At 43.0% G+C, this 67,597-nt stretch overlaps 7 protein-coding genes across 13 annotated transcripts; 4 read left to right on the plus strand and 3 right to left on the minus strand.

Moving 5' to 3' along the window:
- Nucleotides 1-1,186: 1,186 nt before the first annotated feature.
- On the minus strand, nucleotides 1,187-14,109 carry LOC311249867 (E3 ubiquitin-protein ligase RNF31-like). The gene is made up of 24 exons (XM_084341215.1): nucleotides 13,906-14,109; nucleotides 12,483-12,688; nucleotides 11,386-11,532; nucleotides 11,019-11,174; nucleotides 10,876-10,932; nucleotides 10,466-10,592; nucleotides 10,224-10,385; nucleotides 9,981-10,131; nucleotides 9,019-9,170; nucleotides 8,721-8,863; nucleotides 8,241-8,483; nucleotides 7,465-7,803; nucleotides 4,944-5,129; nucleotides 4,576-4,782; nucleotides 4,276-4,449; nucleotides 3,938-4,036; nucleotides 3,302-3,391; nucleotides 3,067-3,181; nucleotides 2,864-2,976; nucleotides 2,635-2,748; nucleotides 2,492-2,540; nucleotides 2,261-2,357; nucleotides 1,845-2,010; nucleotides 1,187-1,685 (listed from the first exon to the last, which is right to left on the minus strand). Exons 2-24 carry the CDS (start codon nucleotides 12,684-12,686, stop codon nucleotides 1,638-1,640), a joined length of 3,339 nt encoding a protein of 1,112 aa, XP_084197341.1. The 5' UTR covers nucleotides 12,687-12,688; nucleotides 13,906-14,109; the 3' UTR covers nucleotides 1,187-1,637.
- A 973-nt stretch (nucleotides 14,110-15,082) lies between these two features.
- psme2 (proteasome activator subunit 2) lies at nucleotides 15,083-19,490 on the plus strand. The gene is made up of 11 exons (XM_084339948.1): nucleotides 15,083-15,293; nucleotides 15,558-15,590; nucleotides 15,693-15,755; nucleotides 16,304-16,390; nucleotides 16,743-16,791; nucleotides 16,877-16,974; nucleotides 17,096-17,164; nucleotides 17,254-17,321; nucleotides 18,078-18,132; nucleotides 19,052-19,138; nucleotides 19,231-19,490. Exons 1-11 carry the CDS (start codon nucleotides 15,246-15,248, stop codon nucleotides 19,309-19,311), a joined length of 738 nt encoding a protein of 245 aa, XP_084196074.1. The 5' UTR covers nucleotides 15,083-15,245; the 3' UTR covers nucleotides 19,312-19,490.
- Nucleotides 19,479-21,549, minus strand: lsm5 (LSM5 homolog, U6 small nuclear RNA and mRNA degradation associated). Its single transcript, XM_084339949.1, has 5 exons — nucleotides 21,347-21,549; nucleotides 20,172-20,267; nucleotides 20,031-20,058; nucleotides 19,872-19,944; nucleotides 19,479-19,738 (listed from the first exon to the last, which is right to left on the minus strand). The coding sequence occupies exons 1-5, from the start codon at nucleotides 21,390-21,392 to the stop codon at nucleotides 19,706-19,708; spliced, it is 276 nt and encodes a 91-aa protein (XP_084196075.1). The 5' UTR covers nucleotides 21,393-21,549; the 3' UTR covers nucleotides 19,479-19,705.
- A 914-nt stretch (nucleotides 21,550-22,463) lies between these two features.
- avl9 (AVL9 homolog (S. cerevisiase)) lies at nucleotides 22,464-40,671 on the plus strand. Its single transcript, XM_084340540.1, has 16 exons — nucleotides 22,464-22,720; nucleotides 24,815-24,935; nucleotides 27,015-27,100; nucleotides 27,430-27,501; nucleotides 29,078-29,167; nucleotides 29,260-29,326; nucleotides 30,109-30,149; nucleotides 30,231-30,269; nucleotides 30,356-30,425; nucleotides 31,076-31,557; nucleotides 31,645-31,779; nucleotides 32,593-32,812; nucleotides 33,838-33,955; nucleotides 34,052-34,105; nucleotides 37,616-37,704; nucleotides 38,128-40,671. Exons 1-16 carry the CDS (start codon nucleotides 22,637-22,639, stop codon nucleotides 38,244-38,246), a joined length of 1,887 nt encoding a protein of 628 aa, XP_084196666.1. The 5' UTR covers nucleotides 22,464-22,636; the 3' UTR covers nucleotides 38,247-40,671.
- Nucleotides 40,672-44,589: 3,918 nt separating this feature from the next.
- Nucleotides 44,590-54,015, minus strand: kbtbd2 (kelch repeat and BTB (POZ) domain containing 2). 4 transcript variants are annotated; one of them, XM_084341010.1, is made up of 4 exons: nucleotides 53,849-54,015; nucleotides 50,997-51,569; nucleotides 46,678-46,843; nucleotides 44,590-46,372 (listed from the first exon to the last, which is right to left on the minus strand). In XM_084341010.1, the coding sequence occupies exons 2-4, from the start codon at nucleotides 51,167-51,169 to the stop codon at nucleotides 44,813-44,815; spliced, it is 1,899 nt and encodes a 632-aa protein (XP_084197136.1). In that variant the 5' UTR covers nucleotides 51,170-51,569; nucleotides 53,849-54,015; the 3' UTR covers nucleotides 44,590-44,812. The 4 variants fall into 4 exon arrangements, with proteins under 4 accessions (XP_084197136.1, XP_084197135.1, XP_084197134.1 ...); XM_084341009.1 differs by having other exon boundaries at nucleotides 50,997-51,573; XM_084341008.1 differs by having other exon boundaries at nucleotides 50,997-51,573; nucleotides 53,791-54,015.
- A 735-nt stretch (nucleotides 54,016-54,750) lies between these two features.
- On the plus strand, nucleotides 54,751-58,241 carry LOC311249413 (bucky ball-like). 2 transcript variants are annotated; one of them, XM_084340428.1, is made up of 8 exons: nucleotides 54,755-54,864; nucleotides 54,909-54,965; nucleotides 55,394-55,546; nucleotides 55,623-57,002; nucleotides 57,491-57,589; nucleotides 57,684-57,767; nucleotides 57,841-57,913; nucleotides 57,995-58,241. In XM_084340428.1, the coding sequence occupies exons 1-7, from the start codon at nucleotides 54,786-54,788 to the stop codon at nucleotides 57,870-57,872; spliced, it is 1,884 nt and encodes a 627-aa protein (XP_084196554.1). In that variant the 5' UTR covers nucleotides 54,755-54,785; the 3' UTR covers nucleotides 57,873-57,913; nucleotides 57,995-58,241. The 2 variants fall into 2 exon arrangements, with proteins under 2 accessions (XP_084196553.1, XP_084196554.1); XM_084340427.1 differs by having other exon boundaries at nucleotides 54,751-54,965.
- A 2,140-nt stretch (nucleotides 58,242-60,381) lies between these two features.
- LOC311249498 (uncharacterized protein) lies at nucleotides 60,382-64,841 on the plus strand. Of its 3 annotated transcripts, none has more exons than XM_084340561.1 (5): nucleotides 60,382-60,486; nucleotides 60,588-60,848; nucleotides 61,561-63,600; nucleotides 63,681-63,791; nucleotides 64,654-64,841. In XM_084340561.1, exons 2-5 carry the CDS (start codon nucleotides 60,590-60,592, stop codon nucleotides 64,680-64,682), a joined length of 2,439 nt encoding a protein of 812 aa, XP_084196687.1. In that variant the 5' UTR covers nucleotides 60,382-60,486; nucleotides 60,588-60,589; the 3' UTR covers nucleotides 64,683-64,841. The 3 variants fall into 3 exon arrangements, with proteins under 3 accessions (XP_084196687.1, XP_084196689.1, XP_084196688.1); XM_084340563.1 differs by having other exon boundaries at nucleotides 63,684-63,791; XM_084340562.1 differs by lacking the exon at nucleotides 60,382-60,486 and having other exon boundaries at nucleotides 60,506-60,848.
- The last annotated feature ends 2,756 nt before the right edge of the window (nucleotides 64,842-67,597 follow it).

A 67,597-nucleotide genomic window follows, 5' to 3' on the forward strand; every position in this document is an offset into this window, starting at 1 on the left:
TTCTGGGATTTTAGCCGGCTGTTTTAGTGTACTAAAACCTCCTGAAATACTTTATTGCTTAAGTTTTTTTGTTGTTTTTTTCTGGGATGTTAGTCGGCTGTTTTAGTGTACTAAAACCTCCTGAAATACTTTATTGCTTAAGTTTTTTTTTTTTTCTGGGATTTTAGTCGGCTGTTTTAGTGTACTAAAACCTCCTGAAATACTTTATTGCTGAAGTTTTTTTTTTTTTTTCTTCTGGGATGTTAGTCGGCTGTTTTAGTGTACTAAAACCTCCTGAAATACTTTTTTGCTTCAGTCTTTTTTTTTTCTGGGATTTTAGTCGGCTGTTTTTGTGTAATAAAAACCTCCTGAAATACTTTATTGCTTAAGTTTTGTTTTTGTTTTTTTTCTGGGATGTTAGTCGGCTGTTTTCGCGTACTAAAACCTCCTGAAATACTTTATTGCTTAAGTTTTTTTTTTTTTCTGGGATTTTAGTCGGCTGTTTTAGTGTACTAAAACCTCCTGAAATACTTTATTGCTTAAGTTTTTTTTTTTTTTTTTCTGGGATTTTAGTCGGCTGTTTTAGTGTACTAAAACCTCCTGAAATACTTTATTGCTTAAGTTTTTTTTTTTTTTTTTTCTGGGATTTTAGTCGGCTGTTTTAGTGTACTAAAACCTCCTGAAATACTTTATTGCTTAAGTTTTTTTTTTTTTCTGGGATTTTAGTCGGCTGTTTTAGTGTACTAAAACCTCCTGAAATACTTTATTGCTTAAGTTTTGTTTTTGTTTTTTTTCTGGGATGTTAGTCGGCTGTTTTCGTGTACTAAAACCTCCTGAAACACTTTTTTGCTTCAGTCTTTTTTTTTTTCTGGGATTTTAGTCGGCTGTTTTAGTGTACTAAAACCTCCTGAAACACTTTTTTGCTTAAGTTTTTTTTTTCTTCTTTTTTTTCTGGGATGTTAGTCGGCTGTTTCTGTGTAATAAAAACCTCCTGAAATACTTTTTTGCTTAAGTTTTTTTTTCTTTCTAGGATGTTAGACGACTGTGTATTAAATAATCACACTGTGGTGGTTTGGGTAATTAAAATGTCCTCAAATACTTATTTACTTGAGTAATTTAAGTTTCTCTTTAAACCTTTAAGTGTGAGGATCACAAAACCTTCTAATTTATTGTTCATATACATCAATAAATCCACATTTCAAAATAATCATATCATTGATTTATTGAATTTGATTCATCATCATTTACAAAGAAAGAAAACAGAAAAGCCCCGACGGCAGAAAATCTAAACAGTCTTTGACAAAATGTGAACATTTACCCTCCAGACACTGAATATGATTCATTTCTTTGTATATAATTTCTCAGTTTTGCTACGTTGTTTTAACAAACAGTGCAAAATATAAATCTTTAAACTTTCAATCTTACAAGATCCAACTCAAATAAGTTCCTTTAAAAGCTTTTACGTACAAACTAAAATATATTTCTGACATTTGAAAAAACCGAGATGAGAATCTCAGAGAAGCAGGAAGATTCATTCCTTCATAACCAGTTCATCATGACGACCGACAAGGAAAGAAAAGATTAGCTTCAGCTGTGAGAACAGAAACAAGACGAGGCATGACTTCTGGAAGCTGGTGACGTTCTGATCTGAGGAACTTTTATTTGTTTCGAGGAACTTTGTCTCCGAGAGGAACCTCCATCAGTTTCTGTGAGCGGGAAAACAAACAGGTCAGGGTTTTTATGTTCACCAACAAAAACAAACAAACAAACAAACAAGAAACACATTAAATCATCAAGGAAACTTTAAAAATGATGATGAGTCAAACCTTCCAGTCTTTGGCTCGAGCTAAACACATGCATCTCACCTTGAGCAGCCGGGCGTGGAAAGCGTTATCGTCCTCGTTCTCCGCTCTCTGCTTGTCCACCTGGTGTCTCTCACAGACCCAAGCCAGCTCATGGGTGTCGTAGAGCAGCGCCGGGTCCAGAGAGTGACCGTTGATCAGACTCACCAGGTACTCCCTGTAGTGCTTCCTGCAGGAACACAGAGCTCTGTTAACAGGACGGGAGAAACTGGACGAGACGGGGCTTCAACCTCAGAAAACATCTTTATCAGTGAGGAGAGACGTTCAGAGTATTAGCTCCGAGAAAGGAGCCACTTTTGACCTGAAACAACAGATTTTTTGGCCACTTGGGGGCAGCAGAAACAAGCTGATTTATTATTAATATTTATTATTTTTCTATCCGTGTTCAGGCTGAATGAACGACGCGGTCAGAAACTCACTCGCAGAGTCCGGCTTGTCCCGGCTGTGTTTTGACGCCACACGGTGAATCGAACTGCTGACCTCCTTCATCCTTCTGCTCCATCACACAACAAGCGTCTGTCTCACAGAGGACGAAACAAATTCATTATTGAGACCGAGTGTCAAAGTATTTACATAAAGTGGCTCAAGACAACCCGGACTTAACTTTGAGATCACTAAGTGTTAGACGAGAAGGAAACAAAGTGTTTTACCAGATTGCGTTCCAGTAGAAGGCTCTGTGTTGAACTCCACGTTGCTTTTCTGAGAGGAGAAAAGGGAAAATTCAGCATTAAATTTACATTCCTACAATTTACATGTTTGCCACCAGCAAACAAAAAACCAGCAGCATCTGTACCTTCAGCAGCTCCTGTAGTCTGGGCGGCTCCCAGTCTCTGAGATAGAAGAGACAGTCTCGGGGGTGATGAGCATGTAGACCGGGGTAAGTGCACTGCGGCGTCTTACATCCCGTCTGCCAGAGGGAACAAAACAAAGAATCACAGGAGGAAGAAGGACTTACAAAACTGTTGCTTTTATCGATGCGAACACGTGATGATTTCAGTCCTGGTGATGCAGCTCGGTCTCACCTTGTGGTAGGGGTTGTTGCAGCCGCTGCAGAACTGGTACCTGCACTGGGAGCAGCTGAAGTGCATGCAGCCGCCTTTTGTGAGAGCGTACTGGAACCTGCAGTGAGGACAGGCTGCGAGAGGACAACACGTACAGGTAAACTACTCGTGCAAAACATTTATACTGAAAGAGTCGCGTGTGTGGTTAAAGTTTGCGGCCTCACTGATGCCGTTGTCCCTCAGGTAGCCGGCCAGGCCCTGCCTCTGGTACTCGGGATCGTTCTCCCTCTTCCACTGCTGGAACTGCTCGCAGGACAGATCCTGGTGCTGAGCCTCCCACTGGAAAACCACGGAGGGAGTTAACGAGAATCTCAAGGCTGAATTTCTAAACCGAATGAAGTGTCTCATTATTCTTATCAACTGTGATGATTGATGGGAACACTCGGTACTCGTACTCACAGGTTTCTTACACTGAGCACAAAAACTCTTGCGGCATGACGGACATGTGACCTTCAGCTGGTCTCCATCGTTGATAAAGCCGGAGGTGCACTGAGGAAGACATGTTCATCCTTTAGTCCAGACTGTAAATATGCATCATTTTTAGTGCTGTTTTATGTCATTTTATTGATTTTTTTTATCATTCCCCCTTGGATTTTTCTCCTCCTCCTGTTTAAAAAGGTCTGATGTGTTTGTATTGTTGATTTTATTTGTTTATTCTCTTTAAAAGTCATTAAAAAGAGGAAACGTTAAGTGTTTTATATCACTGTAAAATCTTTGGGTTTATGTTGGTTGGGCGTCAGGTTGAGCCCTGAAAAACTGTGATGTATATTTTTCATATTTTTTGAAAGTGGAAGAAGCAACATTAAACAGTAGGTAACTGTCTCATTGTCACTTCATGCATCTTGTTTTTCCATCAATCCCATGTTTACTCACAGTGTGGAAAAAGTACAGTGAACCCAAGCAGAGCTAAAAATAACCAAAAACTAATTAAAGGGAAGTGAGTATGAAAAGCAGCGTATGCAAACTGCAGGTGAACGAGGAAACCAGATTGTAAACGCTGATAAAGCGACAGAAAGAACAAGCCGATAGACTCACGTGACAACACCACAGGAACTTTGGGTCCTTCATCAGAGCGTGCTCCGTCAGTTTCTTATGAAACAGCTCGTACACTTCCTTCTCCAGACAATTCCTCAGCTGGAAAAACAAAACACGGAAAAGTTTACTGCTAAAAGCAAACAAAACAAGGGAAAAATACAGTGTATTATTCTTATTATTGCATCTTTTAGACGCACAACACGTAATTTATGTCGCTTGGGGATCACTTAATCAACACAAAATAAAAAAGAAATTTCATTTTCATGACGCGAGGGAAAGGTCAGAGGGAGCTGGTGAAGTATGTAAGAAATCCCCCGAAGACCAGTAAACACCAGTACCTGTATGTCCAGCGTGGAGAAGTAGCTGTCCAGCTGTTCTGGGTCGTTGATGTCCGGCTCGCTGCACCCGGGACACACCATGTCTCTGATGTGTTTGTCCCTCACGGCGATGGTGAAGTGCAGCTTGAAGCACTCGTGACACACGGAGCACTGGCAGGAAGTCAGAGACTGCATCTGAAACACGGCGAGAAGAAGAAGAAATGAACCGTTGTGTCATGGATGCTGAACTCTGAAGCTCCTCTTGCAAATAGAGGGTCAGTTTTTTAAGAGTATCTGTGTATAAATGTGTCGGTGACCCACCTTGCTGTGAGGGAAGACGCCAAAACAGCAGGGGCACTCGTTGTTGAGGAGACGGCGGATTAAATCTTTGTCGGGTGACATTTTTACAGCGTTCACTACGTCGTCCAGAGAGTAGGTGACGTCCGGCTCTTGAAGCAACGCGATGACGAGCTCGCAGCGCCCCCAGCTGGGCAGGTCGTACAGCGCCAGCAGACGCCTGCACATCCTCTGCAGAGAGCACACGAGGTGAACAAGGAGTTAATGTAACAGCAAAGATGTAACCGCACAGGGAGTTGTCTTTTAATTATATCAAAACCATATTCCCATGCTGGCACAGGTGCCAGGTGTGCACACAATGAGCCCTCAGGTGGTTTTCCGTGCAGTCCGACCTGTTTGTCCGGGTTTTTGGGGTCGATGGGCGGCTCGGGTTGGTCGGTCCAGATACGCTGGTGGAAGGGCTCCAGGAGAGGGCGCTGCAGCAGAGACAAAGCCCCCTTCACCTCTCCTCCGCTGAGCCGCAGGGCGTCCTCACACTGAGACGCATCTCTGAAGCCGAGAGAGTGAAGCTCCTTCATCTGCACACAACAGGGAGCGACACCACAGCTACATGAGGGATATATTCACCGGTGATGCCAGCAGCTGAAGACAAACACTCAACCAAAAAACAAAAAAACAAAGTGTAACTCTCTGTTGCCTATAAGAGGAATGTGTGTGCCTTTCCTGCAGCAGACACTCTGTTAATCTCCCAGCCTCAGTTTTAAAGTTTCCTTTGTGTTCCTCAGAGCAGTTTCTACATTATACTCATTAACCGGGTCGGCAGGGCGGTACAACACTCCTACACATCACTCCCAACACACCACAGACTGGCTTTCTTCTGAGTTATCTGTCAAGGTCACAAAGACAGGAAATACTCCAAAGATGTCCCGACGTCTCATTTGTTTCATCTGTGGAGAGCTGCTCATCAACCTCACCACAGCTGAGGCTCCACTCCCTCTTCTGTACCGTTCAGCATGAATAACGATCCAACAACACATTAAGTGCTTGTATCCCCATGAACTAATTCAGGGAAAATGGAGGTACTGAAAAAATAAAAAAACTATCAAAGTATTAAAGGACTGACAACATGGCTGTTTCATACTGCTCTGAACTGAATAAGACACCTGGAAACTGAGATTAATCCAATATAGTGAACATTTTTTATTGTTTTGAGTCTGATCTAAACTGTTGTCTCTCCTGTGTCTCTGACTCGAGAACTAAAGTCTTTATAGTTCCTTAATTATTTTTTTCCATTTGTGAAAAAAAACCAACTTTATTTGAGAGGAATATCTTTTCCATGTGTGAAGTGAAAAATAAAATTTCTAGATTTTTTTTTCCATCAGTGAAAACACTTGAAAAGAAAATTTCTCAAGGAAATCTTTTGAGGATTTTTTTTTTCTGGAAAAAAAATTGAAAACAATTCAGAAGATTTTTTCTTCTTTTGCAGAATAAACTTTTTTGTGAAAAAAAAAAAAAATTCTGGAGAATTTCTTCTTTTTTTTTTTCATGTGTGAATCTAAGTAAAGATTTGTTCATGTATGAAACTGAGTGAAAACAATGTTCCCTCCTGAAAACAAATTAAAAAAAAATGTCACTGTTTTATTCATGAATTTTTTTTCACGTGTTTCATGGAAAAAAATTAAGGAACTAGAAATCTTTTTTCTAACCCTATCCTCAATTTTTTTCTTTCATGTGTGAAACCGAGAAAAAAGTTCATGTGTGAAGCAGAGTGATTTAAAAAAAAAAAAAAAAATTTTTTAGGAGAATAGATTTTTTCATGTCTGAAACCAGGTGAAAACTTATTTTGGGAGGATTTTTTTCTGATAAAAACTGAAAGAAAAAATTCAGAAGAATTTTTAAAAAAAATCCATTTGAGGATAATCTTTCCCGAAGTTCCTTAATTTTTTCTTCCATCTATGAAAACACAAGATTTTTCTTTTCCAGGAGATTTTTTTTCCTCATGAGTGAAAAAAGGTAAATTTTCATTTTTTGTTTTTTTCATATGTGAAAACAAGTGAAATGTTTTTTTTCTGAAAAAAAACAAAAAAAACAAAAACAAAAAAAGAAGTAAATATTTCAGAAGATTTTTTTTTCCAATTGGAGGATAATCTTTCTAAGTTTCTTTAAAAAAATACATTTCAGGATTTTTTTTTCTTTCCATGTGTGAAAACATTTTTCCCTCCTGAAAAGAAATAAAGTAAAGACATTTTCTAAAGGTGTTTTTCACAGATGGAAAAAATAACTAAGGAACTTTGAAAGAGGAGAAAAAAAAGTGATTTTTTTTCCAGGAGTGTGAAAAAATGTTTTCTGAGGATTTTTTTTCTGATAAAAACTGAACGAAACAATTCAGAAGATGTTTTTGCCCATTGGAGGATAATATTTACAAGTTCCTTCATTTTTTAGAATTAAAAAAACAAAGTCTTCCATCTATGAAAACACAAGATTTCTTTTCAGGATATTTTTTCCCCGTGAGTGAAACCGAGTGAAAAATTTGAATATCCATTTTTTGTTTTTTTCTCCCCATGTTTGAAAAAGTAAAAATTTCAGAATAATTTTTTCCCATTTGAGGAAAATCTTTCTAAGTTTCTTCGTTGTTTCTTCCACCTGTGAAAAAAATACATTTCAGGAGATTTTATTTCTTTCCATGTGTGAAAATATTTTTCCCTCCTGAATAAAAAAATACATTATTTTTGTTTTCAAGGTGTTTTTCACAGATGGAAAAATAAAGAAAAAAACCTGTTTTTTTCAGGAGAATAATTTTTTTTTTCACGTATGAAACCGAGTGAAAACATTTTTCTGAAAATAAAACATTCACTTGTTTTTATGCATGAATGTTGGATGAACTGTGTCTTGTATTAACTCTGTGTTTCCTACCTTGAACTGTCTGTCTCTCAGCAGCTGTCTCACTGCCCTGTCTGTGTCTCCTCCTGCTGATAACCAGGCCCGCTTGGCTTCAGCTCTGGACAGCTTCACACCTTCACCTGTGACGTTAGCGACGCTCTGCTCCGGCTCCCCTCCGTCTCTCTCCACCACGGCTTGTATCCCAGAATCCCCCGCTTTGTAGTTCAGCTGGACCGAAGCCGCCATGGCGCAGATCTCGTCCAGCAGGTGAGGCAGCTCTGATGTCAGCCAATCACAGGGTTTGGTGTTGCTGCCGCTGCACAAGATGGCCGCGTACACCTCCTCAGGACTGACGCCACACTTTTCTGCTTCCTGTGAAGAACAAAGAATACGTTTTTAGGCAAAAATACCAAACATCTCCTCCTTTTACTTTACAGTCGTGAGGATTTGCCACATTTTTTTTGTCTTATAATGTAGTTAACTGAATATATTTAGGATTTGGATTGTTGGTGGGACAAAGAAAGACATTTGGAGACTTCACCTCTGGCTTTTTGGCTTTTAAACCTTCTCAAGTGTGAGTATTTTCTGCTTTCCTTGTCGTATAATAGAATAAACTAAATATCTGTGGGTGGTTGGTTGTTGATTTTTTCAATTATTTGAGAAAATAATCTGCAGAATTCATTGTTTTTCTTTTGGAAGCAGACAAACGAGCTCTGCAACAGATGCATCCTGCACCGTCATCACATCTGATTTATTTTCCTGCTCATTTCTTTGAAAAGAAAACTAGAGACACTTCAGCGTTGACCTACTCTGATCTGGTGGATGAGATTGAGGCCGTCTTCTCTCATCGTCTTCTGTCTCTTCAGCTCCAGGTTGACTCTGGGCCTCGGTTGGGGCTTCACGCCCGGCTGAGGTTGATCTTTAGCGCTGGACGGCGTCTGCTGGAGCGACTGCGGCAGAGAAACTCCAGAGGAGTCTTTACCTGACAGGTTGCACATCTCACACACCGGAGAAGCCTTGGTGTTTACGAAGGTGCAGAACTGGCACATCCACTGAGAAGAGAAAGAAGAGGGACAGCATGAATACAAAAACCATCCACGTATCTGCAGCAGATTGCTTCATACAGATACTTAATTACAGTCTACAGCAGAGGAAGAAAGGCAGCAGAAATCCCTCAACAGCAACTCTGAAGATTCATTAAAACGTACGTCACTACGCATGTTTGTCAAGACGGTGGGCATGTGAGGAAACCGATTATAAACCAGAACACTAGGCTCCATGAGACAAACCTTCGTTCCGCAGTCAGGCAGAGATCCTGGGCTGGACAGCACCGGTGCGACAGGCGGGCGAGTGGCCAGACGAGGGCGCTCACACACCTCACAGAGGATGCTGCTGCCTTGATTCACAACTGTACAGCTCTTACACTGCCACTCTGAGGGATCAGCACACACATTCAGACCGTTTCTTAATGGCAACACCATTTTTATCAGTCGTATGTTTCTTTATTGTACTTTTATTTGCCTTTTTTTAAATAGTGCTGTAAAAAAAAAAATATATATTTATTGTTTATCTGTGTCTTAGTCTCACCTGTGTTGGGGGATGTCGGCACTGACATCGGGCTTTCCTGAGCAGTGGATGCAGCCGTAGCGAGTCGAGGTCGTTCGCAGGTCGTGCAGAGGACGGCTCGCATCTCGTTCACTGTGGTGCAGTGAGCACACTCCCATGGCGACAGAGAGGGACTGGAAGACGACAGAAAAGCCACAAAGTTACATTTACAACACAGTCTGTGAGCCCCTTCACTTGCTTTTTACCAGCACTGCTCGTTCTTGGTCTCTCCATCAACTCTCTCAAGCTCCTAAATGTTTTTTCTATCTGCTCCAGAGTCGGAAAAATAAAGGTTTTAGCGAACGTCGACAAATCGTCAAGTTTTTCAGGAAACCCTCAGAGATGTTTTCTAACAATAACAAACCTTCACAGGTTTACAGTGTTGGATTGTTTTTCATTCTTCCATATTGAATCTTTAACCTATATTTATACCAGGTGATCTATGTACTCAGGAGAATAAAGGAAATGACAAACATGTAAAGGTTAGACAAACTTACAAGACTGAGAATAAAGGATAAAACTGATAAAAGAGCAAGCAAAGAGCATGTAATAAAATCTGAAACACGACAAAGACACGTTAAGCTTAAAGATCTTCTTCTCACTCACATCTAAGCATTTAAAATGTAAAGAAATCAGATGTTTTAGCTTAAATCCTGCTCCGGGTTTGAGTGCAGTTAAACATGTAAAGGCCTCTGAATGCAGCTTTTTATCTTAGGTTTGATCAAACTCATTGAATTAAATTCTTGTAACATTTTAAGTTCACATTTTGGTCAAATTTGCAGAACTTCTCAGCCACAGCTTCCAGTGAGCGAGCAGAGGAAGGCTTCAGTGAGGACAGGAGGTCGTGCTCTCACCACGGCTCTGATCGTTAGACCACACTGCAGCCAAATGAAGAAGTGAAGCTGAGCACGATTTGGTTTAAAGCTCCTTTTTTTTCTCCTCACCTGGATGTTTTCGCTGGTGTGATAATGGTCCTCTTGTGGCCTTTGCGGTCGGGGTGAGAGTGGAAAAGCATGTCACACTTCAGACACAACCTCTGGACACATGTGGAGCACTGAGCGTGAACAGGGGAGATCCCACAGATGCTGCAGGTGTCTACAGAAACAAACACAAAGACACAAGTTAAAGAGACAAAAACGCAGTAGTTCTTTGCTGTTTACCAAATTCCTGTTTTAAAGCCGACGTACCCTCTTTGGTTTTCTGTATTTTATCTCTCTTGTGATTGGCTCTGGAGGGGTGGCGGTGATAGAGGTCATCGCACGCGTCACAGAACGGCTGATTGTTACAAGACGGACAAACGACAGACGAAGGGCCGCCGCACAGATTACAGTCACTCGCTGCAGGAGAGCCTGCACATAAAGGGGGAAAAGACTAAACTTAATATATGATGTGTACAGCAGACAGGTAGTGAGGTGTGGCGGCAGCTCACCTGTCGATGGTTTCAGGGGTCCTACGGTGCTCTGAGTTGGTTTGGGTGGAGGCGTCGGCGCCTTGAGTTTGTCTCCCTGCTGCTCCTCTCCGGGCGGGATGACCACAGCGTCACTCACCAGTTTGTCCTGAAGAAACCAGCAGCATCACAGTCAACACTTTAAAACATACAGGAACAATAACTGCATGAAGACAAGTGACAATTTAAATCAGTTCACTTCTGGTACTTTGCACACATCATTGTATCAAACAGCCAAAGTAAAAACCTTCCTTACAGTTTTTCTTTGTATCAAGCAGTAAAAAAGTTGTAGCGTGATGTTGACGCTGCACGTCCTGTTCTTGAGTTTTGTATCCACATGTTTTAATTTAATGACGCGTGAGTAACCAGACAGTGTAAATGATTGCACCGACCTGCTGGATGACAGATGGGATGATATCTTTGTAATGTTCTGGGTGAGGATGTGTTCCCTAAACAAACAGAAAAGATGGATTACAGTGGATCTCCCACACAAAATGCAGCTGAACAACAATCATTCTTACAGACAAATACCAACCTTGACGAGCATGTCCACCTCCGTGCGTAAAGTCATGACCTCCAGCGTCACCGCAGCCACTTTCTCAGTGTCTGGTTCAGAGACTTCGTCGGGGAAACTGAGGCCATCTACCTGCTGGTTGGTGTAACCGTACAGAAAGAGGACTCTGCGGCCTCCCTGTGGATGGAAATGAAGGCTGTATTGTTATATAAGACCACTGATGACCTTCAGACTTTCTCTTGGCGATAAATGATCCAGCAGGTTAATCATTACATTTGTAAAATATGGAACAAGACAAGGGCCTCGTTAAATTCAACGTACAGGCGAATTTACATTTAAAAAACATGTAAAAAGAGTTACAGAGTCAGTTTGTCAGGTTTTTGTTCACCTTGACGGCGTCCACTGTCGTTCTGAAGACGGGGTTGTTGTGCTTGACGCTCCTCCAGTATCGAGGCCTGGCAGGACTCGTCAGGTTACAGCCGTACTTCTCCAGGATACTCAAGGCCTTGACCAGTCTGCTCAAAGCTTCCAGGACCTGCGTGTAGTTGTGACATTTGGGTTGTTAAACTAAAATAATTAGCAATAAAATAAAGTTCCACCACTGAGTCAGTGTTTGTTATTTATGAGCTGATATTTACGTTTATTTAAGTTTCTAAAAACACGTTTATGTGTAAAAGAAAAGGTGCTTTTTTAATAAAACAAACACTGGTTTGATATTTTTTCTGTGTTTATATTTCTGTTTACATTCTTACATCTTATTTCATAATAATAGGCATATTTTTTGTCACTTGTTTTCAATGATGGAATGTAAATAAGTATATTTACTCAAGTACTTTCCATGCAGACATCTAAAAACAAGAAACAATAAACAGGAAAAACAAAAAATCTTCTTGGGTGAGTGAAAATAGTTTCTATGGGAAACAAAAGAGGGAATTCATATGAAGTAAGAAGAAAAGAAATAAAGGAATATTTATCTGGTACAAGTACAATTTTGAGGTATTTTTGTATACTTTTGTATCCACTACGTTTACTTAATAACTGTAGTTACTAGTTACTTTGTGTGTTTGTTGTGTTTGTTGTGTTTATATATGGTTCTTCTGCCCCCTGGTGGTCAAATATCACTCAGCTTTAAATAAAGATGTGTCCACTCTGAACACAGAATAACAGGCTGCAACTAATGATTATGTTCTTGATTAATCTATAAGTTGTTTCATCTATAAAATGTCAGAAAATGATTAAAATATAAAATCTTTTAATGTTTCCTAAAGCCCAAGATGACGTCTCAAAAGTCTCGTTTCGCCCACAACCCAAACATATTCAGTTTCCTGTCATAGAGCAGGAAAGAAAAGAAAGTTTCTCCTTTTCACATCTTTTTATGTTCATTTCAATTCATTAAAAAATAAAAATAAAAGATGATCTAAAAGATGTTCACACTAAAATCTATCCGAGCAGCACCAGCACCACAACGGGTTCAGATGACGTTACCTCCTGTTTGTTGCGGCCGGCCGTGTTCTCCCTCAGCATGGCCTCCACCCCAAAGTGCCGGTACTTCTCCGACAGAGGCAGCGGGATGTTGGCCATCGTCTGGACGTCGGCCTTCACGTCCTGGGCCGAGCCTGAGACGGTGAGGAGGGACTGACATCTCCTCCTCACCTCGTCCATCTGGACAGAAGGAGGCCCGCCGCTCATCGCTGTTAGAGAGGGAAGAGTTGAAATTATTGATTATGAATTAATAACTGAACTCACTGCACAACTGTGACTCTCACATGTTTTATATCATTAACATCTTTCTAACAAAATTATTAATCAGACAAAATAACAAATAGGTTAATCTAAATGTATTTGCTGCTGGGAAGCTCAATTATCCCAAAAGAAGAAGAAACAGCACAGATTTATTTTCAGTCCTCTTTCCACAGGTGGTGATCATTGATCCCCGTGGAGGGAAGTCAGAAGTAAGAAGAGAGATATAAATAAACTTTATATAGCAGCTTTAAAAACTGAGTTTACAAAGTGCTTTGACAATCAAGCAAAAGCAGGAAACTCAGGACGACAATATTACAGAATAAACACAAAGAAACCTCACTGAGGTCTGAAGTCAGAACAGGAAATGTAAAAACACAAAGAGTCAATGTGAGTCAAGTAAACAAGTAAAAGGAATAATATGAATATGAGCAGTAAAAGGAATAAAAGAACAATAAATAGATTAAAGATGACAAATAAAAATCAGTAAAGGTGAGAAAAAAGAAATAAGGACGTCACAATGGAGGAACAAAAACATAAGAGATGGAAAGTTATGTTTAAAAAAGTAGTTTTACATGAAAGCAAGTCTACAAAAGTGGGTTTTAACAGGTGATGTAAGAAGTTACTGACAGAGAGATTTATCAGATACATACATTAAATACTTTAAACTACTATAAGTGAATTTGCAAATATTCGTGGTGAAGAAAGTAGTTTTAATCAGTCAAAGTTAACTGAAGGAAGGAGGAAAACACCTCAGATTTCATGTTTTGGCACCTGTGAGGTGTAAAATAATGTAAAATGTGAAGGTCTGCCTGTATTTCAGGTGTAAGCTGGCAGCAGAGCAGGATGTATTTTGGACAAAGTGTCTCCAGCACTTTTCATTCACCAGATGACGACTTTAGGAAAGTCCAGGCTAATCATAGCTTCAGTGTCAGTGACTGAACAGCAGCAAACAACCGTCCAGATGAACACAAACACACAAACACAACAAGACAACACTGTTACTAATGTTACTTTAACATCTAATGTCATCCAAGAGGACTCAGAGGCGTCAGGTGGCAGTTTTGAAGCGTCTGCTAGCCAGAAAAACCCAGACAACAACAGTTCTCGTGAGTTGAAACCGAAACTTTAAGTGACTGAAAAACAGCCCAAACAACTCGTCACATACCTGCTGGGTCCAGTTAAGATGGCGTCGCCAAGTGTTCCGACGCTGGTTCCGTCTCTCGGCGTGTTTTCCAGCAGGTTGTTAAGTCGCCATTAACACAAACTAACGTGTTTTATACGCGCAGTTCATGTCTGAGCCGCTCCGAGCTGCTGCTGCTGCTGTCTGAAGCTAATAACGCTGCTTTAATGCGGAACTCAGGTTTGACGGCTTCACTTCCGGCGCCACTTCCGGCCAGAGTTTATCTTGTTCTTTCAAAATAAAAGCGGACTTTCCATCATGAAGTTTCCAAAGCTGGAGCAGGAAGTATTCAGATACTTTACTCGAGTAAAAGTACTTATACCACACTGTGGAAACACTCCACTACGAGTAAAAATCCTGCATTTAATGTCAGAGCAGTGATTGAAAGTAACTAATTAATACAAATACATTTACTCAAGTATAATTTTGAGGTACTTGTACTTTACTTGAGTATTTCCCTCTACTTTATACTTCCACTCTGCAACATTCTGGTGTCAAATATTGTACTTTTACAAGTACAGTATGTGAATAAATGTACTTAAGTATAACAGTAGCAATACCACACTGTAAAAATAGTCAATACTCTGATTATACTTACATACTTCTACTACAGTAACACTTTCAATGCAGGACTTCTACTTGTAATGGAGTATTTTTACAGTGTAGTATAAGTACTTTTACTTAAAGATGCAGTGTGTAGTTTTAGGGAAGAAATTCTTATCTTTCCTCTTATTTTTCTTACCTTTATTTACTTTTACTTGTGTTTACATGTGGCGGACCCTGCCACCTTTCAAGCTTCAGGACCTTATTTTCCTCTGAGAACATCTTGTTTATTCGCTTATGGAAAAAACTTTGTATTATCACCTCATTAATATTGTAAATATTAAAATATTAAGTTTGAATTTCTTCTCTAAAACTTCACAGTGCGTGTTTAAGTGAAGGATCTGAATAACTTCCTCCGTTACTGCTGTTTCTGACACATTTGTTGTTGATTTAATATCATTATTTCAACCTTATCATCAATATTAAACTTATTATGACAGGATCTCTTCACGTCTCCTCTGCTGGAGTTCAACCTGAGGAAACCACCTACTCCCCAGCAGAGGGGAGGAGGAGGAGGGGAGGAGGAGAGGAGGAGGAGGGCGGTGGGAGGCGCATCATCCGAGCCGAAATCGAAAGAAAACTTGAATGAGGAAATAAAAGAAATCCTACCTCGGTAGACATATTGTCCTGTCCTGTCCTCTGCTGCACCTGCACGCTTCTGACTCCGTCTGAAAACTTTAACTCACTTTGTTTGTCTGTAACTTGCACTAATCTGCGCGGTCATGTCGAAGGCGTGCACCCTGAAGATCAGCAGAGACAGCGCGGTGAAGGTGAGTGCACGCGTCGACGCGCTCCGGACCAGGAGGCTACATGTGATAGCTTCAATGCTAACAGACTTTATTACAACAGCTGGCTTTATTCTAGCAGCTCAGAGAGTCTGTAACGTGTTCAGCGCAGACATGTGGGGAGCAGTGAGCTGTGCTCGGTGGAGGAGCGCAGTCCCTCCTGTGTGAGAGGAAAACGAAAGTAAATCCAAAAGCTTTTCCAAAGTGACTCAGCAGCTTTTAATAATCTCATGTTTTCTTCGTCTGCAGGTGGAAAACTTCCGCCAGACGCTGTTTCATCAGGTGAGCAGAGGTCACGACAGGTGACGTTTATTCAGATAACTCCTAAACTTCAGATCCAGCAGCTTCAACTTTTCATCTTTTTGTGTTTTTGAATCTCTTCAGGCTGAGAACCTGTTCTCCAGCTACATCCCGCAGAAGATCATCCAGCTGGATGCCTTGCTCAAGGTCAGCAAGTTCATACTTTAAAGGATAAATTCACCCAAAAGTGAGCATTCAGTCGTTGTGTCCTCACCCTCGTGCTGATGGAAAGTCAGGGGATTTCTGCAGCTTCACAGTGAAACAGGGTTCTCCTAAACAGCTGGAGTAGATGGAGACTTGTTTTAAAACGTTAAAAACAACCAAAGTGAATCATAAAAGGGTTTATACAGGTTGCCGGTCATAATCCGAGTGTCCACAAGCCCAGAGATCCCAAACTGATTTGAAAAGACGTTATATACACCAGCTAAAGTGTTTTTCTGAAGGGATTTGGGATCTGACGGCTTCTGGAGACTTCGATTACACCGGACAAGCCCTGAGATCCTAAACAGATGTTGTTTACACCCTTTTTTTAAAGCTGAAAGCTTCACTGTAGCTGCTAAGCTAAAAGCATTAGCACGCCCCCCGTCTGAAGTGGGTGCACTCCCTCAGGGTGTAAATAACGTCTTTTAACTCACAACCTCAGTAACCTTTGACCTCTGGTCGTCACTCTCTTCATCCTGTCTGTGCGTTTCCAGGATGAAGCCCTCAATATCACAGACTTGACGTTGCTCCAGGCTCCTCTGGACATCCCCATACCAGACCCTCCTTCCCCAGAGGACGAGGTGAGAATTACGTCTTTATTTGTAAAATTCAACATTTACTATTGATAAAATGTTGTCTTCTTTCATAGACGAGGAACAATTGTATGCCAAAAAATGTGTAACATTTAATGCCGAATTAACAAGAGGGCACCAGTCATTTATCATTTGTTGTATCTGTTTCATAAAGTGTGTTAAGTTTCTCCTCACTCAACAACTCTCAAAATTGAGTGATTTATCAAGGGAGTCTGGTGGTGTTGTGCTGCTGCTAACATTGGCAGGTTAAGAGAGCCCAAACATGTCATTTACATTTACCTGACACTTTATATAAGTTTCCTCTGTAATGATTTCTGCTTGTGTTAAATTAATCTCACAGGAAATGGAGACGGATAAGAATGAAGACGATGAGAAGAAGAAGAAGAAAGGTAAAGTGTTTCTCTTCTCTGTGGCATCTACACAAAGAGCTCGTGACAGTGAAAATATGCCTCATTCCTCCTCTTCCTACTTCAGCTCCGAAATGTGGCTTCATCAAGGGGAATGAGAAGATTTTAGCGCTTCTAGAGAGGGTGAAACCAGAGATTTGTGCTTTTCGAGAGACCATCATCACTGTAAGTGGATCACTGTCACCGTAAAGATGAATGAGGAACCAGTTTCTTCTATAAAACTGTTAAACATGAAGTTTCAGCGTTTCAAGTTGCTGTAAAGTTAAACTCTCCTCTGTCGCTGTAGGTCACCGGCTGGATTCAGCACCTCATCCCCAAAATAGAAGATGGAAATGACTTTGGCGTCGCCATCCAGGTACATTTCTGTGTGCATCCCGTTCACACGTAGTATTTTATCAAATTATGTGAAATTTCAACGAGTTGTGAATTATTTTTACCCCACAGGAGAAAATCCTGGAGAGAATCGGTGCAGTGAAGACCAAAGCTGACACTTTTCAGACCAACATCAACAAGTAGGTTGGATAAAATAATAAATGTTGCTTGTGTTCAAGTGTTATGGCTGTAAATTCAACTTTAACATTTAAATGTGCATTATGTAATGAATTTCAGTTATCAGCAGAATCTGAAGAAACAACAGTTTCAACATGTGTTTCACAAAGTTCATAAAGCTTCTCCTAATGCAGCAACTCGTAAAATTGAGTGATTTTTAAAGGGAGTGTGGTGACTTTCTCTACGGACGGCAAAGACTTTTTTCTGTCCTTGCCATGCTGCCACAAACTGACACCTTTTACAAGGAAACAAACAACTTCATATTTTGCATTTAATGCCGAATTTTTAAGAAGGCACCAATGATTAAGAATTTGACAGAGACACTGTTTTACAAAGTTTATAAAGTTTCTCTAAACTCAAGAACTCACAAAAATGAGTGATTTTTAAAGGGAGTCTGGTGACTTTCTTCAAGGACGGCAAATATATTTTTCTGTCCTTGTAAAATTCAACGTCTAGCATCAATAAATGTTCTTCTTTCATAAATGTATTGTAAGACATGTATGTATTGTGCTGCCCCCATATATCTACTGAAGTTAGCATGCTAACCAGCTAGCCCCAGGTCTGAAGACTTCTTTCACTGGCTAACAAGCTAACAGTAGCTACAGTCACGGATGTATAAACAGAATACAGTTAGATATATGATTGTTATGCGTCATAAGATTCATGGGTACATTTCCTGACTGACTGACTTATAAAAACACTTCTGTTGCATCATGTAGGTACTTCACAGAGAGAGGAGACGCTGTCGCAAAAGCTTCCAAAGAGACTCACGTGGTGAGTGTTCACAACGTTATCCTAAAGGATACGTCTGGTGATTTTCTACATTTCTTCAGTGTCAACTAATCCCATGACAAGTGCCCTCATCCTGTGAGACTTTTTTAAATGGTTTTATCTTAAGCAGTATTCAGAACATTGAAAACAATTTGATTTAGTTCACAGAAATGAGTTAAATGCTGAGATATAGACCTGCCTGTGGAAGTCCTAAATAGTCATGGGTCAAACATATTTCCTGTTTCCCTTAATAACCAGATAAACTTGATTTGTTTCCAAGATCCCAAGTTGCTTAGGTCAATATCACAGAATAACAAAAGTTATTTGCTGAAGAAAAATAGATAATTTTGAGATCTCGAGAAAACAAACTTTGTTTTTTCTGTGATAACGACATAAATAACTTGTAAACTCAAAAGAAAACAAAGAAAATTGAACTTGTTATCATTTGGGCTTCTGTGCGAACTGTATATTTTCTATACATCTTGAATATTTCTACATTTTAAAAAGTTTTCCTACACGAGAAGGCCTTGAAACCCCCGTGAAGCTTTGGCGACCCTGAGGTTGGGACACAGTCCATTAGAGCACTGAATGTGTATTAATCCACGGCTGGAAATAGTCCCTAACAACTGCACTTCCTCCTCCTGTTTGTTGAAACTACAGTGAGCTGCTGTTTCAGGAAATCTTTTCATGGGATTTGGTGACAATAAAGAAATAAAGATAATTTGTTTAATGTGAATTAAGTATTTTATTTTTATTACCTTTTTCTTGAAAATGAATGCAAACCGTTCAGTTTACTTTATCGGTCCTTACGTTCTTCTGTATTACCCGTTTTAAGAACTATAGAATAAAAGCAGCCACATTATTTTAAAGATTTAATAAAAACTATTAGAAATACCTTTAACTCTGCGTTCTCTTCCTCCAGATGGACTACCGCTCGCTCGTCCACGAGAAGGACGAGGCCATCTACTCCGAGATCAGAGTGATCGTTCTCGACATTCGCGGCTTCTACGTAAGTCGGACTGATGAGAGTCAGCATTTAGTATTTATCACCGTTCTGTCAAAGAGGAACGTTTTAACTGTTTTTCTCTCCGTTCACTACAGGCCGAGCTGTACGACATCATCAGCAAGAACGAGGACAAGGTGACCAATCCCAAGGGAGAGGAGAAACCATCCATGTACTGATGCTGGAGAGAGGAGGAGGTGGCACTTAGTACTATTAATCAACTCTGTTCAGTCACTCTACATACACACCTATATCAGTCTGTCCTTCTTATTCTACTCAAATAATAAATCAACTGGATCCGAGTTTTATCACTGATGTTTGAGTTTAAAAAAATAATAAAGAAAGCTTGTTTTTCAAACTGTTTGATTCTCATTTATTTGTTAAAAAAAAGCTTTTTTCTCACACGTGACTTGTGACACAACAAATACTCAATTAGGATTCTCATTACAAAAATATTTTCCTTCGAGATAAAGAAGGAACGACCCCAAAACAAACATAATCGACTGAGGAACACAACATAGGAAAAGGCTTGTATTCACAAAACAAAACTGTGTCAGCGTCCAGTGACGATCCTCATACTTCAGGACCTTCTCCTCCTGGAATGAGCTGCAAAAAACAGAATGATATGGATATTATTTATCATGTGAAAGTCTGAAACAGCTGCAACAGGTCATGTGGAGATTAAAGATCCACGTGTGAGCCTGTGAAGTGGATGTAAACATGCAGGATCTTTACAAACCATGGTGATGTTGTTGCCGTTGAGGAGGATCTGGTCCAGTTTGGTTATCCTCCTTCCCTCTGGTGTGATTTCACTGGAACACAGATACGAGTGTCAGTCAACCGACAGGTGAAGCAGATAAAAGTGACTGTTTGATGCAAAAACAGGAAGTGTACTCACAATTCTGTCACATCCTCCAGGACCATGTCTGAAACGCTGGATTAAGGACTGATTCTAGGACATTATTCAGAGCCAACAGGATAAAATCATGCAGTGAAAATGTGTTTGTTATCGGAGTGAAACCTACAGCAGAAAGGATACTGACAAAGTCATCGAACCCCAGCAGGGTGCCGACGATTTCCTTGTCGGTTTTCATGACGATGTGAATTCTGGAGCCGATACATTTGTCCACGAGCTCTAAAAGATGAAAAATAAACTGACATCAGAGATCCTGCAATTACATTTCTGTTTCTTACTTTGCACCCTTTGTTGGGAAGCCTGAACTGTATTAGATCTGAAACGATTAGTTTAACGACAGAAAGTATTTTCAGGTATTTCTCAAGCAAAAATACTAAACTTCAGCTGATATCAGCTGTTTAAACACGAGGGTTTGATGCATCTTTGTCTTATATGATAGTAAAATGAATATCTTTGGGTTTTGGACTGTTGGTCTGACAAACCAAGACATGTGGAGACATCAGCTCAATGAAAAAGGAACATTTTACACTATTTTCTGACATTTTATGAACAAAATTACTAATTGATTAACTAAAGAAATAAATAAAGACGACTCGATGATGAAATTAATTGTCAGTTGTCCTAATTTGTATATTTGCTAGTTTTTATTTGGTAAACGTTCACAAACTTTAAATTATACGTTAAAGCAATTAACAGATTATCTTAACATATTTTGACTTTTTATTGAATTTCTCCCTATCTTCTGCTGCAATAAATCACTGTTACTGCTGGAAGTGCTTTATTATATTCAGGGCTGGAACAAATAACTACTTCCAAGTCTATAACATGTCAGAAAATAGTGACAAATGCAATTCCCAGAAAGTATCTTAACCTGACAGTCCAAAACAAAAGGATATTCAGGTAACAATGTTAGTATTTCGCTTGAAAATGACATTATTCAGTAGCTATTAACCTTCTGCACTGCTTTAAGTGTAAAACCAATCCCCCCTTCAGCTTTCTACACAAAGGAAATGCTGCTTTAATTAAAGAAATTGAATTGTACATCACTTATAAAACACAGTGAGAGCATCAATCATCATCAATCTGCTTGTTATGATCACAGCACTGTTAGCAAAGACTCGTAACGACGCTAATCACGCGTATGTATCTGAGAGCATGATGCTAACGTGAACTAGCTAACAAAACATCACCAACATGAGAACTACCGCCTCAAACACACCCGCCGCCCTCTGACTTATAACATTAATTAATTACACACATTAAAAACAATAAGTAAACATTATTGAGCGTTTACGAACCAAGTGGGAGCAACTGAGACGGGTTTGTTGCCGGAGTAGCCGCCATGTTGAATCTGAAGACACCGCGCGCAGTCACGACCAATCGATAGAAGAGCGTCGGCAGCCAGACTAAAGCAATCGAGCGTGAATAATCGATATCAGTTTATCGCTGATCAGACGTCTACGAGTTCAACACGAACACGTGAAGAAACTGAGATAAACACACAACTGAACATAAACTGGAAGGACACGAAGATTAAATTGCGTTATTTCACCTGTTTCCACATGATGGCGCTGGCTGTGCCGAGCAATACATGACGTCATTCTTTTTACTGTAAAAGAAGAGGATAGAGTCTCGGTCAAGATAGTTACCCACCCTGGTTTCAGTAGTCTTCCGGGTCCACCGGTCACATGTGTTTACATAAATACTTCCATTTTGGACATTTTTCTTCAGATCAAGATTTTATAAACAAAACATACATGAGATAAAAATACAAAACATTTAAAAGGTGACTCACTGTTACACATTTTACATTAAATATGACTTATTTTCAAAATGAATTAAAGTTTAATTTACTTCACCAGGAGAATCAACAGAAACACAAATCAACAGAAGTATATACTTTTTTCGCATCTTTGCACGGATCAGTTGCCAATTTTAGGACGCTGACATAATCTATGATTACTTCGGGCAGGTCTTAAAAACCTAAAAGGATACTTTACAATCCAAATTTAATGAAAATCGAAAAAGGATGTTGATGTTTTTTTAATTTTTTTTTTACCATAATTGTATTGATATGAAATGTGCAGAAAAAGAAGAATGACAGCTTAATTAAACTTTTTTTTTTTTTTTTTTTACGTGGAAAAGAATTAAACATTTTAATTTACAAAGTCGTTTTAATTCAGTTTTGGCAATACATTTAAGTGATTGCCTTCAAATAACATGGTATATGCATATTATACATTATTTGTTTGTGTTATTTTCATTAAACTCAAAACGCGAACATATTGTTCTAAATAAAGTAAGAAAAACTAAAAAATATATTAAAAATGCTTAAAAATCCACCAAAATTAGGCCTCTCAAACGCCATGTACGTTTTTTCAGACGAAGCCGGAAGTGCTGAGCAGTGAACGCTCTCGCGCGGCTCGTCCTCCGCCGCAGTGGGACGAAGCGGAAGAGCCTCCTCTCGGCTGTGTTGTGCTCGTGTCTGCTGCAGCTCCTCGGAGGGGAAACATCGTCTTTGTTCGCCGTGTTTACATCCGAGTCCGGAGCTCAGAAACAGCACCGGACCGCCGCAACACCGGGAGGGGATGGAGCCTCACGGCAGAGACGACCCAAAGGGACCGGTGCTTCACATCGTGGTGGTCGGATTTCACCACAAAAAGGGCTGTCAGGTGCGTGAACCCCTGCTCTGTGCTAGCCTAGCTTACTGCTAGCTAGCTATCTCTTCCTTGTGGATTGATTTTCTTTAAAAAAGGGTCATTTCCGCTGTTTGTCCGTCTGTCCTGCCGGCTGTGGAGCCTCATCCAGCTGACTGACGGTGTCTCTGTGGCACTGTGCAGGCAGCAGCCCTGCAGGCTGAGCCGCTGACATGCAGTGAAGGGAGGTTTGTGTTTAACATCAGCTGTTGGCTCTGGGCTCACAGGGTTATGTAACATGTGCTCTGCTGCCAGCCTGGACATCTTTTCACTTCAGTGTGCTCAGCAGCAGCGCTGGGTTTGTATCACAGGCTGTTCTCAGAGCTCCTGGATCCTCTGTCTGTCTCTGCACAGGACAAGATTTACCTCCCTGTTATTAACGTGGCTGTCAGATAGAGCCGGCTGATGCAGCCCCTGGATGTCAGCAGTGAGAGGATCATTTGGGGATGACTGCTGGTGCTTTAATCCAGCATTTAATCTGAGTTAAGACTGTGTTTGATATTTATAAACAGCCAGTTTCCCCTCAAGAAGTGCTGCAATCAACTGCAGCACACATCGAAGTTGAGACATGTGTGTGTTCTTGTTGTGAAGTTGTGTAATTTGTTTCTCTTGCACAAGAGATTAAACTTACTGAACAGATAAAACACAAGGAATTAATTGTTTCACCAAACAGTGATGCTAAAAGGAAGAGTTCACCAACATATCCTGTCGACTCACCTGGAAGAAAAGAAAAGAAAACTTAAAAAGGCTCCTTTCAGCTTGTCTGGTGTCTCTAAGCCCCGAGATTTATCCGAAAAGATGTTATTTACAAAGGTACGTGTGCAAGATATCAGCTAATAAAGCCACCCAACAAATATTTTTATAAGTGATTAATCTGCACATTATTTTCACAAGTAATCGTCTCATCGTTTGGTCTTTAAAATGTCAAAAAACTGTGAAAAATCACCACATCAATCATCAGCGACGCCTTCAAATGCTTCAACAAACAGTCCGAAACCAAAAGACCCAAAGAAAAGCAGCAACTCCTCACGTTTAAGAAGCTGGAACCAGCAAATGTGACATGTTTTATTGAAAAGCGATCAATATCTCATCAGAGTAGCTGGAAATTAACTGTCTTTGTATCGACTGCTGGATTAATCGACCAGAGTAAAGAGTGAAACTCTGGCACAGCTGTGACATTTCTCTCAGACATCAGCCGTCTGCCTCCTGCACGACGACGGCAGCAGCGTTTAACACCTGCTAATCAGTGAAAGTGCACGTGAGGCGCTCGCTGCGATCGCCTCTGATGCATCTCCTACAGTCATAAAGTTCACAGGCCGTAAAGCTGAACACTGAGCCCCGTTGTCGTCGCTGCTCTCCATCTGGAGCGACTCTGTGAGCAGCTGCTGTTCAGAGGCCGAACGTGGAAAAGACATTTTCTGGTGTAAAAGCGAGACAGCGGACGCTCTTTGTGTTGGGGCTGTTGCCTCTGGGCGGTGCAGGTTATCTGATAGGGGTCAGCGATCTCCTGCTGGGTATCAGATCAGGTTCTGGCTCTTTAATCCGTCTTCTCTTTCAGCCTCTCTGGACCCCCCCTCCTTCTGTTATTCACCTGCCCCATCTGTTTCTCTGGCAGGAAGCTGATTGAAGAGATGTGTTTTTATTGGAGCATCGCTCCTCCACAGTCAGCAGCAGCGCCTCGCCCTGAGGGAGTGCACTCTGCTCCGGGGCGAAGCATTGTTGCGTTCAGGACCAGCAGGTTTCAGGTTAATCTTGTCGGAGATTAACCGTCACCGCTGGCAGGAGGCTGCGCCTCGGAGAGGAGCTGCAGACTGCTTCTTCTTTAGCTCGGTGGAAGCAGAATAAAGTTCACACATCATAACAAAAGAGAAAAACCTTCATAATCACACAAAAAAGAGTGAAAACATATTAAAATAATGCAGACAGACAGGGAACAAGTGTGTTTTTAAAGCAACATATGACAAGTAAAGTGTTTTATGAAGAGGTGACTCCTCTGCAGAGCCTCAGACCTGCAGGAGGAAACTCTCCCATGACCGAGATGTTAATGAAAAGCTTCTGACTGTGTCTCAGGTTGAGTTCTCGTACCCGCCGCTGCTGCCAGACGAAGGTCATGACAGCAACCTGCTGCCAGAGGAGTGGAAGTACCTCCCTTTCCTGGCTCTGCCTGACGGGGCGCACAACTACCAAGAAGGTACGTCACACCCACAGTGTGTGTGGTTTCAGAGGGTGGAGGGAGCGAAGCTGTACACAGATCAGCCACAACATTAAAACCACTGCAGTCTGCACAGCACCGCCCTCGAGGCAGACTCGCGGACTTTGCGTGCATTTTGTAGGGAGCGATGGAGTCCAGACGTTTCTATCTGTGGATGTTTATTGTTGAGTCACTACAGGCGGTTTTTATCTGAACTTGTCACCCAAACCTGCAAAGAAACATCTGGATAAAGTCAAGCTGTAGTTAAAGAAGAACTGACAGTAGGCAGGACGAATGTAATGACGGCAGGAGCAAGATTATTTAAAAACTTATTGTTCATATGGTTAAACAACTCCCACAATGCACTACTGCAGCCTGAGAGGCAAAACCCAGGGCGAAGAGCAAGCTGCTCGCTGCATCACTCACTTTCAGGCCCACAGCAGTGACTGAAGCTGGTCCCTGTGCAGCCGTACCAGTTAATTCATTCATTAAATCAATCGACAACTATTTGGATAATCGATCAATGACTCCAGCTTCTTGAATCTGTGCCGTCTCCATGTTTTAATGCATTTTATTGCCTAAAAACAGTCCAGTCTCATCCCTGCAGCCTTGTTTAGTTTGTATTTACAGATTTTATGCATCTATTTGGTGTAAAAAAGCCACTTTGAGTCCATTATTGAGTTTTTAAACAGGGTAAATGGAGTCAGAAAGTCGTTTTTGGACCTTTTCTATAGAAGTTGACGCTGAAGGGATGAAGCTGTGATACTCTCTGTAAAAGCAGGTGTAGTCTGAGCCTGCAGGCTGCAGAGAGAGAGCAGGACTGAGCGGCAGCAGCGAGCTGACTGTCTTCTTGGCGATCTGTCCCGTGTGTTGTGGCTGCCGTCATGTGACAGTCCTGTGGTTCACCGCTGCTGTTCATCCTGTCCTGGGAAGGCAAACAGCAGGAACTGAGTCAGAGCTCAGCTGAATACACCCGTCAGCAGAGGATCTGTCTGCTGCTGCTGCTCAGCTCAGAGTCGCTCCTGCGTCTGCTTTTCTTTCCATTTTCACTTGGAAGAAATTGAATCGGTCCCTGCTGTGTGTTATAATGTGTTTGCTTTGTTTCTGCTGCTCCAGTGTGTGTTGTGTGTTGTGTGTTGTGTGTTGCCGGCTGTCAGCGACGTGACAGACTCCCTCTGCACTGCGGCTCATAAAAGCAGCAGTCACACTGATATGAGCGGGTTGTTGCTCATATCGCTCCTGTTAACGTTACTAAAGATTAACAGAGTCATCACACGAGCACACGCCTTCAGACGGTTTATTGTCGACTTCCTGCATCTATCAGTGGAAAAAGCTCCCGTGTGCGTCTGTTTCGAAGTTTTAACGTCAATTCGGGAGCCATTTTGGAGCCTGTCCCTCCAGTTTCATACTCCACATGAGCACTGAGCAGGTTTTAGATAGGTGCCGTTAACTGTTTTTGTGTGTGTGTGTGCTTTTGTCCCACAATGCACTGCTCACAGGGGAAATGCTAGGAGCTGCTGACAGCTGCCAAATAAGATAAGAAAGGTATTGATCAACGAGGAGGAAACTCAGGTGTCGCAGCATCACAGAACAGAAAGAACAGTGCACGATGGAAATAGAGGAGCTAGAGACGCAGACTGAAGAACAATAAAACAAGACGATCAACAGCGTCAAGTCTCAGATCTCAGAAAGCAGAATCGGCTTCTGTTCCTGAAAACGTGAACCCTGCAGCCGGCCGTGCTCGTGGCTCGCTGCAGCTGTGGCCTCCGTCCAGATGCTCTGTCGCTGCCCGGCCTCCGTCGCCTCTCGTTAATCTCTGACGTCCAGTCTGACCTCTGTGACTCCGCGGCCGTCTCGTCCAGAGGAGATCTTAACCACGTTATGCATCGCTCCTCATCAGAGGGAACGGAGGCTGACAGTCGTGACATTTCCTTCACTGTTGACTTGTGTCAGGCGATTAGCGATAACGATCGGGAGGAAGTGCTTATGTCCTTTGTTCTTCCTCACATGGATTCATGACCTTAAAGAAAACATCACACTGAACGCGCATGTTAACACGACTCTCCTGTTGTTTTGCAGACACTGTGTATTTTCACCTGCCGCCGCTCAGCGGAGACATGAAGTGTGTTTACGGAGTTTCATGTTATCGCCAAATAGAAGCAAAGGTCAGTCAGAGATGTTTCTTCTTATTACTTTGTGTCTTTTTCATTGCTTGCTAATAAATAAAAATCATCCCAATCCAGTTGAGCCGTCACTCCTTCTCGTTCGTCTAATGTCCACATACTTTTGTCCTCATCACTGCTCTCTTCTTCGTGTGTCCTTGATTTGATTGGAGGCGAAATGACGACATTGACTTCCTGTTCTATTTGTGTCTGTCGTGACGTCACCGTGACGTTGCTTCGTGAGCTCGTGTGCCGAGCGATGAGTCACGCAGCGGCCTCGCTCTGATCTCCATCATCTTTACTTTCATATTTTTTAATCCCTCCTCGCTCAGGCCCTGAAGGTCCGACAGGCTGACGTCACCCGGGAGACGGTTCAGAAGAGCGTCTGCGTCCTCAGTCGAGTGGTGAGTGAAGATTTAAAGCTTTACCTGCTGGATTTAACGAAACGCGGCCCGTGACCTCACCACGGTCGTGTGACGTAGCAGGAGCAGGGAAATGTTTGATCCGTTGTGGGAAAGACTTTTTATTTCTTCTCCGTGATGTCCTCTTTCATGCGTCCCCACAGAGATTTAAATGACTCGCAGACAAGTTTTAATGACGTAAAGTGAATTCACTACGAGCCTGTTGAGACGACTCGACCCCGGATGAGCCGTTAGATATCCTGAGCTGAACCTCAGCCGAGAAATCACCTTTTATTTCTCACTTTATGGGTGAAATACTGTTATTACCACCAGACATTGAGTATTACAACATTTAGGGAAGGGAGTTTGTCATACTATATTCACTTTAAATAATATTGTGATATTTTAAGGCTGTATAGCGACACACTGTATATATCTCGATGAAATCACTTCATAAAGCCTTGATTTTACCCTTTGAACTCAAAATAATCCACCGGTGCCTGTTTTGGTGTTTTGCTTATTAAATGCTACATTTTCCTTAAAATCTGAACCAACCGCAGCTAAAATATTATGTCCATGAACAATAACAAATGATAAAAGTATTGAAATTATGTCATAAATAAGAAAAAATATAAAAATCATGTTTTTTTAAATCAAAATTTGCTATTTCCAAACTGCCTAGACTCGTATATTTGCTCATTATGATGTTATTTTCAATTGCTCATTATGCTCACAACTACAAAATACACTTAAATCAAAATAAACACAGTGTTCAACACTTAAATGGAGACAAAATAGCATCAAACTGGGATGAGTGACACCTTATTTGACCAGTCAGGTGCGTCTACGCCCGCCCTGCAGCCTGCAACAGCCAACGGGTGTTTTCACAGACGGGAGACCGACTCCTCTTTCCGCCTCCTCTCTCTCCTGAGCCAATTACACACCAGCTTCCGGATGATTGATGCATCATATAGCCAATGAGATTTAAAATCTGTGAATATATAATTAAAATGTGTTTTGAAGCCTCCACGCTGTCGAAGTTTATCTCTTTTTAAGCAATTTTCTCTTTTAATAGGCTTTTTCCCCACCTCAGCACTTGTTTTAGACTATTTTATATGCATAAAGTGAGTGTAAATAAGGAAATAAAGAAGTTTAATGAGTTTAATGTTCCTGTTAATCTCAGGCAGGGGGATTGTGAAGCTCACAAAATGGCCTTTTTTTGCTAAACAACAGGATAATTCCTCATAAAAACACGTGAAGTGTTGATTTTCAGTGATATTGTTATTAAATTTGCACGATTTAAGGCTATGTGATGTGGACCCAGTGTGTTTTCAAGCTAGTAGGGGCAGCTACAGGTCTGATCTGCAGGCGAGAAAAACAAATAATTCAGTGTGTTGATCGATGGCAGTAACTCTAACGAGCCCAGAAGTAAAGTAAAGTGAGGATATCATGTGTGACCACATCCTGTAAGAAGAAGGTAATGAAGCGTTGTTGTTTTGGTAGAAAACATGAGACACAAGTGAGTTATGAAGGTTTTTGTGGCTCCTGTGATGTGCTGACTGTTTGTTGTGATCTGCAGCCTCTCTACGGTCTGCTTCAAGCTAAACTACAGCTCATCACGCACGCCTACTTCGAGGAGAAAGACTTCTCGCAGATCTCCATATTAAAGGTGAGATCATCTGAAACCGTCTGTTAGTCTGTTACTGTTTTTCTGTTATCAGCTTCACTCACTTCCTGTTTCCTCCTCCGACAACCCCGCAGGAGCTGTACGACCACATGAACGGCTCTCTGAGGGGTTCGGCTCTGGAGGGATCACAGGTTTATCTTGGTGGGTGAAGTCCAGAACGCACTGTTGCATCTTATTTCACCATTTACACTCAATCTCTGAAAGAAAACAACATTTACAGTGAACAGTTACCAATGTAGGCCACATCTTTGTTGCTTGTCGCCAGACTCCCTTTGAAAATCGCTCAATTTTGTGAGTTTTGGCTTTAAGAGAAACTTTAAAAACTTTATAAAACTCAGTTTACAACAAATTCTTAAATATTTGGGCCTTCTTGTAAATTCGGCAAATGTTCTACATTAAGTTTATTTCCTCCTTTTGTGTGAAAAGCATCATGTCTTTGTGTGTTTGTTGGCACGTAGAGCAGGGAAGTGAGATCTGATATGTGGGATCCTTGTTTTCTGGAGCGTTTAGAAAAAAAACAGACAATAAAGGCGATCTCGTCTACCGGCAATAGGAAAGGAGCCAAACGCCTGTTTTTTGGCAAATTTACCTGCATTAAAAATCTTGCATATAAGTGCAAATGTCGTATAACACACAACTGGCAGAAAAAGTTTATTTTGGCTAAAAACTGAGGAGATTAAACACAAATTCTGGTGCACATTTAAACAAAGTATGAGGATAAAGACAAAGGTGTTGAAAGTATGTGTACGTTTGTTAAATAAAATATTAGTACGTCCAAGTAAAGCGTCTTAAAATCACATTAATAAAACATTTTGACGTGTTTTCTTGCTCCAGAGACGCAGATAATGATTCCCGTCAGCTGTGAACTTCACAAAAATGTCAGAAATGTTGAATTCCTCATTGACTCTTGTTTGTGTCCTCAGGTTTGTCTCCCAGAGATTTAATTCTGCACTTTCGACACAAGGTAGAAAACACAAACCGAACCGTGACGTTCCTGCCTGGTTGTGTAACAATGTCAGTGATCCTGTTACTTTCTCCTTCACAGGTTCTCATCCTCTTCAAGCTGATCCTGCTGGAGAAGAAGGTTCGTTCTTCTCCGTCATGATGAGAAAATGTTTGAAACATGACGCTGAACGTCCGTTTTAATGATTTGGTTCATTGTGTTTGCAGGTGCTGTTCTACGTGTCTCCTGTCAACAGACTAGTTGGAGCTCTGATGACGGTTTTATCACTGTTTCCAGGTCAGAAACGGCCAAATACATGAAGAAAATAAACTCATACAGGAAACGTCCAAAGTTTTATTTAGTCTTTGTCAATCTAACGAGCACGAGGAAGCACTGGTACGTGTGTTTACTGAGACTATGGTGTCGCCTACGGAGGACCAGAACTGCCAAAATCAAAAAATGATAAATTAATATGCCTTTAAAAATAATGTTAAATAAATACAGGAGCAAATTAAAACATAAATATCCATTTATGTCACATTATATTTAGTAATTAATGCCTTCGTTTTGTGTCAGTATTATCTTTAGTGTGTTTAATGGCTTATTTATTAATGATTTATTAATTGTTTTATACATTTTGGCAGTTTGAGTTCTCGATTGTATTATTAATAAATATTATAAATATTAAACTAAAGCTAGAAACTAGAAAACACACTGGAAATAAAAATAAAAAACAAAATAATGATAAAAACTAATTGAAGAAACCAACTATTATAACTATGATCTGTACGGATCAAAATCATTTGTTATTTCTTCTTCAAGCATCTGAAGCCTCACATGAAGCTCTGCAGACATCAGTGAACCTGGCAGGCAGCTAAAGGCTAACTGGATTAGCTGTAATGAAATAAAACAGCACTGACATTCTCATTTTGCTCCGACGGGTTCAGGTATGATCGAGCACGGCCTGGTGGACTCGTCCCACTACAGGCCGAAGAGCAGCGTGTCGGAGGACCCGAGCCTGGTGGAGAGCGTCTCAGGCGCCGAGGAGTTCGTCTCCGTGTCCGTCACCGACATCGCCAACACGGCGCTGGAGCTGGAGGCGGGCGAGCCTGCTGCAGAGTCCCTGTCCTCCGGGAACAGCGCGGAGGGGGACAACCACCTCCTCAAACCGCCGTCGCGCACCTCGCCGGAGTCCTCCGAGAGCGACTGGGAGACTCTGGACCCGAGCGTGCTGGAGGAAAGCGGTCCGAAAGAGGCGGCGGAGGGGAAAGAGACGGCCGCTGACCTCCCGGACGCCTTCGACTCCAAGCCGGGGACGCCCATCACTGTGCAGCCGCAGTCCGGCAACGGTCAGGGAGGCGTGGTCCAGGGTCTGGTGTCGGGTCTGGAGGAGGATCAGTACGGCCTGCCGCTGCCCATCTTCACTAAGGTGACTCTTGTTGTAATTCAGATGTTTCACTCGAGCGGAGTTTGAACAAAGTCTTGCTGAACTTGAATCTCCCTTCCGTCCCGTCAGGGTTACCTGTGCCTGCCCTACATGGCCCTGCAGCAGCATCACCTGCTGTCAGACGTGACGGTGCGCGGCTTCGTCGCCGGGGCGACCAACATCCTCTTCCGGCAGCAGAGGCACCTGAGTGACGCCATCGTTGACGTGAGTGCTGCGAGTATGAAATGTAGATATTTTGGTTTCACGTGGAAACATTAACCCGCCGGGCCCGAGCAGGTTCTGGACGTTTTTTACTCACTTTTGACTTTTTACTGCAAAATATAAATATTAATCCTGCAGCTCTGCTGAAGTCAAGAACTCAACATATCTCTATATCTGAGCGTTTAAGTGTTATATAAAGGATAAAACCTTCCCTCTCCTCCTGTAAACAGTCTTAATTCATTGTTTTCACAGGATTTTGTTCGTGCACGTGTTTTATTTTTGCAGATATTTTAAATGAGACATGACAGAGGCGTTCGTCCCACATCGTTTATTTAAAGACTGTTGGAAATTTGAAAATCCAACGTTAATTTCTATTTTTTACCGTTTCTGGCCGTGATGCATTTAAAGAAAACATTGTTATTAAATGTTTAATAACTTTTGAACAGCTGGTCTGATCCACACGCTTTATAAACGTACGTAAAGCCTCGTTTCTCGGCTGTTCAGCTGTATCACATGCTTTGTTTGGGCCTTCAGGGCCTCCGTACTGAAACTCTTGTAGTTTCTTCCTCTGGACTTTTGTTGTTCATGTTCAGTGGATCATATATTTCTTGCTTCAGTGTCCTCTGTTATGATTTAATAACCTTTTCATTGGCTCTCTGAACGTTTTCAGTCACATCTACATGGTCGGTAAATGTCCTGTAAATGTAACTTGCTTTGGAAAGGTCAGACGTCTTTAAATAATAAGAAGATAAACGTCCTGAGGTTCTGACCGAGTTCACAGTAAAAACGCTGGGACGTTTGTGTTTTGTGTCGCAGGTGGAGGAAGCTGCCGTCCACATCCAGGACCCCGAGCTCCGGAAGACCCTGAGCCTGACGACGGCAGACCTGCGTTTCGCCGACTACCTGGTGAAACACGTGACGGAGAACCGCGACGACGTTTTCCTGGACGGGACGGGCTGGGAGGGCGGAGACGAGTGGATCAGAGCCCAGTTCACCCTCTACCTCCACTCATTACTGTCCTCGGCGCTACAGGAAGGTGGGAAGACTCAGACAGGAACTCCTCCGTCACTGTGTCTCTGTTTGCTTCTCACGTCTTTATTAACGGGCTGTTTCAATTACTTAACAATCAGTTTAATGAGATTAATCCAGAATATCTGCAGGCAGCAAGAGTCTTTAAATACATTTGAGATTAATTGAAGTATTGTTTAAAGTACAGTACTTTATAATGATTTCATTTAAAAGACCTGCTTCAACTGTTCAACCATTTGTATGTTTTTTAGACTGATTTCCTTTATTTTCACCACAATTTGATGAACGATTTCATTGTGTTTGTGCGGTCAAACAGTCGTAAACTACATTCAGGAAAGCTCCCGTATCTGAGCTGTGACAGTCGGCTGCTGGAGAACAAGCTTTCTATTAAAAAAATAATCCTTTAAAGTCAAATTTCTGCTTTAAAATGTCCAAGACCTGATCATCCGACACGACAGGACACAATGCAAACATCCATCCCAGTAAAAATAATTACATCAAACAATAAAATACATAAATATCAGTGGAAAATGGGAGGAGGGAATAAAAATAGACAGCGACGACATACATGTAGAGGTCGGGGGAACAAACGTGGGTCGGCAGGTGAATAGAGGAAACATCTGGATTGGAGGTGTTTTCCCTGAACTCATGGAAATACTGAAACTGATTGTTACTCTGGAAATGAAGGACGAGAACTGAAAGAGTTTTCAGGACAAAAAAAACAAAAGAAAAGTATAAAATATCTCCTTTTTCAAAACAAAACAACATGTCCAAGACCTGTAAACACACGTTAATGCTTAAAAATGTCAGAATTACCCTTTAAATCGTCGGCCTTTAACACACCCGACCCGCTCACTTCTTTATTTGAGTCGGGTTGAGTTGATTCTGCTTCATGCTGATGTATTTTCTGCTGTAAAGACTCGGCGCAGCTGTAATCGTCACGTCACGAGCACATAATTAACTTTGTTGGAGAAAATGGCTGCTGATCGCCGTCTCCTCGTCTGTCTTCTGTCTCTTGTCGTCTCCGTCCAGATAACGAGCGGCTGCTGGCTGATTACAGCGCTCCGTTCATCACGGCCTGGAAGATCTCCCACAACTACCGAGTGTGGTACAGCAACAAGCACCCCGCCATGGCCGCCATCACCCCGGGGTCAGTGGACGGGCGGGAATCTGACGGGACCAGAGTTTCCATGACGACTTGAGTGTCATTAGTGTTAAGACATCTGTGTTTCTTCCTCTGTTGCAGACACCCGTTCCAGGGCCAGTACAGCGTGGCAGACGTGAAACTACGACTCTCACAGTGAGTCTTCTTCTGTTCCTGCTGCTTCCTTTCATTCATCGTCGTGTAAATCTGCCCTCAAACGCCTCAGCAGCGTCAAATACGGTAACATGTGAAGACACAGAAGGTCGTAAACAGCAGATGAAACCCTGCGGGGACACACGAGCAGAGCTGTGACCTGTTTTTCATTCAGACTTCATTGTATCAGATGACTCGCTGCAACACCAACACGTGCCTGCTGCTGCCCTCTTGTGGTGACAAGATGCTAGAAAACATGACACACACGAGCCTCCAGCCTCTCCAGGTATAAGAAAATGTTACAAACAAGGAAGGAAATATTAAAAAAGCCTTCATCATGATGCTTTATCATGAAAACTCCAACATGTTTCAACCACCAGGGCTCCTGTTTCACTCTCAGACACATGACTGTGCTTTTACTCTGAAGGAGCTGAGAGCAGATAAATCCCTCGGCGTGTGTTAGAGATTTTAATTCATCTCTGTTTTGCTTTTGGACGCAGATATGTCGCTAAACTTTGGTCAAAATGTTCCTGATATTGTTCTGTTGACTCGTACACAGAGATTATTTTAATTACGGTGATCTGAGAGCAAGAATTAAGCTGCTAACGAGCAAAAATCAGATGTTGTTTAAAGTTTAAAGTAATGACCAGCTGTTTGTTAACTGCTTGTTGGAGTTGAAACCTCCAGAACTTTAACAGAATCTCTTCAGAATAAAAGACTTTGAGGTGGCTGCTCTGACTGACAGTTAACAGTGTCAGAAAATACAGTAAATAAGTAAAGAAAACAAAAATATGTAAGTCAGTTAAACTGTCTTTAAGTCGGTGTCGTGCTGCAGCAGGAAGTGATGTCACTACATGTGTTTGTGGTGGATGTAGCAGCTCGGGGGGGGGGGTCGAGGCGTCGGGGGGGTCTCATATCAGCTGAACTCATTAATTATGAGCGAGTTTCATTCTCAAAAAAGCCGAGCTGGAGACGTCTTCAGCCTCGGCTCCGGTTTCGGTCCGGCAGAGCGTGAGGACGAAAGGCGACTCCGAGCGCAGCTGGAGAGCCAGGTCTAGTGTTTCAGATAAATGCCACGCACGCACACATACACACACACACACACACACGTAGTCAAGTGTGTGTGTCCATCCCTAACTTCGCTTCATGGCGAGGACACGGTCAGATCTGCTCGGCCGTGATGACGCGGAGCTCTCGCTTTACCTCCGGGTGTTCGGTGACACGGCCTCCGTGAACTTTGTCGTAAATCCTCAGTAAACAAAACAACTGCGGACCGTGGACCGAACAGAACCAGACATCTGAAGGAGTCGCCTCACACACACACACACATTTGAGATCATGTAAAGTGAAGGTCTTTGGATTTTAGATGGTTAGATGTTGATGTAGAGACGAGATTGCTGGTGTTTGTGGAGCAGGAGGGGGTTAGAGGGGCTCTGCTGGCCCTCGCTGCTCTATAAAACTCTGGATATAGCCGGTGTGGGAGTGTCGTGGATGATGTGGGGGTGATGTGGGGGTGATGTTGGGATGATGGGGGGTGTTGGGGTGTCGGGGTTGATGTGGGGTTGCCGGCAGGAAGTTTGGCGCTTGGCCATCGGAGCTTCTCAGGCAGTAAACTCGTCTCATTTCCTGCCTCAGCGTCGTGTCGGAGGACTTGGTTTCACCCGATCTGGAAAAGTGTGCGTGAGGTTTTCCTTCATAAACCGGAGGCTCGAGGGCACGTCGGCAGATAGACGGCTCGGTCTTCACTGCGATGCTGAACGTCAGAGACGAGTGTTTATTGACTGTCAGGAGCTCTGAAGGATGTTGAAATCCTCGTCAGCCGGACAAAAAACAGACTAACGGCAATTATCAATCCCAAGAATAATAAAGATGGACTGATCTGTTTCCACTCGAGCCTGAAAAACACAGATCTGCATTTTGCAAGTAGACTTTACTGTACATGTGTTAAAAACAGGTGCAGCTGTCAGACACCACCCTGTAGCTCTGAACCTGCACGAGAGAGAAGATACTCTCCACACCACCAGGTGGCGGTCGTCTGTACTCGTCATTCAAAAAGGGAAAATGCCTGCATCGTGCACCTGAACACTGGGTCACCTGGACTTTAGTGAGTCCGTCCTCTCGGCTCAGCTCATCAGTCTTTGTCCCCTGGAGAAACAAATAAACCCTTGTCCCTACGCATGACTTCCTTGTGAATGTGCTGTGTTGCATGTGTGTTATTGGAGCACCGGGGGGCGAACGCAGCCGACCCTCCTTGTTTTTCATGCGTCCCCGTCGTCGGCGCTGGACAAAGAGCAGCCGGTGGCAGCGGAGTCACGTGACGAGCTGCTGCACGGCTGCAGGCGGACGCTCACTGTCGGAGGATCTGTCTTTATTGTGGGCGCAGCGCTGCGTAAGGAGCTGTTTATTTGGGTCAGCCGGACGAGATCACTGAGGCTCGGAGAGGAAACTCCAACAGACAAAGTTAAATAAGATCATTTTACCACAGTGTTTCCATTATTCCAGCCACAACAGCTTCAACGCCATTAACATTTTTTCCACACTGGAGCGTCTCACACTTCCAGAATATGAAGGAAGACATTTAAACCTCGATTCTGGACGTCTTTGACCCGTTTTAAACACATTTTCCTGTAATTGAGGTCAAGTTTGAAGCTTTGTCATCACAATAAATATAAAATTCAGCACTGCAGGTCTTTTACTTTGAAAAATAAAGACAAAAGGAAGTGTTGGCACGGCTCAGGACGGATTCCTGTCGGAGCAGCCGGATTACGGATCCTAGCAACAAGCGCCTAGCAACCCCCTCGGCTTGTTTGGTCGGATCCACTCGGCGTCCACCGTGAGTGACGGGCGCCGCGGGACGCCCCGTCTGACTGCGAGACGCCACAGAAGGCAGCGAGTCGTGGTGCCAAGCTCACGCTCCGCCGGGCTCAGAGCGGTGTCGTGTTGATGCTGTCGTCAGATACACACACACACACACACACACACACACACACACACTCTCTGGTTTCAGGTTTCACACACTTCAGTTTACTCTGAATCTCCACAGTTGCTTCTATTTACTTCTGTCAAAGACGGATCAGGACGTAAGAGCATCAAGTTAAAGTCTTCACTTCGTCTTTAAATCCTTCCTTCAGTCAGAACCAGTCTGGACCCATATTTACCCTCGTCGCAGAGCGATTTCTGTCTTTCCTGTCCCGTCTGTGCCGCCTCAGAGAGACGCTGCTTCGTCCTCAGATCCGGTGCAGATGATGTGAGATTCCTGCTGAATGTCAGGTCAGCGGGGATCCGTGTGAAAGGTTGCGATGTTGGACTGGCACCAGGTTCAGATAAAGCCGGGTCGCATTTAGCCGTCCCATTTGTTGTGAAACGCAGCCGTCGCTCGGCTCTTACATAATCCCGTAGTTTCCACGTAGTTTGTTTCCTGGAAAGAAGGAAGATTTCCTACAATGTCACACGAGGAGGAGGAGGAGGAGGAAGTGTTTCTGAACCCTCTGTTGTTCTTGTCTTCTCCTGCAGCTCGGTGCAGAACAGCGAGAGAGGGAAGAAGATCGGGAACGCCATGATCACCACCAGCCGCAGCGTCGTCCAGACGGGGAAGGTCGTAGGTAAGAAACCTCGAAAACAATGAGTGTTTTGTTGGTTTGTGACCAGGTTTACACAAAAACTACCAAACAGATTTCCACAACATTTGGATGGAGGATGAGTCTCGGTCCAGAATAGCGCTCATTAACTTTTGGTGCGAATCCTGATAAAGAGACAGATCCAGGAATGTTTAAAACGTCGTTAGCATTGCGTTTGCCGATTTAAATATGTTTTCATTAGGTTTGATTCTGTCAGATGTTAAACATGACAGCAGGACACTAACTTTCCCCGAAGAGAATCCGTCTAAAATCAGAAAATTAGAGATTTAATTCAACTTTCTGATTAAAGAAGTTGCTTCGTCACATTGAAGCCGAAAAAGCAAAATTATTTTGTAAATGTCTTTGAAAACCTTCTTTAGTCACGCTGTTCTCCACCTCTGCTCTCAGGTCAGTCGGTGGGCGGAGCGTTGACCAGCGCCAAGTCGGCCATGTCGTCCTGGTTCTCCACGCTGGCCCAGCCCGCTGCCGGACCCCCCCTGGACCCGGCCACGGAGGTGAAACCCTGAAACCGAACCCTCCTCGTCCGCTGATCTTTCGGCTGCTGTGAGCGAGTGAAGCCCGACGAGCTGCTTTTTTAATGAAGGACGAGATCTTCAGAATCAAGAACTATTAAAAAAAAACCCGGGACGCCGGTCTGGACAGGACTAACTGCACAGCCCCGTATCCACTGTGAGACTGCCGGCGCCGTCGATCAAAGAACCGGGCTTCGGAGCGCCCCTTGGTGTTTGCTGGATGCTTCCCTGTGAGAGACACTACAGACGCTGTCGTTTCACTTCTCTGCTGCATATTTCTAGAGTTCGTCCTGAGATCCGACAGTTTCTGAGAAAAAAAACCAAAATATAATAATAATCTGTCGCAGGATGTGACAGAAGAGCTGCATGATGAGCTGTGGCACCTTTTTACATTTTACATTCAGTCTGGCTCTGTGGTGACATGGTGGTTGTCGTGGTAACAGCATGAGTTCCTCAGTGAGCTTTAATCGTTTATGCTGAAATTAACAATTATCTTCGTTGTCGGTCAGTTTGTTAATTATTTCTCATCGATGGAGCCCAAAACGTATCAAATGTAGTAAAAACATGTAGCTCAACTAATAACAAATAAAAAAATCTGATTAATAATAATTAAAATGTAACTAACAGTAATGGATCAATTGGAGAGTCGACCAAACCGAACTAAAAATTTTAATTTTTTATGAAAATTTTGTACCATCCACCTTTTATATTTGCTTTTGTTTGATTAATAGTTAAATAAAATTATATTTGAGTTTATGGGACAAAAATCGCCTACAAAAAAGTAGTTAAAGGTTTGAAACGATTCAAATAAATTAGCTAAATAAATTAATTGAATGTTAATAAATATGTGTATTTTTCCTGAAACCAATAATTTGATTAAGAATAAAGCAGAAGCGTTCATTTTTACAAAATTGTAGTTTTCTGAAACATTTAAGCTAGCCAGAAAACACTAACAGCGTTAGCTTGCTAAAGCTACTTAGAAGTTTTTAGTTTGTTTTGCATTGAAAGAATATATTAACTCATACATGTGTTAAAATGTCAGGGATGAAACAACAAACTGCCACATTGTTAATGTTATGTAGACAGAAGCAGTGATAGCCCGCTAGCTGTGTTATTGTTAGCTTTGCGTGCTAAAATGTTTTAGCTAACGTTACAAGAGTTCTAGAGAAGTATGCAGTAACGATTAACATTTAATACACAGGCTAGTGTAGTTTTATCACAAACGTAAGCTTCAGAGAGGTAGCTAGCAAAAATGGCTGTGTTTAGCTAACTGTAAGCTAGCTAATGCGACTTGATCTTATATGTGCCACGAGTTTAAATTTTTGTTTTATCAACTGGTTTCTGGTAAAGGAAAGATAACTACAAGCTTTTTAGTGCTAACTCAAAGCTTCTTTTACTCTTGTTAAAAATCATTTTATGACATTGTGTCAGTTTCTGGGCTCCATACACGTCTTTTAAATAACTTTTTCTCTCCAAGCAACGATCCAAAACCCATAAAATACTGAATTTAAGACGATATTAAACAAATAAAAGCAGCAAATTTAGCATTTTGTGAGGCAGGAAACACAATATTTGGTATTTTCCTCGATAAATGACTTCCCGACTCGATCAGCTCTGCACTACGACATAATTTAAAAATGAAATGCTGTTACTGAAATAACCACGATGTTATTACTTGAATCCTCGTGTCCCTAACGCCTCCCTTAGTAACTATGAAGGAACCTGCACCCAGCCGTGTGTTTGACAGGGTTTAACCCTCATCCAGGCCTTTTTATAAACATATATATATATGGGGAGAACTATATTTAGTAAATCTGAAGATAGTTTAAGTCAGATATCTTATTTATTTGTTGTGTATAAACTTGTAATCTCATAAATGTCCCATGTTTTGTCACGACAACACTGGAACGAGTCGATACTGTTGTGTGTTTTTGCACAAAGCAGCCATTATATTGTATTTATGTGACTCTTTATGTTGTGTAACCGTCACGTCGAGGCGCTGACGGGATCTTTTTCTCCCTCCGTGCAACAAACGTTCGACAACTGTTGGACTGACAGCGGTCCGGTGAGCATGTTCTGTCCGGGTCCAGTGTCACAGCTGTAACGCTCGTCGTCCCTTTCGGGTCTTTAAATCTTTTAACGTCGGCTCATTTTTTTGCTTTTAAACGTTTCTCTGGTCGTCGGTTCACTTCTGGATTCTTTCTTTGTGACGTGTCAGAAAATATCGGCTCTAAAAAAGCTGCTTCTCGTTTCTTTTTGTATCCTCTGATGATATATTTTCATTTTGTATTTAAAAAGATTTGAATGTATCGTGAAGTTAAAACTCACAGAATATTTTTCTTGACAGATGCTTTTAATGTATTTGAGAAGAAAGTGATTATAAACTATATTGCTGTATTAAAACCATGATTAAAACGCAGCAGAGACTCTTATTTTCAGTCGACTACATACAGGAAACAATCCTGCTCTTTTTGTCCCTCCGGGTTTGTGTCTCGGTCCAAATGTAGGTCAGCCAAACAAAGTGGTGGTTGTGTGTGTGTGTGTTGTGTTGTTGTTGTTGTTGTGGTGCTGGTTAACACGTGGACGGACTAACACACACCCATGTGCTGTCCGTTCCTGTTCCATCGTTCACACACTGATTTTTATTCAGTTTGATTATTTATTTAACAGATTAAATATTGTTTTCTTGCTTTTGTCTCACGAGCAGTCAGATTTTAGTTGTTGACTAAACGCGCAGTCCTACTTCTAATGTTTTCATCCTGATACGTTTGATGGAAATATTTAATTCTCATATTTGACGAGCAGTCGGATTTTAAGACTAAAGACTTTTAAGACTTTTTTGTGTGAAACCAAGTGGAACCAAAATATTCAGGAAAATTTTATTTTTTTCATATTTTAAGCGAAATTTTATTTTTATTCAGATTTTTTGTTTTATTTGTGTGAAACAGTGAAATACTATTTTTATTTCCAGGCAATTTTTTTTTAGTTTTTTCTTCTTTTTTGTGTGAAACTGAGTGAAAAACGAAAAATTCTGGATTTTTCAGGAAATTTTTTCAGGAAGATTTATTTTTTTTTTTCCCGTGTGAAACAATGAAAAAAAAAATTTGGGCAGGAGAGTCTTTTTTTTTGTCGAGCTAATCTGTACTGCAATACTCATTTTGACCACAAGAGGCTGAAGTGCACCACTAACCTCAAGTTCAAATACAAGTTACCAGTCATGTTTCCTTCAGGGGAAGTTTAAATGTCTCCGTGAACAACGAACACAACATAAATCTATATTCTGTTCGCAGGTTATGAAGCTTTACTGTCATCTCTAAAAATGTTTTTTGTTTTTTTTCACTCAGTTTAACACAAAAAAAAGAAATAAGACTCCTTGAATTTGTTTTCCCAACTCGGTTTCGTACATGGCAATAAAGAATTTTCTCCTGGAAAAGAAAATAACTTGGTTTTTCACATAAACTCAACTGTTTCACACGTGCAAAATAAAATAAATCTAGAAAAAACCTTTTGTTCCGCCACTTTCAAACATTTCAAGTTTCAAACATGGAAATAAATAAAAGTCTTCTGAAAATAAAGAAGAAAAAAGACAAATTCTCTAGAAAAATACTTTTTTTTTCCTACCCAGTTTCACACGTGAAAATAAAAAAAACATCCTGAAAAATCAAATTAGTCACACGTGGAAAAAACGTGGAAATAAATAAACAAAGGTTTTTCCCCCAACTCGGAAAAAAAAGATTTCCTTGTGGAAAAAAAAGGTAGCTTTCAGTTTTTTCTTGTAACGTTGCACCAGTTAGCCCATTTTTAAACACAATTTGGCTAGCAAGAAAACACAAACGTTAGCTTGCTAATGCTACTTAGAAGTTTTAAGTTTAGTTTGAAATTATGAGAAAAGATTTACTAAAATCAAACACATTTACAAACGTCACGTGTTATGTAAACAGAAGCACACCTGTTATTTGTGTTAGCTAGCCACCTTTGAAATTGTATCAGTTAGCTAGCTAAAATGGCTGCGTTTAGCTAGATGTGTTTCAGTTGAGCTAGCTAGCCGCAGAGTCTGATGAGCAGGAAATATGATCGATAATTAATCCTATCTGTGCCGCGAGTTCATTAAATAATAAAGTTAGTAAGATTAGAAAACTGAAGACGAGAACTAAACACTGTCTTCCATAAATAACCCTGATAACTCAATAAATATCAACGTTTTCACACAAACACACTGATGATGAGTGAATCAGAACAAAAAGAGCCGGTGAGTCCGTTTCAGGAACGTTTTTGGTATGTTTTTTAATAAATTAACGTTCATTCAAAATACAGTGCCAAAGGAATATGATGCAGCCAAACATGCTAGTAAGGTTCGTCATGAAGCACCTGTGCTCATGTTTTTTAAGGTAGGAGGAAGACCCCGTCCCTCCCTGACCCGACCCGACCCTCCCCGTCCCAACCCGACCCGACCCGACCCGCCCTCTCCGCTACTGCTGCCGGTTGCAGAGACGATTTCCGTAGCAACAGCTGTGGGCCAGCCCTCTCCTCTCACAACCAATCAGCAGCAAGATTCCTCAATATTCACTCGAGAAAAATTAAATCTGATAGGAAAAATGGAAATCTACCCCACAATCACACTACAGTAATGTCTGATATTAAATTAAAAAAAGACACTAATACAAAATAGACCTGGTTATTTTCCCCCACACTAAAACAGTTATGAAAAATATATATTTTTTTATTATATATATATTTCAGCAGCTTGGAAATAAAAAAAAAAAAAAAATGCATGAGCCCGAAACCTACTGAGAAGTGGAGTCTGTTGTTGTGTGTTCGCAGAAAGAAATGTGTAATCGTGTGACGATGGATGGAGTGAGGTGTAAACTGCTGGCTGTGTGGAAGACCTGTGTGCAGACAGACAGACAGACAGACGGACAGACAGACAGACGGGCGGCGGGTGGAGTCAGGGTGGAGGACAGAGCGGTGAGGGCGGAGAGGTGTCGGGCGACCGGACCTGCAGTCGCCCTCTTTTTCTTTTTTGAACCCTCTCCGCCTCTCACTCGTTTCCCCGTCGGTCCTCGAACCTTCTCCACAGAAAACCTTCTGGTCCTCTCGTCTGCGAGGCCTCGTGAAGAAGAGATGGATGCTGTTTTTTAAAGAGGAACGCTCGAAATCTCAACGCCGGAGGATCGAACACGAGAACCTGAGAGCTTTAAAACGAGGCTCTGAAGAGGTTAGAGTTTGTGGAGGACGACGTCAGGATTTATTTTGAATCACGTTCGCAGGCTTGTTTTTGTATCGAAAGGCGAACTTTGGAGTTAAACTGCGGTTTATTCTTGATCTTAAGTGCTTTAAAAATAAACTACTACTTATAATAATGTTAATAATACATAAACAACAAAACGGGTCTAAATTCCTGTTATTCAATCGTCCAAATCACTCGTTCATTTAGTATTTTCACTTTTCATCGATTGTTTGTACTATTAAATGTCAGAAAATAGTACTTTCTCCACATTTCATGGACTTGTCTTCCTGTGCCAACGATTTGTTGTTAAACAACACTTTCAACAGTCAGTTAAATCAGAAACAGACACTGAACTTCTCCAGTGACCCAAATGTTCAGCGTCTTCCAATAAACACCTTTGTAAATAGCGTAAAACTGAAGACTAACTGGATCCTGAAGTGTTGGAGAGATGAGTTAGTCCATTTGGAGAAGTAAGTTTAGACTTTGGGAACTTGTGGAGGAAGCGTTTCACTATTTTCTGACATTTTATTGAAAAAAAAAGGACGAATAAATAACTTTAAACAGTTCAAAATGCAACATTTTCTCCTTTAAACTTTAAACTCAAAAACAGGCATCAAAGCTTCAGCAGCTTCCAATAAACACTTTCCGTATCGTCACCTCACCAAACCTCAGTCAAAAAGTAGCACATTTAGAGATTTAAGAGGCGTCTACAGACGTTCTGATACTTTTATTTCTTATTTATATATATTGTTTTATCCGTCGTCGTCAACAAAAGGAGAAACTTCCTCAGAGCCTTTTTTTAAAAGTCTACAGGAACGTTTTTGATTCTCAAATGAGAGATTTTCAGCAGCGTTTCTTTATCAGTGGTGAGAGAGGAGAAGAAGAGGAGGAGGGAGAGGAAGAAGAAGAAGGAGAAGAGGAAGAGGAGGCTGGGGGATTTTGGTACAGTTGCCATTGTCATTCCAAGAAGGTTTACCAGTTAAGTGCATCATCACCCTCATCATCACAAACATCAGCTGACGTTCAGATCATCACATTGTAGAAACAGTATGACAGACTTGTAATAATATCTAACAGATGTCACAACTGACAAAATAAGAAGAAAATAAACAGAATTTCCAGATTTACTTGTATTTCTGAGGGGCATCTTTTTCTCTCCAAGCTTGTTGTTGTTTTTGTTTGTTTTGTTTTCCCGGCTGCATCGTTCTGGAGCTGATGCGAGCCTCCGAAAAGTCCAGAGATCCCTCCAACGTCTCACCCCCTTCATGTTCATCCCTCAGCGTTTACAGATGTCCTGGTTCAGTCAGCGAGGTAGGGGAGCGGAGGTTCAGAGCTATACGGGAGGGAGGTGCACCAGCTCCCCGTCCACCTCGAACTCCTCGGCTCCGTCGGGGGAGAAGAGGTAGGTTGGGGGTTTCCAGGGGGATTCCTCCAGGCAGGAGGGGTACAGCTTCCCCACCGCACAGCGGAAGTCCTTGCCCAGGTCCCAGAGCACGCGTTCGGACACGGGCTGCCGCAGGTACCAGCGGTCCAGCTCCATGTCGTACTGGTAGATAGCGTACTTGGCGCGCTCGTTCATGTGAGTCTCTCGCATGAAAATGCACAGCGAGTTGAGTAGCACCACCGCCCGCACGCACGGGTCCGAGTAACGCTTGGCGGGGATGTTGGCGGCGAGGCGCCACTCGTTCTTGTTGACGTCGTAGATCTCCACGGTGACGGAGGAGCCGTCGATGGTGCTGGTGGGCATGCGGATGCCGGAGTTGCTGACCACGTGGAGGCCGCCGATGTAGAAAATGAGGTCACCGAAGGCGGCCGCCGAGGCGAAGCAGCGGCTGGTCTTGCGCATGGCCATCTCCACCCAGGTGTCGGCGCGGGGGAAGTAGCAGTACATCAGGTCGTGGGTCATCACCCAGATGCAGTTGTGCGCCACCACAGAGGTGCTCCAGTTCCAGGCGAAGGGCAGCGGGCTCATCATGCTCCACTCGTCCTTCTCGCAGTCGTAGCGCTCCACCGTGCGCTTGTTCAGCTCGCCTCCGACGTTGTCCCCCCCGATTGCATAGATGAAGCCCTCGCAGTAGACCAGCGACGGCTTGATTCGGGCGCACAGCATGGGGGTTTTGGGCACCCAGGCGTTCTGCTGGGCGTCAAACCAGAAGAAGCTATCGACCGAGTGGAAGACCGCCTGTAGCTTCCCGCTCTTGCCGTGGTTGGTGATAGTGTTTTTGAGCGGGATCTGCCCGCCGGCGATGAACACGTCGTTGTCCGGCGTGACGAGGGTCCCGACCTTCTGCAGGTCTCCTGGAGGATTACTCAGCTTGTACACTTTCTCCGCCTGCGGGCTGTAACACACCACCGTGGTCGGCAGGGATCCGGACATGACGTATCCCTCGCCTTGCGTTTCTGACATGGCCTCCATGAAGATCAGCATCTCCTCCTTGGTCATGCCTAACCGCGGTTTGAAGAACTTCGGCATGGACTTGTAGAGGCCCTGCACCACCACGGACTTGTCGTTGGGCGGCAGACCCTGAAACCAGGCGCGCTGCGTCACCTCCGACAGCGCGTCGATGCGGATCTGACTGAGCACGGACGACAGGTGCTGCGAGCGCGCCTCCATGTTGTACTCCAACCACAGCATGGCCGCCTCGCGTACCGTCTCCTCCTTCTCCACGTTGAGGTTGTCGCTGCTCAGGACGTCTATCAACAGCTCGTGGGAGAGCTGGAGGAAGGCCTCCTGCCGGTACACCACTGGGAACTTGTGCTCCACCATGCGCTTGGCGCTCTGCTTTAGCTCGCTGCAGCTGAACAGGTCGCCGATGCTCAGCATGCGGACGCAGTTCTCAGCGTTTATCTTCTTCACCAGGTAGTCTCTGCACTGCAGCAAGACGTCCTCCACCTGAGGGAGGGTGAGAGACGACAGTCAGACGTCTGACGGACAGAAATATTCATGTTTGCATCAGAGGACACAGTTTTGTCTTTATCTGTTATTATCTGACACTGAGTTTACATGACCACAGTTACTTCCTGTCTTTGGCTCTCAGTCCCAACACAACTGGTTCTGGTTGAGGATGTATATCTTTAAAAACATGAGTTGAGAGCATATTGCTTCACTTCTGTAGGCTTCTCTAGAAAATGGTGCAGGATTAATATAAACATTCAGACACAGAGAAGTCAGAGATTTGTTGACGAGCTCCCACAGACCTGCAGGAAGCAGGCGGTCTCGTACAGCGGCTCCACGGTGCTGTCGCTGATGGCCAGGTTGCCCGTGTAGGCGTAGGTGATGATGATCTGCAGGGTGGCCGGGTCCACGTTCCTCAGGTGGACGTGGGTCTGTTTGCTCTCGCTGAGGCCGCTCATGAACATCGCCCTGCAGGAACAGAGACGACGACATCAGTCATCAGTCAACAGGAGCTACTGAAGGAGGAAGTGAACCGCAGATCTCACACTGATTAAGGTTCACTCGTGTCCATAAAGATAAGAGATGTTATCTGCTGCTGCTGCTGCAACAACTCAACGTCTTTTCATGCACACCTGGTCTGTGTTGTGTTTTCAGCATCAACTAACAACGTCAGACAAACTCGGGGCGTCACAACAACAACAGGACGAGTTTCAGGCCGACTTCTAGTCAAATCAAACAAAACTCGACTCTTTAGTGAAGCAGTCGGTGATAAAGCTCCTCATCAGTCTCGCTGTTTTTCCATCCAAACGTTTTCTTTTAAACAAACAGAGCCTCCTAATGACGGCTGGCCTCGAGCCAAAGTGGCTGTAAAAACAGACACAGTAACCGACCGGCGTCAGACGACCTGCGATTGGCTCCTGCTGGAACTCATTTTCCAGCTCCTTCAAAAAAAACAAAAACAAATTCAAACATAAACTGAATCTGGAGCCGAGTGCGTCTGTTTAATACCGATATAATGATGATGACACCACGATGTGCTCTTTTAGACATCAGAATATTCATTCAAACTCACAAGAAGCTGGTATTCAGTTAAATTTTGGCACTTTTGTCCTGTTTTCTTCAAGCAAACTGACCCACAGCGTCAGTACATTTTGATTATGCCTTTTATTTAGTTGGTAACTGTTGTACAAGCGCAATTTTACACTCGACTGTGTTTTCCACATGTAGACTGTAAACATGAGTGAAGTGAAAGCAGACAGAGTAATTCATAATACACTACGATTCACAATACGTCGCCCATGTTAATGATAACGACCTAAAAAAGATGAAGTGCGGGAAACAATGTGTGTGTACAGTTTTATCTTCATGTGTCGCATCACTCTGGAGTTAAAGATGTTTAAAGGAAGGACACGACTAACTTTTCTTCTATCTGTGGAAATTATGTTTACAACAACAAAGAGGAGTCATGACAGTGACTCTGGTGAGTCAAACTGTCGGAGCAGCGCTGCACAATTAATCGCAAGAACTGCAATTATTTTATGAGAAGGTAAAAATGTGTCACAAAACAGTGTGTTAATGAAACTGTGGCGCTGCAGAGACGCTCAGGCCGACACGGCTTCTTCTCCAGATGTGATACAACATGTTTGTGTGGCAGAGACCAGGAGAAACGCCACATCATCATGATTTTACTATGAAAAATGAGATCTAAAATTGATCCATAACAAACATGAATTATATCGCAATAGCAACATCTGTCAAAACAATCACTTTTAGACCATATTGTGCACTGATATTTTGTCCATTAATGCCGGTAAAGCACAACTGAGTGTAAAGACACCCTGTTTACTTACAGACGTTACTACTGACTTGTTATTTAACATGTGAGGACACTGACTGACAGTGGACACCTGTCTGCTGGACACCTGTCTGCTGGACTAACTGCACACAGCTGAGCTCCAGCTGGGCTCCTCTCTGCCTTGGCTGGCCGCCTACACATCCACGTTTTTCCATTCATCTCCGAGTCTTTCACCGCGTCGATTTATCACCCTCGTCTGTGCGACCGTTACTGGCTTGAATCTGTGATTTTTCATTTATCACGGTGCCAAATGTTCACATCACTTCTGCAGCGATGTTTCAGTGCCGTCAGTAACGTGTCACCAGACACAGCGGGAGCGACGCAGTCACACGGTTTCGTCTTTTGTTTGTGTTCAGATTTCCTGACAGCGGTCGACATCGCTGCACACGACAACAACAACACAAAGTCTTCTTCTGTTCGGGCCACTTGATGCTGAGGAATGTACAAACACATCACTTCCTCTGGGCTCGTTTACTGGATTAACTCCTCCAACAGGAAGAGTTTTGAACAATCCTGGAGTCCGTGACTGTAATCCTACAAATATGTGCTCATTTATTTACATATATTTCTATGATTACACTCAGATAAAGGTGGTTTAGTGATGAAAAATATCAAAAAGTTCCCGATTTTCTGCCATTTTCTCTTGTAAATCATTATTAAAATAACGTTGCGTGGTTGAACAGAAGCAGTTATTTCAAGATGAGACTTTTTTCCTCACTTTTTTGGGACATTTTATAGACTTAGCGATTAATTAATCTGCCAATTATGTTCACCGTGAATCTATAATGAAGGTAATCATTAGCTGCAGCCTTAGAAATAAAACTAACCTGTTGATTTCTCTGGTTTGAATGTTGTCGCAAACTTTTGTGAAGATGCACGACAAAAAACAAAACATATAACAAAAAGTCCGTCCAATGCAGAAATCTTCCGTCTTATATCTTTATAACGATCCATTTGGAGACGTTTTAACTATTTTATAGGCGGTTTCTGATGATTTTATAAACAACTGGATGCAAAAACAATCAGACGGACGAGTCGACGTTAAAATATGTGTCGCTCTTGAACAGTTAGTCTGCAGCCTCCTGTACGAAGGTTTTTTTTTGGGGGTGTGTCTGACCGTGTTGCTCGCAGCAGGGGCTGAACCTGCCAGGCCGCATTACGCAACCCTGCAGGCAAACCCCTGCACTCCCTCCTCCTTTTCCTCTCTTTCTTCCCTCTTCTCACCAAAAACCTACGTGACCAGACTTTCCCCTCGTCTCTCCAGAGTCCCCCCCCCCTCGAGGCGGCGGACGGAGATAGAGCAGGAAGGAGCAGCGGAGGAAGCACTGCGACACCTCTGAACCCTGCGGGGGAAATGCTTTGCATGTTCGCACCAGATAACGAGTGCGTGGGAAAAACGGCGGGGAGGGAGGTGGGTGGCTGCGAGGGAGGCATCGAGTTGTCGGGAACCTTTTCTTGGAATGCATGCGTGAGTGTGCAGTGAAGTGGGGGAGCGAGGCAGCGAGGGAGGAGGAGGAGGAGGCAGGGAGTTCAAATGCAGCATGAGCTCCTGTCATGTACAGATGGACTATTCCCAGAGCCGACGCTGCTGCTGCTGCTGCTGCTCCGTCATATTCGCCGCAGTGCACACACACACTTCATTATGCAATGTTGTGCGTACAAATGAGGCCTCCCCGGGGAGAAGAAGTGCAGGTTAGAGGAGGCTTCATTTAGTCCTCGCAGGAAGTCAGCTTCGGCTAAGTAATCTATTACTTCAAGCAGTAACAGAGTAACAGAGCGTGTGGCGAGACGTCGTCAGCTCAAACTTGTGTCAGCGTGGACGTGTTGGACGTATAAAGTCCTCATTTGTGTCCATTTATTGATGATTTATATTCCCTCCACTGATCGTAACAATGAACGCTCAGTAGAGAGCATACCTCAACGAGGCCCAACAGTCCCCTTTAATTCAATCAGGCTTCATCCAATATCAAATAAAACGTATTTAAATCTGCTGGATCTGCATCAAACTGTACTCACTAACAGAAACCAGCCACCTGAACACAACTTTCTTCATTAAGATCTGTGCAGAAGATATTAATCAACACGTTGAGGGACAGTGAACAGGTTAGCATAGTAGCAGAACAATATAACTCCATTTAACAACCTTTATCTCTTTATCTTGATCTCTTTACGACTTCAGCTGCACTTCTTTAACTCTGATATCTACATTACAGGCAGGGACGTCACGGTGCGTTCAAGAGCACCTCATACATAAAACTAAACGACAGTTTATAGTCGATTAACAGCTGTCGGCGCGGAAAATTGAGTCAAACGGTGGCCTTGATAGTTACCGTGATACTTTCAAATGATAGTAACTAGTAATATGTAATACATTATATGTTTTAAGCAACTGGGAGATCAGAGAGGAAACAACTGGAGCTCCAGCTTTCAAAGAAACCGCCTCCCTGGTTTCCATCCTCCACGTATAGAGAGGCAACACCTGGTGCATTATTCATTGTAACTGTAGGAGGCGAGCACTTACACACATCACAACACGGCTACACAACGACAGCATACCTCCTCATCACAGTCACACCGAGGGGGAATAATCGCCGTCTTTAAAACACAAAAGCCCGGCGCTGCGTGCTGCATTATTTATTGAAACTGTATATGTATACGACCCGACGCAGGCTCGCAACCGGCCCGAGGTCGTCAGAAGACACAACTCCCATACATGCATACAACATGAGCTACTCCAGTGGGCTCACAATGGGGCGGCGCACTCACCTGAAATAGGAGCTACATGTGGCCAGGACCATCTTGTGACACGGGAACTCGGTGTCCTCCACCAGCAGCACGACGTCAGTCAGTAATTTCTGTTCGTAAAAGAACTTGAGCTGCTCCAGCAGGGAGACAGCGTAGTCCGTGTTGACCGGCCTGCGCTCACTGAGATCCGACATGGTTGCATCCCATGAATCGCGCCCCAGTTTTGAAAAGTCACACGGCCGGCAGAACCGGACTCGAACCAACCAGGAGAAAAAATAATATTAAAAGGGGATTCAGGAGGAAAAACAGGGGAGGAGGGAGGGGGGGGGCCTCTTCAACACCTCCACTGGACTCGAGTGGAGGTGTTCAGCTCCGATGTGAATGGAAACTTCCTCTGCTGGAGTTGAAAGATGAGACGAGGAGGTTGCGGTCACAGTCGGGGAGTCCAGAGGAAGGGGTCCGGGGTGAGGACGAGGGCGGCTGCTTCCCCTCGTGGATCTGTCTGTCGTCTGAGGTCATGCAGCGAGGCGCCGGGAGACCCGAGGTAGAGCGAGAGCACGACAACTGTCGCAACACTGTCTGCTACATCAGCGCCTGTCTGGAAAAACACAGCAGAACAACAATAAGACCAGTCATCAGTCTAGAAACCAGAGCAGGGCTGCAGATAACCTTTATTTTCTCTATTAATCGATCAGTTGTTTAGTCTGAGATGACAGAAAGTGTTTCCCAAAGACCGAGAAGACGTCCACAAATGTCTTGTTTTGTCCACAACCCAAAGATATTCAGTTTACGGTCGTAGAGGAGGAAAGAAACCAGAAGATATTCACATTTAAGAAGCTGAATCATTGAATCTTAATCTATAAACAACTCAAACTGATTCATCGATTATCAAAGTAGTGAAAATCTGATTGTAGATCTGTTTCCTTCACAGCGATGGGACTTTGTTCCATCAATGCAGATCTGGTGTCGTTTTAAAGACGTGGTATTAAAAGTATCCGTACTTTTAACTCTTAACATCCTCATGTTGCGGAGGTACTCGAGTACACGAGTCTAAAATGGGCCTCAACATTCAGACTAAACTTACCACCTTCATTCAGTTGTTCTTTATCTCACTACGATCATCTGCAGGTTATTTTACAGGCAAAACAAGAGTCGATGAGATGAAACAGCTGAAGGTGGCCAGATATTTACAGGCCAACAGTTAAATATATTAGATCCACAACTATTCATCGATTAGTTACCGACTAATATCTCTGATTCCAGCAGTTATCACTCTCCTTAATGACTAATATCACATCATTCGATCCCCGGCTATGAAAAACACGACATTTGAGGATGTCATCTTGTCATTTTTCCCCATTTTCTGACATTTTACAGACAAAAAAACTGAACAATTAATCGAGGATATAATAGAAAATGAAGATAATCCTCAGCTGCAGCCTTCAGATACATCGTAACACAAAAACACACCACACATCATAAATGGTCTTCTTGGCAGGTGACCATGACACAGAGCCACGAAGCCACGTTTACCACCACTGATACTACAACTACTGACCACAACAGCCTGCTGCCACAACCCTCTGTGGACATCAGCTGCAGGGAAAACATGAAGACAAGCTAATAATCTCATCCACGAGCTGAATATGTATGAATTTAACAGCCACCTCTCAGTGAGCCAGGTCTGCTGGATGCTGATACCGGCGAGCCGACCTCTGATCTGGTGTCATCTTTTCACACTCCTGCTGCTAACACGCCCTGAGACAGCTGTCAACATGAGAGCCTGGATATCTGACATTTCTGTTAACTCTGCTGTACGTTAGCACGAGCAGATAGGTAGCATTTAGCACCAGGAAAAGCTAACACTGGCTAAAACTGATAATAAAAAAACACCCACATGAGGAGACACTTGATAAAAAAGAGTCGTTAGCATTTGTTAGCTTAGCTTCAATAAATACACACCACGATGAGGTGTTTCTAGTCTCAATGTTTAGTTTAACAACAATGTGTGCATGCTATATATTGATGTTAGCATCGGTCATTGCATGGCACATCCTTCATCCAACGTTAGGCCATCTACACACATCAACTTCAGAAGATCTTAAATAGCTGGTCAGCTAACTAGCGAGCTAACGAGACTCCATTTACCTCCAACATCACGCTAACCAACGATTTGCGTCTGTTTGGACATTTTGAGAGTGTGTATCGCTAGCATCTTTTTAGACCTGCCTGATGCTGGCTAGCTACGTTAGCACGTAACCGTTAACCACCAATCCACTTTCCACCATGTCCAAAACAAACCCGTCTGCTGTCTAAAACATGGCAAAGTAACATTAGACAGGCAGGCCTGTTGCAAAACACATCTCATCAGAGGTTAGCTAACCCCTCAAACCTTCACATCATCTCCGTGGCTTTGTTTTACAGCACACGTCAACGAGGTGTCCATCCTCGTCCACGATAAAACTGTCAAATACACCTTATCAGCTAGCATAGATGTCATTTATATCGCTAGCTCAAGCAGCGACACTTGCTTGATTGCCACCCGCGGCAAGTTAGCAACTTTAGCTTCCCTGCGCTCCACAGTTCCGGGGTAACGTAGCAGCTAGCTAGCGTGGTAGCCCCGCTGTGGATGCGTCTTAGCTCGCTGTTGTAAAGCCAGGCGTCTGCGATCACCAGCTCAACTGTGAATTTGTTTTCTAGCTGACATGATGGGTACAAAACCTCTGCAGCAGCCGCATCGGAGAGCGGTCATGCTGCTAGCAAAAACACAGCTAAGCTAACTGCTAGCAGAGCTAAATAAACGTACGCTAGCTACCTGAATGAGCCCGAGCCACTTTGAACCACTTCAACAACCCGAATCCGAGCTTCCTTACAGTGAGTGTAGGCAGAGTCCACTCACGGAACCGTCGTGATGGCTTTTCTCGTCAGCAGAAAGTGCCAAGTAAGCTCCTCGAGCCGAATTTAGACATTAAACTGTTGTGTAGCAGCGCTGAGCAGCGGACAACCTCTCAGCGCATCATAAGCGCCTGAAAGACCAGAGGCCAAATGAGGATACTGCGCATGCGCCCCCAAGCCAAGCAGCCTGGCTCGATAGGAGAGGAACAGCGACCCCTGCCGGACAGACGGCGGCATGACGTCATGAGGCCACTGTACGAAATAATCAGTTATTTTTCATTTATGGTGTTTTTATATATTTTATTTCTACCAGGCCGCTAAATATATACATACACCATTTTAATACAATGTAGAGAAAATATAATTCACTATAAAAAGAAAAAAAAAAAAGAAAATATGAGGAAAAAAGACAAAACGAGAGAAGAAAGTCATAAATATCTGATAAAAAGTTAAAATTATGAAAATAAAAGTAAAAATTATGAGATAAAAGACAAAATTAAGTCATAATTATGAGAAAAAAGTCACAGATATTTGATTAAAAGTCAAAGTTATGCAAAAACATTTATGAATTTAATTATGATAAAAAAATATATAATTATGAGATAAAAAGTCACAAATATGAGAAAAAAGTAACAAATATGAGATTCACAAATCTAAATTATGAGTAAGAAATTTGAAATTATGAGGCAAAAAGACAAAATTAAGGCATAATTATGAAAAAGAGTAACAGATATTAGATTAAAAGCCAGAATTATGAGAAAAAAGTCCCAAATAGTAGAAAATCAAAAGCTACTTTATAAATTCATGCTCAACAAACTGACTGCATTCAATCAGAGTCCTGATTCGTCCTCCTGCAGTCGCAGCACACAGCAGCTGAGCAGCAGCAGCTGTTTCCTATATGACTGATGAGCAGAGATGTTTGGCCTTTTGTTAGTAGGACGTCAGGTGGACCTGAGAGCGAAGCGTCTCTACTTCTGTTTATCCAAGAGTCGACTGTAAAACTCGTCTTTAATTGTTCAAGGCTCAGAGATGTTTATTTGTTTGTCTTCATCCCTCTGAGGTGTTTTATTTCTGACAGGAGACACAAAATGGACGGTAAGATTTCCCTTATTTCGATATCCAAGTTTGTTTCTGAGCTGTGTGTCACTTTTATTGACATCAATCAACTGAATGTTTGCTTTAATTTCAAATGTAACCCTTTCATGCATTAAATATTCTCACAAAGTCATAGTTTTTACTCTTAAACAAGTGAAAAATCCTGATAATAACTTAATTTGTTCATTGTATGCAACCTAATCGCCTGCATGAATGTTAGCAAAGTAAATCAAAACCACAGAAATGTAAAATCTTAACATTTCTCTCGTCACTGGTGACGGTTTAGTCACCAGAACCACTTAAAATAGGCTTAAAATACCAATTTTGGTCACCACAAACTACTACAAACAATAAACCATCACCTTTTAAGTTGCTATTCCAGCTTTAAAAATGTCCTTCAAACCTCCGTCCACTGCTGCTTCCTGCAGACGGAGGCAAACCACCTCACGCATTCGGGAGCGGACAGCAGAGACCTCAACACCACCGACCGTTTTTCTACGTCCAGCCTCCGTCTCAACCGTACTTCATGTACCAGCAGTGGCAGCTGAACAACCCGTACAGTCACTACGGTCTTCCTGGAGGTATCAAGCTTCTTTTTAAAACCCTCTTTGTTTCATTATCTATCAGATTGCGTGAAATGTGTGTGTTTGTCTACAGGTTTTAACTTTGGTCGTCCCTGCATGCACCCGTACCAGTACATGCAGTACCCCGGCTTTGTCTTCCCGCACGCCCCGATCTATCCGATGGATCACAGGCGGATGTTCGAGCCTCGCTTCCACGCTCCGATCTGGAGCGACGCGCCTCGCCAGCAGTATCACCCGCCGCCTCACTCGAGGCGAGAAATGGCCTGTTCGGAGGCTCAAACCGACCCGAGCGACGCCATCACCAAACTCATCGAGTGCTTGGATAAGATCCGATGCGCTGACAGAGAGCTGGACTCGGGAGTCGCCTCTCAGGCCTCAGGGATGTTTTCTCCAGAAGAAGAGAAGAAGAGTGAAGAGCAGCAGGGTCACGTCCTGTCTTCGGTGCCCGATGTCCACTTGGAGTCTCCAGCTTTGACCTTCAGTGACTCCACGACGGCGGTGTACGACGCCGAGTCCAGCCAGAGGAGCTTGGACGCCCTGAGCCCTCCTGGATGCTGGTCAGGAGGATTGGAAGAGGAGTTGCCCCTCGATAGTTCCTCCGTTCACGAGGAGTGCGAACAGGAAGACCTCCTCCCTCTTGAGAAGGAAGAGGTCACGGATATCCAGTCAGATACCTCCGTGACCGAGCCGAGTGTTCCCAAATGTGACGCCGACAAGCTCCTACCTTCTTCCAATCAACCACCGACCACAGATGCAAAGACGGAACAGAAATCCGATCAAAAATTCAAGATCCTCAAGCTGCCCTTCAATAGCGTCTTGTCTCCTGGAGGTGCTGCAGCCAACATCTCCTCCCCGACCACCGCTTCTGCTCCCTACTACTACAACTACCTCTCCATGCACTCCACCCACGAGCGGCTGAGCGTCCTCAGTCCATCTCTGGACGAGCTGTCCTCCAGAGACGAGATGTTCTCCACAGATCTGGACGACGCTGATCTGTTCCCCAAACACGTGTACACAGGCCGGAGGCTGCCAGAGGTTGTGAGTGGATCTCCTCACGCTGCAGAGGAAGTGGGGGAAGTTCGTCTGCCGGGGTCGAAGAAGTTCATGTGTGCCTGCTGCGGGAAGAACCTCCCGAAAGGTCCGGGAAGGAGCAAAGTCCACAGCTCCAAGATGTACAGGGACGAAGCCGGGGACTCAGAGGAGGACGGCAGGTACGGACGAGGGTGCGAGCAGCCGGTCAGGGTCGTCGTCAGGAAGCATTTCGCACCCAGGAAGCCTCAGTCTGTCCCACCGAGACATGCAGGGAAACCCTGGTACAAGAGAGGCCAGTACAAAGATCAGCCGGAGCCGGTCGCCAAGGAGGAAGGTCATGATGTTTGTAAGAAGGAGGCGGCTGACGGAGGAGAGTGTGGAGAGGTGACGAGCAGCGAGCTGCAGTGCAGAACGTGTCAGGGTAAGTCCAAATCTCTGCAGCACTACAGTACAAAACATGACAAAGACCCACCTGTAGTCTAACGTTCTCAAGTCTTGCAGGATTGCTGGCGATCTTGAGCAACATCATTGTTTTCAAGAGGCTGTGGTGCACCTATTTTTTAAGCTAAGGTAGTGGCATCATAAAAATAGACAACCTCAGAACATTTATTTGAGACACTTACTAGACTCAGCCTGATGAAGGTCTATGCTGAAACGTCGCAAATAGATGGAAAGTGCAACTCTCGGTCTACTCGTCGCTCTCCTACGCACCTGGCTCATTAAAAAGTTGTGTGACGTACGTTTCTTAGATTGCAAACATTATTCTGAAGTTTGATGTTTCAGAGGATCTGATGAATACAAATGCAGATCTTGCTGGTTGCATTAAAATAGCAGCCTATGGTGACACATCTTTGTTTCTGCACAGCTGCAGTCAGGAATAATGTGCTGAATGTGTGAACTCGTTCGCAGACAGACTCTGCAGAGAAGACGTGACCACGTCGGATCAAAGCAGGTGGGGAGACGGCGACGTGATTCCCAGGAGGAGACAAGCCGCTCTGCAACGACAAGGTTCACCTTAAACACTCGCGTGTCTTTAATATCAGTCTTTACGACTTCCCTTCGCCTTCTTGATATCCTTTTTATTCTCACATCCTCTGGACAGAGATGAGCACTCAGAGGAAAGTGATGTACCACAGGCCGAGAGATGAGGACGACGATGAGCCGCCGCCAGTCCACTGGGAGAGAGGTTAGTGTCTGATCACAACACCGTTAACTTTCACCGGCCTGTCGCATCTCTTTAAAATGTTTCTGTCTGTCAGGCTCTATGATGAGAGGAGAACCAAGATGTTGACGTCGCCCCGGATCGACTTGTTGAATAAAGTGTGTTGAACTGTGAGTGAAACACACATGGACACACACACACTTCTGTCCTGGTGGGAAAGTATATTTTAATGTTTTGTTTTTCCTCCTCAGGTCCCCCTCAAAGGTGTAATTGTTCCAGGACCATGAGTAATATTGAGAGCACCAGGTGAAATGCACTGCACAGAGAAAACCTCTTTACGTTAGATAAAAGTACAAAAAAAATGTAAAATGTGTATAAAGTTTACGCAGTGACACAATTAATGATTTATGAATTTCACAAACTGGGCTGAGAGGTTGTGTTACAGATGATGGTGTCACTGTTTGGGGCCAGTCCAATAAAATATTGTCATTATTTAAACTGTGTGTCGTTTCCTTTTCAGTGACCAGCTGGTTTGAGACTTTTAAATGTACTCCAATAGTCAGTAAAGTAATCCTAGTATCACAATATTGAAGCAATATAACTTGATTACTTTCTTATTTCAATACCAAACATGCAAATAAAGACGAGAGAAACATCTGTTCAGTTGAGTGTATCTGTAATCTGATTACATCTGTTTTCTCTGTAACTTTACTGGAATACAGTCAAATTTGTGTTGTATTCTAATCATGTAATCCCATTACATTACTCCACCAGTCTGCTGACGAGTACTGCAGGGTTTGTAAAAAGTACCCAAAAGTAATGGAAGTAAAGATATTCTGATAAAATATGAAGTCATTTTCTAATAAATGTGCTTAATTATTGAAAGTAAAAGTATATTATACTTCATACAATCAGTATTTTTTTTTTATGCGATTACTGATTAAATAAATACATTTTGGCTCTGATGCAGAATGTAATGTGCTTAATAACAACAGATAAATGTAGTGGAGTGAAATGTACAATATTTGCCTCCAAACTGTAGTGGAGTGGACGTGTAACGTAGCAGAAAATGGAAATACTCAAGTATAAGTACCTTAAACTTGTACTTGAGTAAATCTCCTTAGTTACATTCCATCACTGATATTACATGCCTCGTGTATTTTTCACAAAAGATGAGAGAGAGAGGAGATAGTCGCCGATTAACTCGAGTTGAAATGGTTAACTGAATAAACACCTGGAGTCTCGTCAGGTTCTGCTCTGATCCGACAGGAGGAGAGCTCAGAGATTACTTTGTAACTAGTGGGATTAAAAAGTGGATTTATCTTCACTCCTGTTTATCAGCCTGACTGCAGCAGTGATCCGGAGGTGGTTCTGTTCTGTAATGTTGACTGCTGACTGGAGCTGGAGGGGAAATGGACTTTACTTCATGAACGTTACAGAAAGGAGAGAGAGAACCAGAACCAGAGTCTCTGCTGAGTTTAGTCAGAGGTTGATTCACTATAGTAATCTGATTCAGATCAATCTCTGATTCTCTCCTGGAAGTTATATCTGCATGAACATCGTTGAAACGTTTGGGATAATGTAAGTTACACAACTCAACAACATGTCAAGTCATTTTAATGCAGAATTCTCACATATCTTTAATCATCATTTAACCAAGAAAACTAGATCAGATTACGGTGAAAAGAAAAGTGTTCCTCACTGACTGATACTAAAAGCAGAATGCGCTCACAAAACCAGATATGAAGGATTTTAGCTCTAAAACTAAAAACCTCGTGTCAGGGATGTTTTGTCCCGAAGGACCACACTGACCAGAATACAAACACTGCAGCACTTATTTTAAATCTACTGGTCCAGTCAACAAATTGGTCTCAGAGTGTTTATGCTTCATAAATACTGCTCCAGGCTACCAAACAACCATCATCTAACCTCATAATTGGCTCTTCGGGGGTCAAACCTGCATCTGAATATGTGCTCTGCTCGCCTCCACCAGTAAATCACAAAGATGCTAAAAATGCAAGGATGTGCCACTGAGACACAAATCTGCAACCTGTGCTAATGAATCTGACAAGCTGCAGGTCTGTCGTTCTTAATTAAAGCCAATCAGCTTCGACCTTCAAGGCACCACTCCTGCTTTATCCCCTTAGTCTGCCTTCCTTCAGGTGATGCTGCATTCAAATGCTCCTCAGACGGTCCTGTTTCTGGAGTTTGGAAGTCGTTCATTTGATTTTGGTGTGTTCACGTGTGTCATGTTGGACTGTGGGACGCCAAAAAGAAATAGTTTTAAACATTTAAACAACATGTTGACAGCTGTTTCCAGTATTTGAGTGATGAAGGATACTTGACTTTGTTATAAGTTTCTTACCATGAACCCAATGTTCACTTTTGTCCTCATGTTTCAGCGTCATGTAACATCAACTCATGTACCAACATTTTCTCAGACTTTCCGAGTCGTCGTTCCGACTTGAGAGGGCATTCACATGAATTTTCCCAATCGTTAAAACTTCTTTCCAATATTTCCGACAGCACATGAACGCACCGTGAGTAGATGCACCTCAGTGGGAGGGACTCAGTGGGAAACAAACATTTTTCATTGGCTTTGAAATTAGGTCTTTAAACTCTCACCTGGAACCAAAATCTAGCCAATCAGAGCAGTATTTCACCATCATGAGTCCACGCCTTTAATTTTCCAATTGAAAACATACTTTGAAAGCGATCGTCAGTGGATATCTTCTTTAAACATGTGAGTACACCTGTTTTTTTTTTTGTCAGAAAATACGCTGAAACCATCTGATACCTTGCAAGAAAGAACCAAACACTTGTCTTAACTTGCTTCTTTGTCAGAAATGGAGGCGTCTACCATGCAGCATTCTTTCGGTTTGGGCCCTCGAAGTCCAAACCCACCACATGGAGCTCAGCAGGCCCAGGGGACTGGATCTCCAGGAGCTCCACGTCCTGAGGAGCAGCACCACCAGCAGCAGCACCACAAACCTTTCTTCTACATACAGCCCCCGCAGCAATACATGCCCATGCAGAGTATGCAGTGGCCTGTGCCGATGCCCATGCCTGTGTCCTACAACCCGTACTACAACTACCCGGGTTTAGGTAAGCGTCTAAAATCCCACATCTTCTTCTCTGTTTGGTGCAACTAATGGATTTAGGGGTGAAATGTTGTCTAGCAACAATCACTGATCTCTTTGTGTTGTATTCACCATTCACAAAAAAAAAACTTAAAGGAACAGTTCACCTATAGATGAAAATCCAGTCATTATCTCCTCCATTGATGCTGATGGAAAGTCGGTTGAAGTTTCATAGTTCATGAAACAAACTGATTTCACCCTCAACATGCAGTTGCGCTCATACACCCACTTCAGATGGGGTGCATGCTAGCACTTTTAGCCTAGCAGCTACAGTAATGATTTCAGTGTAAAAAGGGTGTAAAAAAACATCTTTGCAAATGAATTTGGGATCTCTGGTCTTCAGGAGACTTGGATTATGCCGATTGAACCTGAAACACTAACCCCTAGAGCCAAGGGCTGGTGCTAGGGTGGGTTCAGTCAATTTCAAGCATTGCTCAGAACAACTACCGCAGACCACATCGACTCTTTACAAGTGTTACTCCTGGCTTTGCTTGCCTAAATTGGCATCCAACCAGCAAAGAACTGGCTCCGAACCAGCACATGTGGTATCTAGAGCTGTTTTGTAGGGAGCAAAACTGTAGTTTGATGTGACTTTTAAAATCTCAAACTGTAAGTTGGGCTTTGATTGAAATAACAATTTAGAAACTACTCTTGACTTCTTTCTCCTTCTTTTTTAGGTTATGGGATGCCAATGATGCCCAACTATCAGCCAAATCCGTACATGGAGCCACCTGGCTTTGTCATACCCCACACCCACCTCCATCTGATGGACTACAGGCGCATGCTCAACCCTCAGTACTACCAGACGATGGCCTACCACTCCCGCAGGTTCCGCTACCAGCACAACAGCCAGACCAGAGAAATGACCAGCTCTGAGGTTCAAACTGAGCCACTATCTGCGACACAGAGGACTAGCACTCCAGGTTCCAGCGAAGTTGAAGCCTCCCGTGTCAGCCCCAATGTCCCCATCAGTCAGCCGCTCTCTCCCAACTTGGCTGTGCAGAAGTTGGACCATTCTCTGGAGATGAAGGATGTGGTGCCCCCTTCCACCAACACCACCAGGGCGACACCAAACGGCAGCTTCGTGATCCAGACAGAGGAAGTCAGGATTGAATGCTGCACCACGCCGGTAGGACTACAACTCCTGCACTCTCACGAGACTGCAGAACTTTCCCACAGCTTTTCCCAGGATATGGTCCAGTGTAGCTCCATCCTCCAGGGTGGTGTCCTGCAGGACAAAGGACTGTCCCTTTCTGCAGACGAGTCCGAGCAGGCGCTCCAATCCTGTCCTGACATCCTGTTAGTCGGGACGCCCAGCAGCAGTGAGACGATCCCTGCTCTGGAGGAGTCAAGGAACCAGACGGACAACCGAGTAGCAGCTCCAGATCATGGTGATGTTCAGGAGATGAGCGGTGAGAAAGATCTGACATCCAAGAATTTTCAGTTCAGAGTCGTCCACATGCCCTACGACCCAAAGTACCTGGATGAGTTGAGGAAGATGGAGTCCACAGTCTGGTCGATGGAGGACACTTTGATTCCCTCCCCTGAATCGCTGATCCAAACAGACCAAACAGAGTCTCATGATGAAGAAGCTGAAGTGCCCTCAGCAGATGTGCTGACGGTCAGAGAGGAAGCTCCAACAGACGAGGTCGTCCCCATGATTGAGATGCCTCCTCTGATGTCAGATGAATTGGAGGATGCAGTCCCAACGATGGAGAGCCTAGAGGATGAGATGTGTCCTGTTGCAGAGGAAACTTTACACACAGCAGAAGAAGTTCATGCACCGTATTTGCTGTTGTCGGATTACTCCCCTCTTAAGGTGAAGCAACACAGACGAGAACAAACTGTCCAGGATCACCAGGACACTTCCTTTGAATCACTCCCTGCATATCTCCCCTCGACCAGCTGGCTTGCAGACTTTGACAACGTCTACTACTGCAGCAAGTTGCCGCCAACTCCCAAGAAGCAGAACAGACCTCTGAGCAAGCGTAGTTTGGATGTGCCTTCCAGAAGAAGGAAACTCGACCTCGAGTACAAAGAACAACCGCCTGTTCGCAAACCGAAAGAGAGGTACAAACCCAAAGGCAAGGTGGACCGGAGAAGTCTCTCGGACCATGAATGCTGCATTAGCAGAAACTTCAATGAGAATGTGTTCACTCCTTACATGTCCAAGAGGGAGCGACTCTGCACCAGATGTCTGGCGAAGCAAACGATCTGCACGGCTGCCAGTCCAAGACTCGATGGTCGGACCTTACAGAGAAAAGTTCCTTTCCAACAGAAGAATAACGCACTCTTACCAACATGTGAAGCCTGTAAATCTCACTCCACAACTGGAAAACAACTGAGAAAATCTCCAAGAGTTGATGTCCGAGGCCGCCATCTTGGACACGACACTGAAGGAGAGTCCTCTGAGAACAGCTCATGCCGCACAAAATGGAGGGCAGCTGATGACCCCAGGAAGCTCAACGATCTCAAGAGGCCACTGGCGTCCAAGCAGAACTTGGACACGAGTCCTGCAGCGATGTACCCGAAGCTGAACCAAAAGAACTGTGAGTGTAACGAGCCACAGCATCAGTCAACCGCCTGGGAGAGGCTGCGCCACTGTCCCCATGGCAACACCATCCAACAAATGGACGAGAACTGCGTCACGCCGGTTTCCCTCCAGGACAAATGGACGAACATGGATCGGATTTACCTGACGCAGAGGCGGCAAACGGGTAAGCAAATGAGAAATTAGCCCATCACGTGCTGTTCAATAACTCTGCCTTTCTTTGTAACGGCAAAACTTATCATCCAGCAGAGAAGTCGCAGAAAGCAGTGATGCCTAACCTCGACGTCGACGGCTCCAAAAACGAAGCCAGATCACAGCATTTTAATAAACACAAGAGATCACAACCACAATCACAAGGTTTGTTTTTTACTTTACTCTAAAATCAGCTCAACAGAAGTTGGTTAAAGAAACATGGACAAGCTTTTGAATGCAGAAAAAAGTTTGATATGCTATAGAACAAATTACAATGACTTCTGGGTAGAAACTCCTGCATCGCACATACGTTTATGTACAATTTACTCGTCTCAAATGCATATTTGATGCTTTCACTTTCACTAGCACTAGTTTAGAGACCTAAATTACCTGTTGAGTCACAGACTAAAGACAGTGACCTCTGGAGTTTAACCAAAACTAGCAGGTATGCTGCGTTTCAGTCAACATCAGGCGTTCTGCCCTACAGGCATTCAAGGAGCACAATCCAAAAAGTGAACAAACAGCTTGGCTGACGTAATAAAACAATGTCTCTTTAGCAAGTGTACCCTCAGTAGTGCAGCCTCCTTGGATTTGTACAGGAAATGGGAGGGAAAGCTTCTCACATAGATTGAAATGCCATCCTGTACACTATTACTGACATAACTCTCCTAAACAGGTTCTGTTCACCCAGTTATTTGTTTGGATTTGAAATGTTGGTTTGTGTTTTGTCAACTTTCAGTTTTGTTTATTTAAGAAAAGACATTGCAAGTTAATACAACACATGGCAATATGTGAATACAAATGCAAGAATTGGCCAAAAGGCTCATTTTCATTTGGCCAAGATCTTCAAAAGGCTCACTTAAGTTATCTGAATGTTAACTGGACTGACTGGGGTGCGTGAAATTCACCATATTTCATCCAATCAGTTGGATAAAGCACATGTCATGATGAATATAGAGAGATGAGGTTGCATGTTGTCTTAATTTCACTTAATATTTTGTGTAATTTTTTTCCCTTTTCTTTGCAGGAACTCGTAGAAAAGACACAAGATGCTGATTTGCACACGAGCACAATTCAACAAAGTGAGAAACACTTTTTTTAAAAGAAATGACGCGCACTTAATTTAAATTATTTCCACCTTAATGAATTGTATAAAAATAATAAATCACTTTGTTCACTATTTATTAACCTAAAAATAAACACAGATTTATGCTACTTCTGGTCGTTGTCTTGCTTTAAAAAAACAAAACTGCTTTTCCTTTAATGTTTGTGGAGTCAAATGCTGGTAAAAGATGTAGTAGTTGTGTTTGTCCACTAGATGGATCTGTCTGTGCATAAACTACACAATCCATCAGCTGATGACATGACAAACATCAGCTTTTATTTTACTCAGTGATTCATAATGACAGTCATACATGATGCATAGATTATATAACATTTTAATTGTTAATTTAATTGTTTCATACAAAAGTCAATAAAGAATATGAAACATTTTGGAGACGAGATAAACTGTCAACTTATTTCCTCAGATGGACGCTGCTGCGCCGTCTGAGCTGAACATCTGACAGTTTCCATCTCTAATTCATTAAACACGCCGCTGTGAACACATATTTGCATAAGACCTTTAAACCAACGGTCTTATCTCGACTGACTTTCAGCGAACGTTAAGGTGGCTGTTTATCACCGAGGGACTGGTGGTCTGAAGGTGCCTCTCCGGGGGATCAAACCTGTGACCTTTTTTTGATTAGAGTGGCCTGATTGTAGCCTGTAAACTGCAAGCTGTGGCTCGTAATGAAGCTGCTGACAGACGGTAACATGAATGAAGAGATAAGTGCTTCTGATTGCTAAAAACAACACAATCCACAGCAAATGATCTGTTCTTCAGTAACATTTGAGTTTTAAAGCCACGTGTTGTTTCAAGTCTCTGTCAGTGTTGGTTTATCCAAACTGAAATAACAAGATATCAGCTTGTACTGGACGTCTCGTCACTTCAGAAATCTTTATTTTTTTTGTCTTCATCGCTGTTCCTGTTCTGTGTGAAACAAAGTGAACGTTGACTCATTTGTTTTAATCTGAAATGATCTTTTCCTTGTTGCCTAAACCCTGAAAACTGAAGATACTCTTTTAAATACCTGAAGAAAAGTAGGAAGCGTCATAACGTCACTGAATCTCACTTTGGTTCCAGACTGTGGTGACCGCTGTATTGAAGTCAATGGGAGAAACACTCTAAAAACCCAACATATCTAGGCCAAAATAAAAAAATCTGTAAATTAAATGGTTTATGTCTTCTTAATGTCGCTTCCAGTTTAGCATCTGGCTAACTTGAAAAGAAATAAAATAATGTAGTCGTGTGGCTCTTCTAGACTTTCCAAATCATATTGGACTGAATGGATCAACTTCTGACAGTGAAACGGGTCATTACGCGGGGAGTTGTGACACTCAAAAAAATATATCCACTGTTTTAGAGACGCTTCTTTCACAATGTTAGCTTACGGGAAAAAGTCTTTTTGGGTCGCAGTGCATCACGTGATGTAATTACACGGTTTGGCCACTACTTCAGAGCCTGGCGCTCTTCCTGGGGGGCTTGGTTGTGATGTTAGCATTAAGCTAAAAGGCAGCTGTTTTCTGATTGCGTCAGCTAAAACTTGAAAACACACTGTATTGAATTAATAGTCACAAAAAAAGGACATTATTGGAGTCGTCATATTTCTTGTCAAGGCGACTGTGAACACATTATTGACTCGATAATATGTAACGTCGCTCCCGGAGGGTGAAAAAGTACACAAATGTATTGAATAAATAATGAATGTTGTTGGGCCGGACCATTAGAGTTTATGCAGTGTTCAGCAGCCTCTGAAAGCAGGTAATGAAACCAATCTCGCTGACGTCGTCCCAAATGAAACATGTAATGACAGAAAGCGGCAGCAGTAATGGCTTTCCTGGCTGGAGGGGAGGTAAATACCAGGATGTGGAGTGTATGTTTCTGTCGGAGGGATTGTGGGAGTCGATGTGTGCTTTCAGGGTCTCACGACGGCCCGACGACCGCTCGCTTCGCCTCAGACTGCCGCCCTTTCTTCTCCTCATCCTCCGCGGAGAGACGGAGCCCACACAATGTGCCGTCTTCAAAGGGAAGAAAGGCCCCGCTCTGGTGCATTGTTTGAAACAGAGAAAAGCTTTTTGCAATCTGAAACAACCCTCCTAAGTGATTTCTGGCTAACGGGAAGGCGCGGGGTCTTTGAAGCTAACAGAGCGTGCTGAGGGAGGCCAGATGGGAGGAGGAAAGTTGCAGCAGTTGAGCGCAACACATGATTTCCCCTCAGATTTTTCCGTTTCGGGGCGGAGATGGACAGCAACGGTTCGAGGACGGTCTCAGAGCTCATATCTCGTCGACTCCATCTTCACGCCGACGCTCCATCTTCATGACGCCTGCATTACGGCTAAATGTGAAAGGCTTCGCCGTGATTGGCTCCCGGGGGGATTTACAGTGTGAGGCGGCGGTGACGGGCTGTAGCACATATATTTCATACAGGACGACATAAACAGTCGGGGGGGGGGGGTCTCTGTGGGGTAAAACATCCAGCAGTGATGATTTCCCTTTACGGCGGCTGTGAGATGATGCGTTCAAGTGCATGAACACCAGAATGTCCTCTTAAGGACAGAAAGATGAAGAGAAACGGACGTTTTTTACAGTTTCACACTTCGGCATCAGCTCTTAAAATGCAAATAATGGATGTTTTGAGAAAAATGCATTATGAAGTCGGCCATTTTAGTGTTTTATTTTAAAGGGTTAGTTCAACCAAATCACAAAGAAACATATAAAAGTCATAACCTGCATGGTTAGATGTTGTACCTCATCGTACCATGCAGGTTTAACTTATATGTGGCGGACTCTGCCACCTTTCTACCTTCAAACAGTGTTCTGGGACCTTATTTTCCTCTGAGAACAGCTTGTTTATTCATTTATGGGAAAA

This window comes from Pagrus pagrus (assembly GCF_965226575.1).
Source record: "Pagrus pagrus genome assembly, chromosome: 20".
NCBI lineage: Eukaryota > Metazoa > Chordata > Actinopteri > Spariformes > Sparidae > Pagrus > Pagrus pagrus.

What these genes read in the sequence shown, in the direction of transcription:
- LOC311249867 (XM_084341215.1), bottom strand. Translation starts at nt 12,686, where the DNA reads ATGAGCGGCGGGCCTCCTTCTGTCCAGATGGACGAGGTGAGGAGGAGA. An exon ending in ATCTCATCCACCAGATCAGA is followed by an intron (nt 7,804 to 8,240) that starts GTAGGTCAACGC and finishes TGTTCTTCACAG; the next exon opens with GAAGCAGAAAAGTGTGGCGT. An exon ending in AGTTCCTGTGGTGTTGTCAC is followed by an intron (nt 3,392 to 3,937) that starts GTGAGTCTATCG and finishes TGTCTTCCTCAG; the next exon opens with TGCACCTCCGGCTTTATCAA.
- psme2 (XM_084339948.1), top strand. Translation starts at nt 15,246, where the DNA reads ATGTCGAAGGCGTGCACCCTGAAGATCAGCAGAGACAGCGCGGTGAAG. An exon ending in GCCAGACGCTGTTTCATCAG is followed by an intron (nt 15,591 to 15,692) that starts GTGAGCAGAGGT and finishes GAATCTCTTCAG; the next exon opens with GCTGAGAACCTGTTCTCCAG. An exon ending in ACTTTGGCGTCGCCATCCAG is followed by an intron (nt 17,165 to 17,253) that starts GTACATTTCTGT and finishes TTTACCCCACAG; the next exon opens with GAGAAAATCCTGGAGAGAAT.
- lsm5 (XM_084339949.1), bottom strand. Translation starts at nt 21,392, where the DNA reads ATGGCGGCTACTCCGGCAACAAACCCGTCTCAGTTGCTCCCACTTG. An exon ending in GTCTCAGTTGCTCCCACTTG is followed by an intron (nt 20,268 to 21,346) that starts GTTCGTAAACGC and finishes TTCATCTTTTAG; the next exon opens with AGCTCGTGGACAAATGTATC. An exon ending in CTGGAGGATGTGACAGAATT is followed by an intron (nt 19,945 to 20,030) that starts GTGAGTACACTT and finishes TCTGTGTTCCAG; the next exon opens with TGAAATCACACCAGAGGGAA.
- avl9 (XM_084340540.1), top strand. Translation starts at nt 22,637, where the DNA reads ATGGAGCCTCACGGCAGAGACGACCCAAAGGGACCGGTGCTTCACATC. An exon ending in ACCACAAAAAGGGCTGTCAG is followed by an intron (nt 22,721 to 24,814) that starts GTGCGTGAACCC and finishes ACTGTGTCTCAG; the next exon opens with GTTGAGTTCTCGTACCCGCC. An exon ending in CGCAGATCTCCATATTAAAG is followed by an intron (nt 29,168 to 29,259) that starts GTGAGATCATCT and finishes ACAACCCCGCAG; the next exon opens with GAGCTGTACGACCACATGAA.
- kbtbd2 (XM_084341010.1), bottom strand. Translation starts at nt 51,169, where the DNA reads ATGTCGGATCTCAGTGAGCGCAGGCCGGTCAACACGGACTACGCTGTC. An exon ending in ACATGTAGCTCCTATTTCAG is followed by an intron (nt 46,844 to 50,996) that starts GTGAGTGCGCCG and finishes CTGTTCCTGCAG; the next exon opens with GGCGATGTTCATGAGCGGCC. An exon ending in AGACCGCCTGCTTCCTGCAG is followed by an intron (nt 46,373 to 46,677) that starts GTCTGTGGGAGC and finishes ACCCTCCCTCAG; the next exon opens with GTGGAGGACGTCTTGCTGCA.
- LOC311249413 (XM_084340427.1), top strand. Translation starts at nt 54,776, where the DNA reads ATGAGCAGAGATGTTTGGCCTTTTGTTAGTAGGACGTCAGGTGGACCT. An exon ending in GCAGTGCAGAACGTGTCAGG is followed by an intron (nt 57,003 to 57,490) that starts GTAAGTCCAAAT and finishes ACTCGTTCGCAG; the next exon opens with ACAGACTCTGCAGAGAAGAC. An exon ending in GCCAGTCCACTGGGAGAGAG is followed by an intron (nt 57,768 to 57,840) that starts GTTAGTGTCTGA and finishes TCTGTCTGTCAG; the next exon opens with GCTCTATGATGAGAGGAGAA.
- LOC311249498 (XM_084340561.1), top strand. Translation starts at nt 60,590, where the DNA reads ATGGAGGCGTCTACCATGCAGCATTCTTTCGGTTTGGGCCCTCGAAGT. An exon ending in CTACAACTACCCGGGTTTAG is followed by an intron (nt 60,849 to 61,560) that starts GTAAGCGTCTAA and finishes CTTCTTTTTTAG; the next exon opens with GTTATGGGATGCCAATGATG. An exon ending in ATCACAACCACAATCACAAG is followed by an intron (nt 63,792 to 64,653) that starts GTTTGTTTTTTA and finishes TTTTCTTTGCAG; the next exon opens with GAACTCGTAGAAAAGACACA.